This window comes from Dama dama, chromosome 24 (assembly GCF_033118175.1).
Source record: "Dama dama isolate Ldn47 chromosome 24, ASM3311817v1, whole genome shotgun sequence".
Taxonomy (NCBI): Eukaryota; Metazoa; Chordata; class Mammalia; order Artiodactyla; family Cervidae; genus Dama; species Dama dama.
The window spans coordinates 30,969,717-31,041,805 of record NC_083704.1 but is presented as its reverse complement, the minus strand read 5'-3'; positions in this window follow the sequence as shown (position 1 = coordinate 31,041,805).

Sequence of the window (72,089 nt, the reverse complement as noted above, 5' to 3'; positions counted from 1 at the left end):
GTAAGAAAAACTACTGAACAAACTCTCAGAACGTGGTCTCCTCCTCACACTGAGCCTGCCAAGGGCATAATTGTGACACAAGACCTTCGACAAATTTCCTGCAAAACTTGGGAAAGGGTTTCAAACAACATCAACCCATGCAGTGTTTAAGAGCTCGGGCTATGGATCCAGACAGAGCTGATATGAACTTTCTGCCTCTAAGTTTGTTAGTCACGTGATCCTGGACACATTATTACATTTCTCTGACATTATGAATGACATTGCGGATTAAAGGAGATAAAGAATTTAAAAGTGTGTAGCACAATGTCTGCTCAGGAAGCCTATTCAGCCAGTGGCTACTGTTTGTATTCTATCACTGACAATATGAGTTTGGAAGGAAGCTAAAATTTTCACTAAAGCTGGTCCTGCCTGCTTCACTAATACTCATGATGCTGATACTGGCCTGGAATTTGAACCGGGTGTTAAAACTCACCCTTTAATTTTTCTTTCACTTAATTTACTTTCCCCTCTGAGCCGTTTGGAAATTTCTTACATCACCTGACAGAATCATTTCAGGTGCTGAGCTCATGATTTTTATGATAACATGTGTAATCTACGTATTTATTTTTACTGAGCTGAATAGTTAATAAATAGTGATGGAAGAGGGCATTAAAATGGGCTCAATTCTGTGGGTTGTCAGAAGCCAGATATCTGAGAATGTAGTAAAAGAACTTACCTGGTGAAAGTTGCAAGCTTTGTGGCCGAGAACCAGCTTTATGTCTTTGAATGGCTCACCAGCATTGAGGGAAAGCCTTAAAGTGTCTCTCCCTTGGTTCTAGAGGAAATAACTTCAACAGAATCACACAGACATTGAAATGAGTCACCTGAGGTTTAAAGGACACAGGAGGCTAGTGTCTGACTTCTGTCTGATATCTGAAGAGCAAAAGATTTAGGGCATGGAGGCTGGAAAAGAGAAAACTGCTTTGGAATTACTTTGCATTACAAGTGTCTGTAGGGGTCAAGGATGGGCAGGTCTTTTCTATGGTTCTTGTAGTGATCATAAGGTTGTGAGAGCCAACACAGCATGGGGGGTCAGGGGTTACAGGTCAAATTTTATCCAAGAAGACTCTCTTGGAGGAGAAACATCAGAGACAAGCTGGCCATGGGTTTCCAGTTTCTAAAGGAACTGCTCCAGAAGGAAATGCCCAGCAGAAATGGAAATCCACTTACCAGTTAATGGAGCTGGAGGAGAAAGTTCCCCAACAGCAGGACAGGGTTCTTGTGTCCACCTTTTTGCGACTCCATGGACTGTAGCCCACCAGGCTTCTCTAGCGATGGAATTCTCCAGGTGAGAATACTGGAGTGGGTTGCCATTACCTTCTCCAGGGGATCTTCCTGACCCAGGGATTAAACCCAGGTACCCCAGGTACCCCACATTGCAGGGAGATTCTTTACTGTTTGCGCGACCTGGGAAGCCGTTGGTGCCCAAAGAACCAACAAAATCCTCCAGGACAGGAAGAATTTGCAACCAACACCTGCCAGGCTTAGAGATGAAGAAAAAGAAACACAAATCAGATATTCCATATATTCTTTACCCAGATGCCATATGCTAGCTTACTGTATATCAAGATTTCCTGGATTTAGACAGCCTGGTTTCCAAACTGAGGATGTGTTTTGTAACTTAAACTAATAAAGGATTTTGAAGATATTAAAGTGGACCGGGAGAGTCATAGAACTGCCAGACTTTCCATCCAGAGACAAGAAGAGACCTTCTTCCATTGAGCAAAGCGGCAGAAGAAGACTAAAAAAAAGTATCTTCCTGGGACTTTCCGGGTGGTCAAGTAGTTCTACGCTTGGAAGATTCCATGCTTTTAATGACAGGTGGGGGTTTGATCCCTGGTTGGGGAACTAAAATCCCTCATGTCTTGGTGTGCGGCTAACAATTTAAAAAATAAATTGAGAAAGAAAAGACTGAAAATCCTAAAGAAACATAAAAACATAAATAGACAAAAGTTTTTTTTCAGTACCTTATTATTATAATAGTATTCCTTGCTTTAGCCAATCCCAGTCACTTTGCTAAGCACTTTACCCACATTCAATGATACCAACAACCAAGTGGGATATGTGTTTCTTTTTTTTATGATTTTCAAATGAAACAGTTGAGATCCTAAATCAGTTAGTTTGCTGTTACAAAATAGCAAACTGAAGTCAGGACCTAAACCTGTATGATTCTAACCAGAATATCACAAACTCAAACCTAACTTATCCCTAAGTAGAAAATATAACTCTATAGAGAACCCATTCATTTTAATATGCAAACCATATTCATCAACTTTTAGAGTGGAGGTGGTTTACATTTTCTAATGTATCTCATAAAAATCCCCTGAGTGAGATTTGGTACAACAGCTCCGTTTCCAGGTCTACAGAAGAACCTGAACAGCGAGGAGCTTTATTAAAATACTTAGATTGAATTAGATACAAAATACTCTAGAGGAGATCTTCCTAAAAGGAAGGTAAAACTCCCTAGGTTGATATTGAATTATTTCACCCATCAATGTTCAATTACAGCAGCAGAAACCAAAACCGTGGCCATCACTGGGAAAGGAGAGAGAATAGTGTGAGGAGCCAGTTCATCTAAGTCTCCCAGAGCCTCCTGACAAATTTACTTTAATTCAGGCTTCCTTCATCAAATGAAAAATAAATCTGGACATAGAGAGTGGTGAATGGGATCACTGCAGGGGTTTGGAGGGGGGCGGGGGGGGCGGTGCTGGGATCAGAAGCACAACCAGGGTCTCTGAGGTCAGGCAAGGCAGCTTTCCTGAGGAGGGGTGAGCAAGGCTAGGAAGTGCCAGTGGAAGATCATGGGGTGAGGGTCCCCAGAGAATGAGAATCAGGTGTGGCTTTCTTAACATGAGAGAAGCCATTTTGGGCCCAAGTCATTTTAGGATCTAAGCCTGGCCACAATGCTAGCCCTCAAACATACCTCAGTAATAAGGATCTTAAGAGAACAAAAGGACAAACTTAGCAAACATAAGACAAGAGAAGTAACAATAGTAAAAATAACAAAGCAGTTGTAAAGGCCCTCAGCTGTTTCAAAGGCAAAGATGAGCCTACAGTGCTGTCCTGAGTTATTGTGCAGAATTTCAACCCCTGCTCTCACCAGATCAACTGGAGTCCGAGAGATGACGACGCTGATGTTGACATTTTCTGACCCTCAAGATTTCAATCAACTAAAGCTTGGACTCTGCCTACCCGCTGAGCCGCTTCATGAATATGCATGTCCCCTTATCTTAAAACTTCCCCAATTTTGTCGTAGGTGAGACACTGCTTCCCCAGTGGTCTCCTCACTTTCTGCAAATAATAAATCCTTCCCCATCTTTGGCTTCGTTGTGCCTTGTGGCTCAACACCCACCAAAAGGTGAAGCCAGTTTTCAGGCAGCACCTGGTGTGGGAAAGTGAGATGAGTGAGGAGAATATTTGTCCTAATTGCAGCCTCCAACCTATTCTCGGATAACTGCGATGGTGTGATCACTCACCTAGAGCCAGACGTCCTACAGTATGAAGTCAGTGAGCTTCAGGAAGCATCACTACGAACATAGGAAGTAGAGGTGATGGAATTCAAGCTGAGCTATTTCAAATCCTGAAAGATGATGCTGTGAAAGTGCTGCACTCAATATGCCAGCAAATATAGAAAACTCAAGAGGTGGCCCCAGGACAGCAAAGGGTCAGTTTTCATTCCAACCACAAAGAAGGGCAATGCCAAAGAATGTTCAAACTACCACTCATTTGCACTCATTTCACATGCTAGCCAGGTCATGCTCAAAATCTTACAAGCCAGGCTTCAACAGTACATGAACTGTGAACTTCCAGATATTCAAGCTGGATTTAGAGAAGGCAGAGGAACCAGAGATCAAATTGCCAACATCTGTTGGATCACAGAAAAAGTAAGAGAATCCCAGAAAAACATCTGCTTCATGCTAAAAGCCATTGTGTTAATCACAACAAACTGTTGAAAATTCCTAAATAGGTGGGAATACCAGACCACCTTACCTGTCGTCCTGAGAAACCTGTATGCAAGACAAGAAGCAAAAGTTAGAACCTTACGTGGAACAATGGTCTGGTTAAAAATTGGGAAAGGAGTACATTAAAGCTATATATTGTCCATCTAGTCAAAGTTATGGCTTTTCTAGTAGTCATGTATGGATGTGAGAGTTGGACTATAAAGAAAGCTGAGAGCGGAAGAATTGATGCTTTTGAACTGTGATGTTGGAGAAGACTCTTGAGAGTCCCTTGGACTGCAAGGAGACCCCACCAGTCCATCCTAAAGGAAATCAGTCCTGAATATTCATTGGAAGGACTGATGCTGAAGCTGAAACACCAATGCTTTGGTCATCTGATGCAAAGAACTGACTCATTTGAAAACACTGATGCTGGGAAAGATGGAAGATGGGAGGAGAAGGGGACGACAGAGGATGAGATGGTTGGATGGCATCACTGACTCAATGGACATGGGTTTGAGTAAGCTCTGGGAGTTAGTGATAGAAAGGGAAGCCTGGGGTGCTACAGTCCCTGTCGTCACAAGAGTCAGACACGACTGAGTGATTGAACTGAACTGATTGTCACCCTGCTTATTTAATTTAAATGCAGAGTACATCATATGAAATGTCAGGCTGGATGAAGCACAAACTGGAATCAAGATTGCCAGGAGAAATATCAATAACCTCTGATATGTAGATGACACCACCCTTATGGCAGAAAGTGAAGAGGAACTAAAGAGCCTCTTGATGAATATGAAAGAGGAGAGAGAAAAAGCTGGCTTAAAACTCGACATTCAAAAAAAACGAAGATCATGGCATCTGGTCCCATGACCTCATGGCAAATAGATGGGCGAACAATGGATACAGTGACCAACTTAATTTTCTTGCGAACCAAAATCACTGCAGATGGTGACTGCAACCATGAAAAAAGGTGCTTGCTCCTTGGAACAAAAGCTATGACAAACCTACACAGCATATTAAAAAGCAGAGACATCACTTTGCCAACAAAGGTCTGTAGAGTCAAAGCTATGTTTTTTTCCAGCAGTCATGTATGGATGTGAGAGTTGGACCATAAAGAAGGCTGAGCACCAAAGAATTGATGCTTTTGAACTGTGGTGTTGGAGAAGACTCTTGAGAGTCCCTTGGACTGCAAGGAGATCAAATCGGTCAATCCTAAACGAGATCAGTCCTGAATATTCATTTGAAGGACTGATGATGAAGCTGAAGTTCCAATATTTTGGCCATCTGATGCAAAGAGCCAAATCATGGGAAAAGCCCCTGATGCTGGAAAACACAGAAGCGGGAGGAGAAGGGGACAACAGAGGACCAGATGGTTGGACGGCATCACCGACTCCATGGACATGAGATTGAGCAAGCTTTGGGAGATGGTGAAGGACGGGGAAGCCTGGTGTGCTGTGGGCCATGGGGTCTCAAAGAGAAGGACATGACTGAGTGACTGAACAGTAGTCTATTCCCTGTAAGGGCCATTACAGATGGGCTCTATGCTGGCTCCGGCTGAGGATGGGTCAAAGTTCAGAGTCCTGGCGGAAGGGGAGAAGACTAACCAAAGTTTGTTCAAACAAGGATCAAATCTTGTTCAAATCTTGGTCAGCAGGAACAAAACAGTTCAGATTTTCATGTAAGAGGCAAAGAATGGGAATTTGGAGTATCTGTCTCCTGCCTAGTCATGTGTAAACTGAGGGACGTGCCTTGATTCTCATCTAAGTCATTTGGGAAAAGGTTTGCGTGTGCGTGCGTGTGCGTGCGTGTGCGTGTGCACGCACACATGCGCCATTTTCCAGAACGCAAAACGGTGGGAAGATTTCTCAGTCCTGGTTATTTCCCAGAAGCATGGGACTCAATGAAATTCAACATTGTGACCTTAAATATCGTTACAGAGTCAGAAGCAAATGTATTTTAGAAAAGGTCTACAACTAATTTCCAAATATCATCAACCTATCAGTTTTGTTTAATACCACAGCTCAACACGATTAACGTGGGGCCTCAGCCACATTCATCGGTCTACTTCTTCCTCTGAACATTAATAGATACAAAGCTAATAATACTTACCATGTGTCAGGGGTGACTTGGGCGGCTCTAACAAAATACAACAAGACTGAGTCACTTAAATAGCAGAAAGTTATTTCTCACAGTTCAGGAGACTGGAAAGTCCAAAAACAGGGTGCTGGCTTACTTGATTTGTGCTAAGAACATCTTTCTGGCTTGTAGATGGCAGCCTTCCTGTGTCCTCATGTGGCAGAAAGAGACAGCAAGATAGCTCTTCTTTTAATAAAAACAGTGGTTCTATAGGATGAAGGCCCCATCCTTGGGACTTCATTTAAATTTAATCGTTTCCTTATAGATCGTTTTCCCAAATACAGTCGCATTGGGGGTTGGGGTTTCAACATGAGGAATTCTCAGAGAGCATACACATGTGAAATAGAATTCAAATCTTAGGGCAAGATAAGAAAAACTGAAACATAAAACATTGTCTCTGCCCTTTTTCCTGCTCTCTCCCCTGACTTCTGTACATTATGCATCAACCAAACCTCCTCCATCAGCAGAAATACCTGCTCAATCATAAAAGCATGTTCTCCCAGCATCAACAAGATAATTCCTTAAAAGGTAACATTCCTCCTTGATGTTGTTTGGGGCCATGATGATCTGGATTGTGTAGACTGTCAATAACACGTAATTTCATGTACAGCCCTCTGTCTCAAAACCCTTACGTAAACTGTCCCTTGACTTCTAACAGGTAAAACATTTCTCAGAGATTTCTGAGATGCTCAAATTTGGCTCAAACAAAATTTTCCATTTCTTTCTAAGATCGACTGATGAAGTTTTCATCAAAACACATTAAGTCCCTAACAACATGCAAAGCATGGAGACTAAAAGACCAATAACTCCAAAACATTAAAAAAAAATTTTTTTAAGGGACTTTCCTAGAGGTCCAGTGGTTGTTAAGACTGCCCTTCTAAAGCAGGGAGAGCAGGTTCAAACCCTAGTTGGGGAAATGAGATCCCCTCGTGTGGTTCCATATGGCCATAAATTTTTTAAGAAATTAAAAATGAAAATTTAAAAAGGCTAATAACTATTAATTTAACTTTCCTTAGAATAACTGGAAAGGTTATAGGATGGTAACTTTAGTGTGCTAAATTTCAGACATTATATACAGAGAGTTTCTTTGAATAAAAGCATGAGCCAGAACCCACTGTGAACCATTTTCACATTTCACCTCCTAACATTCACCCTGTTAGGTTATCCATATCCAGCTGTCTGACTTCAAGTCTGACACAGTTCCAAAATCATGTTATCTGTGAATTTTACCAATAATTCCACTTTATATACCTTTCTAGAAAAGAAAGTTTCACTCACATTTGATGAATATTGTGTTTGGGGGCATGGGTAATACCTAGTGGCCTATGTAATAGATATTTTGGGCTTTCTAATTTGATTTTTTCTATTTTCTCCATGTGATTTAAGACACACTGTTTGGGTATGGGTCTCCACATCAAAGCTAAATAGCAAGACTCCAACTGCAGAAAACAACTCATTAAAAAAAATTGCTTAGATAGCCATTTGTTATACATTATTTTGCTAAGGGGGAATATCTGCCTCAAAAAAGAAACAAATGGAGAAAGAAATAATTGGTCAAATAAATTCCAAATCATAAGGGTAGAAAAGGGAATTTCAAAGCAGAGCAATTTACAAACATTGTGAGGTAAACAGGTAGGTAAAAGTGAAATGAAAGAGATGAAATTAAACTTTATTCTGAATAAACGTGACATAAATTGGAGTCAACTTTAAGATTCTTGATTTTAGTGGATTGGCTGATAGTCATCATATCTCTTTTCTCCACCCACATTCTATTTTCACATTCTGGACAGTTTGGCAAGAGTATAGTAATTTATTTTGTTCATTTATCAGGATAATAACCAGTAAAATTATCTGATAGATTTCTCTGCAATGGAAAATACAGATTAATTTTTGCCATGATTATTGAGTCTTTATTGTCAGTAATTGTCCACAATTATCCTCTATCCACTGTCAAATGTATTTCATTGAGAGCACAGTCCTGGAACTACAGACACAAATGTTGGTTATTGGTTCAATTAGCAAGAAAGCATACTTTCCTTCTTTACGTGATATTTTCATTTTCCCAGATAGTTAGGGAAGGTACTACAAGATTGCTCATTGCTATAAAGCCTGTGTTCATCATTGTTCCAGTCCCTTTCGAGTTCACAAGCTTTTATATAGCTAATAGTTTTTCAGACCTCTTGAGATATTTAACCTATCTCTAGTAACTCACATTCTGAAACCCTAGCTCATATACTCTGATATTCATGGCACTCCACTTCATGTCAGAGTATGTTCCTAACACCCTAATATGACTCCAAACTTGTATAAGTCAAAACTCATCTTGATAAAAAGGCTTTCTTATTTATCAGCTAAATAAGGTAGTACCAGTTGAAAAAAAAAAGCATACATAGTTTATAATTTATACAACTAGCTAAATAGGTATGAAATCAAATAAACTTTTGAACATAGAAGGGTGTTGCACAAATAAAATTTTATGGTTTACATCACCATATTTCAAATGTAGATACATAACATTTTCATAAAACATGAACTCACTAACTGTATATTAGATAAAGTGGTTGGCAGTAAGCCACAAAAGACATAGATACATGAATAAGCTTAACTGAAAGACCCAAAATTACACAAAACTTGTTGAACACTAGTGATTATTCAGAGAATAAGACAAATGGAAAAAAAAAAAGAGAGAGAGAGAATAAGACAAATGACTTCCCTATGCAACACTGAAGAATGACCTTTATTCCAAAAAGAGGTCAACAAACCTCAGTAGGAAAAGCAGAAAGTCTCCTGGCTCCACCATTCTCCAGAAGCTTCCATTCACCACAGTGGATGTTGGTTGCACCTCCTTTTCCCCTTCTCATCTACTCATTCCCTTTTGCTTATTTTTCTCTTCTCCTTCCTCTACTACAATTTGATGCTCAAGACCTAAATGCCTTTTTAAACTTCTGCCACTTCCTGAGACCCCACTGGAAGTTACATTCTTACAGGCACTGACGGTCTAGTTCTCAACTTGAAACACTACTAGTTGACTAAGTCTGGGACCAAAGTTGCTGCTTCTCAAAAAAACCCACATACCTCTGTGGGACACTGGAACCAATGCCTGCCTCAGATCTGAACTGCAGTAAACAATGCAGTCATCTAGGACTACAAAGGCAATAAGATTTCAGCTGTAAAATTTAGATTCACCTGTAGAGTCCATGAGGGTGTTCTCTTCAAGACTCAGAGAGTGCTGGTGTCAAGGTTTCCATGATTGGTGAGCAATGTTGGTCATGATGTGGGCAGGAAATTCCAGGCACATAAATCATTTTAACCAATGGCTCATGTCACTTACAGAGCATCCCTGACTTGAGTGTTAATTAGGCAGATAATGCTAATGCATAGGGACTGGGATATCCACTGAAGTCCTGGGTAACAGCCCAACACTTACTTGGAGATTAACCTCCAGCTGTTAACTACCAAAGACATGGAATGCTGCTGCTGAGACACAGGCCAGAAGGACTTCCCAGATGGTCCAGTGGCTGAGACTCCACCCTTCCAACACAGAGGACTCAGGTTCAATCCCTGATACGAGAACTAGATCCCACACGTTGCAACTAAGTGTTTGCATCCTGCCGCTCAAGATCCCTCATGCCACAACTAAGACGTGGAACAGTCAAATAAATAAATAAATAAAAATTAAACAGAGAGGAATAAAAAATAGAACCAAAAAAAAAAAAAAAAAAAAACAACTCAGGCCACCAGCTCAGAACTCTGTACCACTCAGCACTGTGTCTAAAACGTCTGGTCACCACTGACATTATCTAAAGACTAGCCTCTCTCAGGTCCCCAAATCTGGATGCTTTTCTTGGAAATTCTGCTAAAAACCTACAGGATCACTCAGCCCCGAGGACCTATAGGAATTTGTTTCTACCAAGAAGAGGAGCGATGTGGTAGAAACAGTACTGTACTCTGGGGTTCCAGTCCCAGCTTGGCAATTATGTAGGTTTCAGAATGGTGGACCAGTTATCCAATCTTTACTAGCACTGTATTTTCACACACAAAATGTTCATGATGATTGCAGTCTATTCTGTGATGCTGCATGAGGAAGTCAGGGAAGAAAGCTGGTTACCTTGAGGAGAAGTGACTAAGAAGTCAAGGAAGCATGAAAATTTATGATTTTGACTCACTGCTGTCTTTAGGTTTTGGAATTCCATGTTTCAGTGGGCGTCACAGCATTATTTCCTAGTTAAAACATGCAATTATGAATTTCTCCATCTTTGCCATCAATCATCCACAATTTGCTAAAAATAAGGCAAATCAGTAATTTAAAATTACAAAAAGTATGCAAACACGATAGCAGTTGACACTTCATACATATTAGGATACATTTATTACTCTATTTAAACTGCTTTAAAATTGCATAGACATAGACATATGTTACAATTTTTCAAACATTAAAGAGCTAGAGTTTCCCATCAGAGGTCGGCAAATTACTACTCCTGGGCCAAGTCAGGTTCCTCCTCTTTTTGCAAAGTTGTACTGAAACACAGCTATGCTCGTTTACAAATTGTCTTGGACTGTTTTCATACAACGGTAGAGCTGAATAGTGTTGACAGAAGACATGGTCCACAAAGCCTAAAATATTTACTGTCTGGCCCTTTACAGAAAAAGTTGGCTGACCTCAGGTCAATATAATCAAGCTCAGTAAAACAGCATCCTCTTTTTGGAGTTCTGAAATACTAGAATGACCCCGAGAGGAAATAAAAATTAGTCTACAGTGCAAGAAAAATGGTCATAATATTAAAACAATTAACACAGTGATGGCAATTTAAAAGAAACAATTGCAGGGCACATTGTAAATAGGTAAGAAGTCAAAATTTTTAAAAAGCCAAAACAATTTTTTTTTTTGCCTATGGACACTGGAGGTGCAATCCTTAATGCACACATAGTTTCCTATTTTCAAGCACTCAGATTGTTGGCTCCTGAGATGATGAGAAAGGAATACATTTTTTTTTTGTCTATTTCTATAAATGAAAGGAATAGCAATTAGCCCGTAACCTAAAACAAATGATCTAAATTAAAATAATTATTTTAACTGGTTCTTAAAAGTGGAGGATTATTTTGCATGGGAATAAAATTACACACTCAAATTTTCAGTCTACATGATCCAGTGAATGTGTTAACATTTTCTTGACTTAAGTTAGGGAAGGTCTGGCTTAATGCTGTGCCTTTTTAAATTCAGTTTCTCTTATTTGTGACATGGGTCAGAAGGTTAGAGGTGGTTTTCAAAATGATGGGGTATATCTGCTAAGACATGGTGTATGGTCTAATGGCCCCTGGGGTTAGGTAACTTCAGTCACAGCCCTCAGCAGGGAGATGTGATTGGGATATGATGTTTGATTTCTCCTTGCAGCTCCTGTGAGGACAGAATCACAGAGCCTTCCCTGTCAGATACTAAAGGAGGAAGAGTGGGAGTCATTTCCTCTTGGCTTCTTGATCCTTCACTCTGACGAGTCTCTCTCTCCAGCTCGCCATTGTGTCTGTGGTTCTGGGAGGGAGAAACTGGCTGTGACCAGAACCACTGTGTCCTCAGATTACACCGGTGCGTCATCATCTGTAGGTTTCTTGGTTTTCTTTTAAGTTAGCTCCTCCCCTTTTCTTACCTTTTTTTACCAATCTGGGTTTCATTTCTGTTACTTTTTATAAATAACAGTGAGTGCATGTGTGTGCTCAGTCGTGTCTGACTCTTTGTGACCCTGTGGACTGTAGCCTGCCAGGCTCCTCTGTCCATGGGATTCTCCAGGCGAGAATCCTGGAGGGGGTCGCCATGCCCTCCTCCAGGGGATCATCCTGACCCAGGGATCGAACCTGGGTCTCCTGCACTGAAGGTAGATTCTTCACCACCTGAGCCACGAGGGAAGCCCTACGAATAGAGGTAGCTTTCTTTAATTCTTCGTATCTACATGTCCTCTCATTTTTGTTTTCACTTATAACTGAGTGACACCTTTTTGAGGGTGGTCTGGAAGTTCTGGGTAAGACTTGCCCCCCTGTTTCACAGAACCGGTCAGAAGCCTCCACGGGCCTTCATTTTTGGTCATCACTGTGCTACTACCTGGAGCAACTGTTTAGCACAATGACTAGGAACTCTCCAAACCAGTGTTCAAATCCTGGTTCAAAACATTCACTGCAAAAAACAATCAACAACAACAACAAAAACCCACTCACTGTGCAGTTATCTTCCTTCTCCACTCCCCAGCATTCATATCCACAATACCCCAGTTTACACGGGAGTAATAACAGTCCCCCGCTTACACACCTATTTTGAGGAGTAAATTAGCTACTGTTTGTGAAAGACCTAGAACAAAACCTGGACAAGGGTGGGGCTTATCACCATAAGGACTCACTCTTAGGGACACTGATGCCACCTCGCTTCATTATTTTTTCCCAAAGTCATTGAGCTTTTTTTCTTTTTTCTGTTTTGGGATGGGGGCACTGAATTAGGGGTAGAGGGTGGGCAGAGCAAATCCCTTTTCTAATACTGAGGGTATTGCCTAGGCTGGCCAGTGATAGACAAAGGGAAATACACGGAGTGGATTCCAGAAAAAATTCCTTCACTTCTTCATGAAGGAAGGCGCTAAGAAGAAATGCTGTTCCCTGAACCATCTCCCACCTGTATCTTTGATTGTGATGGAAAGTGTGATGGTTAGAGGTGCTACAGCCATCTTGTGACTTCAGAACAAGTGAAAATAATCACAAACATGCCAGCCATGGCATGGAGGAGCTGCTGAAACAACCCAGCAAACACTGTCTTATAAACTTCTTGGAATTTTAGGAAAATAACCTATTTGTTCAGGTCAATTTTAGTCATAGTTTTTTTTTTTCTTTCTAGCCAAAAATATTCTTATGGTGCACAACCATCTCTTCTATGTGACAGTATCTATCTGTCAGTGCAGAGATCCCTCAAGTAATAGATGCAATTCCTTGATAAACACTTAGATTGGTATTGTTCACATACATTTAATGGTAAAGATACCAGTGGTTTCCAAGCATCAGTTCAAAATAACAGGTCAATGGCTATTTTATTTTTAAAGGAAAACAGATGCTTCAGTAATTGGATAAGAGGGCACTACAAAAAAAAAAAAAAAAAAATGAGCGGTGCATCTCGGGACAAATATTCATGTGTTTATTAGAAGCTTGGCTCTGTCGACCCCTGAGTTCTCCTTACACACGGCATCTGAGTGGAATCCACGAGATGCCCTGCTTGCCCTTTAGTAAAATCCAAATGAAATCTTTCATGATTTGCACATGTGCTTCTAACATTTTGGGGGAAAGGAAAGAAAATAAACTTTATTTAACCTGGCAACCTCTAGCTAAACTGCACATCATGGATATATTTTAAAAAAGTAAAAAAGATGAGAAGTTGATTTATAAGGATGGGAATGAAGAAAAATAGCACTGTCCAGTTTTCTAGCTTTATGGAAGGGCCTCAGACAGAGTAAACCGTGTGTAGAACATGGATATGGGATGTTAAGTTCATCTTTATCCTCTTGTGGAGTTCCCTGTAAGGACCTGGAGAAAAGTCAAATGTGTATCTCCAATTTGTTCCCTGGGATTTTAATATTTTAATTATATATACACATATATATATTTATCTTCATAAATAAAAATATATACACACACACAAATTTTATCCATTTAAAAAAGTCAACACAGTGATGTCTTGTTTGTTTAAATATTCCCATCAAATATACTTTGATGGCAACTTTCTACATTGCCTCCTGTTACAATAGGTACCACAGATGAAATATCTCTGCTTATACAGACTTAGGATAGCTTCTCAATTTGAACATGAAGATTCACCCTCTTTTATCTTCACACTTCCCCTTTGTGTGATACAGGTATCATCCATTTTTCTTTCTCACTACTTGGAGCAGAAATGCTATGGAATTCCTGAAACTTGAATTCAATGACAGAAGTTTTGAAAAATACTTTTTAAGGCTCATTTCTATATATTTTCAAGCATTTCTATCCCCTTGCAAATATGGGTTAGTGCTGCATTTCTCATGAAAGTTAGTTTCAGACACAGGGCTGGCTACCGTCAGTCACTCCCATGAAACCTCTAAAAGCCAGGGCAGGACTTTCCATGTTCTGTGCCTCAAACCAGGTATTCCTGGAAGCAAATGTAGAGGCTTCATCAGCCCAGCCCCACTGAGTAACAGTGAAAAGCAAAGTTGCTACAAACTTGGTTGAAATTTGGAGCACAGGAGAAAAATCAGTGTCACTCTAAACCACTGCTATTAAATCAGCAGAAGCTTGACAAGCTGAACCGACAATGGATAAATTAAAAGATAGAAATTAATATATACAGTGTAATATATAGAAAATTATAAGTCAACCAGGACTTAATGTATCCTAAAGGTAATTCTACTGAACATTGTCATAACTTATATAGGGAAAGATTCTGAAAAACAATAAAAAAAATACTTATGCACATAGCTGAATCTGTTACCGTATACCTCAAGGAAACAAAATGTAAAAATCTGTACTGCAACACCATCACCATCATCATCATCATAAGCTAATTTAGGGAATGGCCTCAGACATTCCCCAGCACACCCTGGAATCTGGGCAGCTGCCATATCCATGGAATCTGAGCAGGCTTCAGTCTCAAAACTGAATTAGCCAGGGGCTAAAGGAGCTAAGGAGGAGAAGGAAATGGCAACCCACTGCCGTGTTCTTGCCTGGAGAATCCCAGGGACAGGGGAGCCTGGTGGGCTGCCGTCTATGGGGTCGCACAGAGTCGGACACGACTGAGGTGACTTAGCAGCAGCAGCAAAGGGGCAAAGGAGGATGTGCCAACAAGTGAACCTCCCTTGGACCAGGAGCGACTGGTCCCCTGGTGATGGCCCCACACACTCCAAATCCAGCTGGGCGTTCAAATAACTATACTGAGCCTGGTGCCCCCAGAGGATGGTGTCCCCTCTGGGCTGGAAGAGCTCTGACAAGCCCCCTGGTCTACACATCCAGCCTCCTTGTTCACAGTTGACCCACTCACATCCTAGGGCACCAGCAGGAGTAAATTTTGACAGACACTGGTGTTAATCTGGGCTCCGAAGGGTAACAGGGATCCAGTAACGGGAGTCAATCCTCGGGTCTGTGTGCCGCCACGCCGCTCCAACTTCCAACCGGAAGGCCTTCCCTGTGGCTCAGCTGGTAAAGAATCCGCCTGCAATGCGGGAGACCTGGGTTCGATGCCTGGGTTAGGAAGATCCCCCGGAGAAGGAAAAGGCTACCCACTCCAGTATTCTGGCCTAGAGAATTCCATGGATTGTATAGTCCATGGGGTCGCAAAGAGTCGGACACAACTGAGCGACTTTCACTTCCCTTCAACCCAGGACACAACTTTCCCTAAGGCTCTGGTTCAATCAGGAACCAGAGTGGGGCGGGAGGAAGTGCTGCCGCCTTGTGGACACTTTCAGCAACTGTAACTTACAAAGCGCAGCTTGTGGGCACTTGGTATTCACAAGGCCTACGCTGCTGCTGCTGCTAAGTCACTTCAGTCGTGTCCGACTCTGTGTGACCCCATAGACGGCAGCCCACCCGGCGCCCCCGTCCCTGGGATTCCCCAGGCCAGAACACTGGAGTGGGTTGCCATTTCTTTCTCCAATGCAGGAAAGTGAAAGGTGAAAGTGAAGTCGCTCAGTCGTGTCCAACGCCTCGCGACCCCATGGACTGTAGCCTACCAGGCTCCTCCGTCCATTGGATTTTCCAGGCAAGAGTACTTTAGTGGGTTGCCACTGTCTTCACCACAAAAGGCCTATAGGTCTGTATTAATAAAAAAAAAATACCTGCCCAAATAAATGTCCTGAGCCAAGCATTTGAAAGGGAGTTCTAAACCAGGCCCACTGTCAAACAGGCACTTCCAACAGGTTTATTATAAGCCTATGGTTTAAAAGGAAAAACAAACACGATTTCATGCCTCAAACTGCTGCTTTTTAATGCAGTGTAAATGAAAATGCAAGTAAGACTTCTCACACACCAGTCAAAGTGGTCATCATCCAAAGGACCATAGAGAAATAATGTTTGGTAGCTCATGGAAGAAATAGATCCCTTCCACACTGCGGGAGCACTGTGCCCCGGTACTCCTGCTACGGAGATCCGTGCAGAGGTTCCTCACAAACCTGGGAAGAGAAGGGCCGATTCAACTTTGGACCAATCTGCACAGAAATCAATATTTTGCAAGAATAACTGCACCTCTATAGTCACTGCAACACTATTTATAACATCTGAGACTCAAAAGGAATCAAAACGTCCCCTGACAGATGAATGATTTAAAACACGTGGCACATAAATACAGTGGAGTATTTCTCAGCCATGAGACAGGATGAAATAAGGCCGTTTTTAGCAACATGGATGGAACTAACCATGCTCAGCCACTAACTATTGTGTCAGAGAAAGAGATTCAAGTTTAGGAGATCACTTACAGGTGGAGTTTACAATTTCATAGGAACAAATGAATTTCCAAAACAAAAACAGACTCCAGACTTGGCGGGGGTGGGTGGGTGGGGGGGGGTGGAGGGAATGATAGTTCCCAAAGATGAAACATGGAAGCAAGGATAATTTAGTTTTTTTGCATTAATATATATGCACAAGTATATTGGAAGTACAAAATCAGCAAGGGCCTATTGCTGGGCACAAGAAACTCTATCAACCATGTGCATCAATCCAGATGTACACAGGTTCAAATAAGGACAGTCATATGTAATCGACAAGGGAACCACCATGTGGCTGACAAACTCAAAGTACTCGGCATTCTAAATCAATTATAACCATGCATAAAATAGAAATTCAATTTTTAAAAGGGTAGAAGAAGCCACTGTATCCCACTGAGGCACTGGAGACCTCTACTATCCAAGCCTGTAACTCATGCAGGCTTCATTTGGAAACTGGATATTTCTAAGGCTAAGGAGATGAGGCGAAGTTGCCATCTAACGAAACCCCCTCAAACCCTGATTGCCCACTCTCTGGATGGCAGCAGGATCTGGGAATACAGCCGGGCCTTCCTACACCCACACCCAATCTGATGCACCCAAAGGATGGTGCACTCTCTGGGCTGGAAGAGCTTTAAAACCTACCCTGGTCGCCTCACATCCTGAGGGTGTGGGTCCCAGCTCGTCTGCCATTTCACAGTGGTTCATCTCACATGCCACAGCACCCTGAGGATCGAGTTTTGGCAGAGTTTGGTGTTAAGGGTAAGAGGGAGGAAGTAACGAGAGGCTCTCAGGCCTTTGTGCGGGGCGCATTCCACTCTAACTTCCACCCTGGACACGACTTTCCCTAAGGCTCTGATTGAAGCAGTAACCAGAGTGGGATGGGAGGAAGTGCTGCCGCCTTGTGGACGCTGCCTGAAACTGCAACTTACAAAGGGCAGCTTGTCAGCACTTCCTATTCACAAGGCCTGAGGGTCTGCATTAATTAAAAACAAAAAACCCCCATAAAACCCCTGACCTGACCAAATAGATGTACTAAGCTAGGCAATCACAAGAGATCTCTAAAGCGAACCCACATTCAGCAGGCAATTTCAACTGGTATATAGTCAGCACACAGTTTAAAAGACAAAACAAGTGATTTCCTGCCTCAAATTGCTGCTTTTTAATGCAATGCAAATGAAAATGACAATGAGGATTCCCTCATACCTGTCAGAGTGGTCAACATCATCAAGACAGGTAACCTGAGGGGCAGTTTCACTATGGAGCCAATCCATACAGAAAACAAAATTTTGTGAAGGTAACTGTACCTTCATACTCACAACATTGCTATTTGTAACACACAAGATTTCAAATGAATCAAAATGTTCACTGAGAGGCAAACGGTTAAAAACCACATGGTACCTCTACACAATGGAATACCTCTCAGCCATGAGATATTATGATTCCCATTTTAGCAACAGGGATGGGCCTAACCATGTTCAGACATTAAGTGTTGAAAGAGAAAGATACAAGCGTAGGATATAACTTAAAGGCTGAATTGAGAATTTCATAGGATGAATGCATTTTCAAAATGGGAAACAGACACAAAGACTTAGAAAAAAGGAAAAACAAAAACAAAAACAGTGGTTTCCAAAGAGGAAACATGGGGGCAAGGATAATACAGGAGGTTGGCACTAACATATATACACAAATATACTGGAAATCAATAATCAGCAAGAGCCTACGACCTGCAGAGGGAATTCCAATTAACAATGTGCATTGATCTATATGTGAAGATGCGGGGAGCCGGCCTGACTGCTCAGGCCCCTTCTCGGCCCTGAGAGAGATCAAAAGGTCCCTCTCTCTCCTGCCACCCCTGATTTGTTAAAGTGCAATTTGTCCTTTCTCACCTCCCTCAAGGAAATCGCTGCAGCCACCATTTGCCCATTTTCCTGACTCTGATAAGATTATCGGGCTCCTGTGAATGGCTTATGTCTAGGTAATCTTTACCTGATTGTAAGACGCTGGTGCCATGCTCTGCTGGAGTTAAGATAAAACTCCTGAGCTAAAACTAGTGTCTGCAGTTCTGCACATATGCAAGTCTTTGATCTAAAATTTGGTGAATCCTGTTAGTATATATATGCATGTTACCCCTCAATAAAGTCGTCGGAATCAGTCACAAGCTGACTCCGTCCCTCTCAACCCCATCTTTCTTAGTCTTTTATTTCTCAGGTGCTGTGGTGATTGCGTCCTCGACCTGTTCATCTAGCCGGCAGGCCCGGCATGAAAAGAGTCAAATAGGAACAGTCATAAGCACATCTACAACTGAATCATCTGGTTGTACACCTCAAAATATACAACCTCCTAAATCAGTTATACTCATAAGTAAAAGAAAACTTCAAATTAAAAAAATAAAAAGAGAAAAGTTGACTGTGTTCCACTGAGGCACTGGGGACCTCTACTTTTGTCTGAAACCTGGACCCCACGCACGCTCCAGTCCCAAAGCTGGACTAAGGCAAAGGAGATGGGGAACAGGTGTCAGCAAATGACGTTCCCTCAAATCCTGAGTGCCCAGTAACTCTCTGGATGGCGCCAGGGGCTGGACCTTCCTACACCAATGCCAAGCCTAAGAATGGTGCACTTTCTGGGCTGAAAGAGCTTTAAAATGTCCCCGATCTCCACGTGTCCTGGGGGTGGGGTTTCCAGCTTCCGTCTACTTTCTCACAGCCATTCACCCCACACACTACAGCACCCTGACAGTTTAGCTTGGGCAGCTGAGCTCTTAAGGCTAAGAGAGAGAAAGTAATGAGACTCGGGGTCTCAGGGCTTGTGCTGGCCTATTCCACGGCGACTTCCACCCAGGAGGCAACGTTCCCTAAGGCTCTGGTCGATGCCCTGAGCACAATGGGGCAGAAGGAAGTGCTGCCGCCTTGTGGACACTTCTCACAACTGCAACTTGAAAAGAGAAACTTGTCAGCACTTACTTGCTTCCTTGGTGGCTCAGGCACCTGAATCCACCTGAAACGCGGAAGATCAGGGTTCGATCCCTGGGTTGGGAAGATCCCCTGGAGAAGGGAATGGCAATCCACTCCAGTATTCTTGTCTGGGGAATCCCAAAGAGAGTAGCCTGGTGGGCAACAGTCCATGGGAGTCGCAAAAAGTCAGACACAACTGAGTGACTAACACTTTGAATTCGTGGGGCAGAAACAATACCTGCCCAAGAAAAGTCCGGGGCGAGACATTTCAAAGAGATTTCTAAACCAGGCCCACTGTCAAACAGGCACTTCAACTAGTATACTGTCAGCACAATGTTTAAAGAAAAAAACTATCATATTTTGCCTCACATTGCAACTTTGTAATGCAATGCATTTGAATGCAGAGTTCCAAAGAATAGCAAGAAGAGATAAGAAACCTTCCTGTGTGAACAATGCAAAGAAATGGAGGTAAACAATAGAATGGGAAAGACTAGAGATCTTTTCAAGAAAATTAGAGATACTTTTATAATAACCAGGACATGGAAGCAACCTAGATGCCCATCAGCAGATGAATGGATAAGGAAGCTGTGGTACATATACACCATGGAATATTACTCAGCCATTAAAAAGAATACATTTGAATCAGTTCTAATGAGATGATGAAACTGGAGCCCATTATACAGAGTGAAGTAAGCCAGAAAGATAAACACCAATACAGTATACGAACGCATATATATGGAATTTAAAAAGATGGTAACGATAACCCTATATGCAAGACAGAAAAAGAGACACAGATGTACAGAACAGACTTTGGGACTCTGGGAGAAGGCGAGGGTGCGATGTTCAGAGAGAACAGCATTGAAACAAGTATACTATCAGGGATGAAACAGATCACCAGCCCAGGTTGGATGCATGAGACGGGTGCTCAGGGCTGGTGCACTGGGAAGACCCAGAGGGATGGGATGGGGAGGGAGGTAGGAGGGGGGCTCAGGATGGGGAACACATGTAAATCCATGGCTGATTCATGTCAATGTATGGCAAAAACCACTACAATATTGTAATTAGCCTCCAACTAATAAAGATAAATGGGAAAAACAACAATAACAACAAAAAACAACAACAAAAAAAAGAAAATTAGAGATACTGAGAGAACATTTCATGCAAAGATGGACACATTAAAGGACAGAAATAGTATGGACCAAACAGAAGCAGAAGAGATTAAGAAGAGCTGGCAAGAATACACAGAAGAATTGTACAAAAAAGATTTTAATTACCTGGATAACCACACTGGTGTGATCACTTACCTAGAGTCAGACATCCTGGATTGCGAAGTCAAGTGGGCCTTAGGAAGCATCAGCATGAACAAAGCTAGCAGAGGTGATGGAATTCCAGCTGAGCTATTTCAAATCTTAAAAGATGATGCTGTTGAAGTGCTGCACTCAATATGCTAGCAAATTTGGAAAAGTCAGCAGTGGTCACGGGACTGGAAAAGGTCAATTTTCATTTCAATCTGAAAGAAAAGCAATGCCAAAGAATGTTCAAACTATGGCACAACTGCACTCATTTCACTTGCTAGCAAGGTCATCTCAAAATCCTCCAAGCCAGGCTTCAATAGTATGTGAACTGAGAAATTCCAGATGTTCAAGCTGAATTTAGAAAAGGCAGAGGAACCAGGTGATTGTATTCTATTGAGGCACTGAGGACCTCTACTTTTGTCCCAAGCCTGGAAGCCATTCACACTCCAGTGCCAGTGCTGGATAGTTCTAAGGCTAAGGAGATAACATTCTAATGGCAGAAAGCAAAAAGGAACTAAAGACCTCTTGATGAACATGAAGGAGGAGAGTGAAAAAACTGGCTCCTCCTGCATTATTAGAACTCAATAATCAAAAAGTTAAGGTCATGGCATTTGGCCTCAACACTTCATGGCAAATAGAAGGGGAAAAGGTGGAAGCAGTGACAAATTTCCTCTTCTTAGGCTCTAGAATCACCTTGCAGGTGATTTCACAGCCATGAAATTAAAAGACAGTTGCTTCTTGGCAGGTGAGCTATGACAAACCTAGACAATGTATTGAAAAGCAAAGACATCACTTTGCCGACAAAGATCCATATAGTCAAGGCTATAGTCTTTCCAGTAGTCATGTACAGATGCGAAAGTTGGACAATAAAGATGACAGAGTGCCAAAAAAAATGATGCTATCACACTGTAGTGCTGGAAAAGACTCTTGAGAGCCCCTTGGAAAGCAAGGAGCTCAAACTCTTAAAGGAAATCAACCCTGAATATTCTTTGGAAGGACTGATGCTGAAACCGAAGCTCCAGTACTTTGGACACTTGATGCAAACAGCTGACTCAATGGAAAAGACCCTGATGCTGGGAAAGATTGAAGGTGGGAGGAGAAGGGGATGACAGGGGATGAGATGGTTGGATGGCATCACCAGCTCAATGGACATGAACTTGTACAAACTCTGGGAGATGGTGAAGGACAGGGAAGCCTGGCGTGCTGCAGTCCATGGGGTCACAAAGAATTGGACATGACTTGGTGACTGAACAGCTACAAAAAGGATATGGGGAAGAGATGCCAGCAAATGAAGCCCCCTCAAGCCCTGACTGCCCAGTCACACTCTGGATGGACCAGGAGCTGGGATCCAGCCAGGCCTTCCTACACCCATAGCAAACCTAGTGCATCCAAAGGATGGTGTTCACTCTGGACTGAAAGAGCTTTAAACTGTCCCCTGGTCTCCACATCGCCTGCGGGTGGGGTTCCCAGCTCCAATCTGCTTTTTCACAGTCCTTCAACCCACATAGTACAGCAAAGTGAGGACTGAGTTTTGGCAGAGACTGGCATTAGTCTGAGCTCTTAAGATTAAGAAAGAAAGAAAGTGAAGTCACTTAGTTGTGTCTGACTCTTGCGACTCCATGGACTATAGCCTGCCAGGCTCTTTGTCTATGGAATTTTTCAGTCAAGGATACTGCAGTGGGTTGCCATTTCCTTCTCCAGGGGATCTTCCAGACCCAGGGATTGAAACCAGGTCTCCCACACTGCAGGCAGACTCTTTATCATTTGAGCCGCCAGAGAGGCCTCTTAAGGTTAAGAGGGAGGAAGAAATGAGATTCAAGCCCTCTGCTTGGTGCTGGCACATTCCCCTCTGTGGTACAGCTGGTTCTATGAAGACCTACAGGACATTCTAGAACTAACACCCGAAAAAAGATGTCCTTTTCATGACAGGGGACTGGAATGCAAAAGTAGGAAGTCAAGAGATACCTGGAGTCACAGGCAAATTTGGTCTTGGAGCACAGTATGAAGCAGGGCAAAGGCTAACACAGTTTTGCCAAGAGAACGCACTGGTCATAGCAAACACCCTCTTCCAACAACACAAGAGAAGACGCTACACATGGACATCACCAGATGGTCAACACCGAAATCAGATTTGATTAAATTCTTTGCAGCCAAAGATGGAGAAGCTCTATACAGTCAGCAAAAACAAGACCTGGAGCTGACTGTGGCTCAGATTATGAACTCCATATTGCCAAATTCAGACTTAAATTGAAGAGAGTATGGAAAACCACTAGATCATCCAGGTATGACCTAAATCAAATTCCTTATGATTATACAGTGGAAGTGACAAATAGATTCAAGGGATTAGATCCAATAGACAGATTGCCTGAAGAACACAGATGGAGGTTTCTGACATTGTATAGGAGCCAGTGATCAAGACCATCCCCAAGAAAAAGAAATGCAAAAAGGCAAAATGGTTGTCTGAGGAGGCCTTACAAATAGCTGAGAAAAGAAAAGAAGCAAAAGGAAAAGGAGAAAAAGAAAGATATTCCCATTTCAATGCAGAGTTCCAAAGAATAGCAAGAAGAGATAAGAAAGCCTTCCTCAGTGATCAATGCAAAGACATAGAGGAAAACAGTAGAATGGGCAAGACTAGAGATCTTTTCAAGAAACTTAGAGATATGAAGGGAAAATTTCATGCAAAGATGGGCACAATAAAGGACAGAAATGGTATGGACCTAACAGAAGCAGAAGATATTAAGAAGGGCTGGCAGGAATACACAGAAGAACAATACAAAAAAGATCTTCATGACCCAGATAATCATGATGGTGTGATTACTCACCTAGAGCCAGACATCCTGGAATGCAAAGTCAAGTGGGCTTTAGGAAATATCACTATGAACAAAGCTGGTGGAGGTGATGGAATTCCCATTGAGCTACTTCAAATCCTAAAAGATGATGCTGTGAAAGTGCTGCACCAAATATGCCAGCAAATTCGGAAAACTCAGCAGTGGCCGCAGGACTGGAAAACAATAGTTTTCATTCCAATCCCCAAAAAAGGCAATGCCAAAGAATGTTCAAACTACCGCACAATTGCACGCATCTCACACGCTAGCAAAGTAATGCTAAAATTCTCCAAGCCAGGCTTCAACTGTACATGAACCGTGAACTTCCAGATGTTCAAGCTGGATTTAGAAAAGGCAGAGGAACCAGAGATCAAATTGCCAACATCTATTGGATCATTGAAAAAGCAAGGGAGTTCCAGAAAACATCTACTTCTGCTTCATTGACTATGACAAAGCCTTTGACTGTGTGGCTCACAACAAACTATGGAAAATTCTTCAAGAGATGGGAATACCAGACCACCTGACCTGCCTCCTGCAGTATCTGTATGCAGGTCAAGAAGAAACAGTACTGGACGTGGAACGACAAACTGGTTCCAAATAGGAAAAGGAGTACGTCAAGGCAGTATACTGTCACCCTGCTTATTTAACTTATATGCAGAGTACATCATGAGAAATGCTGGGCTGAACGAAGCCCAAGCAGGAATCAAGATTGCCGGGAGAAATATCAATAACCTCAGATATGCAGATGACACCACCCTTATGGCAGAAAATGAAGAAAAACTAAATAACCTCTTGATGAAAGTGAGAGGAGAGTGAAAAAGTTGGATTAAAACTCAACATTCAAAAAATGAAGATTATGGCATCCAGTCCCATCACTCCATGGCAAATAGATGGGGAAATAATGGAAACAGTAAGAGACTCTATTTTTTGAGGCTCTAATATCACTGCAGATGGTGATTGCAGCCATGAAATTAAAAGACACTTGCTCCTTGGAAGAAAAATTATGACCAACCTAGATAGTATATTAAAAAGCAGAGACATTAGTTTGCCTACAAATGTCAGTCTAGTGAAAGCTATGTTTTTTCCAGTAGTCATGTATGGATGTGAGAGTTGGACTATAAAGAAAGCTGAGCGCCGAAGAATTGATGCTTTTGAATTGTGTTGGAGAAGACTCTTGAGAGTCCCTTGGACTGCAAGGAGATCCAACCAGTCCACCCTAAAGGAAATCAGTCCTGAATATTCATTGGAAGAACTGATGATGAAGCTGAAACTCCAATACTTTGGCCACCTGATGGGAAGAACTGACTCACTGAAAAAGATCCGATGCTTGAAAAGACTGAAGTCAGGAGGAGAAGGGGACAACAGAGGATGAGATTGTTGGTTGGCATCACTGACTCGATAGACATGAGCTTGAGCAAGCTCCGACAGTTGGTGATGGAGAGCATGCTGCAGTCCACAGGGTCGCAAAGAGTTGGATACGACTGAGCCACTGAACTGAATTCCACTCTAACTTCCCCTGAGGACTGCACTTCCCTCAGGCTCTGATCGAAGCAGTAACCAGAGTGGGGTGGGAGGAAGTGCTGCCATCTTCTGGTTGCTTCCTGAAACTTACAAATGTCAGCTTGTCTGTACTTGGGACTCAGGAGGCCTGTGGGGCTGAAAATACCTGCCCAAAGAAATATCCCGGGCAGGGATTTGAAAGAGAGTTCTAAAACAGGCCCAGTGTCAGGTAGGCATTTTCAACTGGCATACTGTCAGCCCAAGGTTTAGAACAAAACAAAAACATGATTTCATGCTTCAAACTGCAGCTGTTTTATGCAATGCAAATAAAAATGCCAGTGAGGATTCCCTCACACCCCTCAAAGTGGTCATTATCCAAAAGACTATAGAGAAATAATGCTGTGTATGTCGTGGAAGAAAGATCCCTCCTACACTGTTGGAACAATGTGAACTGGTAGTTGCTCTGTGGAGAGCAATATTGAGGTTCCTCACAAATCTATGAAGAGAGGGACCCTATGAGTGGGCAATTCAAATCTGGGCCAATATGCATAGAAAACAATATTTTGCAAAGATAACTGCTCCTCAGTATTCACTGCAGCACTATTTACCACCTCCACAGCTCAAAAGGAAACAAAATGTCCATTGACAGATGAATGATTATAAAGCATGTGGTACATACATACAGTGGATTAGCTCTCAGTCATGAGATATCATGAAATAATGCCATTTTAACAACATGGATGGACCCAGGCATGCTTAGACGCTAACTAGTGTGGGACAGAGAAAGCTTAGGCCATCACTTATAAATTGAATTGAGAATGTCATAGGAACAAATGAATTTCCAAAACAGAAACAGACTCATAGACTTGGAAAACAAACCAATGTTCCCAAAGACGAAACAGGATGCAAAGATAATTTAGAAGGTTGGCATTAACATATATACACAAGTAAATTGGAAGTATATAACCAGCAAGAACCTACTGCTGGGCACAGGAAACTCCAATTAACAATGTGCATTCATCCACATATGCAAAGATTCAAATAATATAGCTTATGCACATCTACAACTGATTCGTGTGGTTGCACACCTCAAAATACACAACCTTCAAAATCAATTATATTTGTAACATAAAAATTCAAATAAAAAAGAAACAGAAAAGGTGACTGTGTTCCATTGAGGAACTGGAGACCACTACTTTTGTCCCAAGCCTGAAACCCGTGCACACTGCAGTCCCAGAGCTAGGCAGCTCTAAGACTGCAGAGATGGGGGAAGAGGCACCAGCAAATGAAGCCCGCTCAAGCCCTGATGCCGGGTCACACTCTGGATGGCGCCAGGACCTGTGGATACAGCTGGGCCTTCCTAAACACCCACTCTGAGCCTAGTGCCCCCAAAGGATGGTGCACACTCTGGGCTGAAGAGTTATAAAAAGCCCCATGTTCTCCACACTGCCTGGGGGCGAGGTTCCCAGCTCCAGCCTGTATTTTCACAGTCCACATATCAGAGCACCCTATGGATCGAGTTTTGGAAGGGACTGCTGTTAGTCTGGGCTCTTAAAGGTAAAAGGGATGACGGAATGAGTCAAGCCTGCGGGTGTTTGTGCGGGCACACCCCACTCTTAACTTCCACACAGGACTGGACTAAGACCCTGGTTGAAGCAGTAACCAGAGTGGAGGGAGGGGAAGTGCTGCCGCCTTGTGGACACTTCCTGAAACTGCAACAAAGGGCAGCTTGTCAGCGCTTGAGATTCACAAGGGCCCCTAGAGTGGAAACAGGACCTGCCCAAACGTCCTGGGCCATACATTTGAAAGAGAGTTCTAAACCAGACCCACCGTAAAGCAGCACCTTTCAACTGGTGTATTGTTAGCTCATGGGTTAAAAAGAAAAAAAAACGTGATTCCATGCCTCAAATCTCTGTTTTTTAATGCAACACAAATCAAAACGACAATGAGGATTCCCCAACAGTCAAAGAGGTCATCAACAAAAGGGCTGCAATGAAATAACGCTGGGTAGATCATGGAAGAAAGAGAACCCTCCTACACTGTTGGAGCAATGTAACCTGGTACTCCCTCTATGGAGAGCAGTACCGAGGTTCTTCAGAAAACGATGAAGACAGGTACCCTAGGAAGGGCCAAATTTACCACAGGGCCAGTATGCATACAAACAATATTTTGCAAGGTAATTACACCTCAATATCCACTGCGGCACTATTTATAACATCCAAGACTCAGAAGGAATCAAAATGTCCACTGACAGATGAATGATTTAAAAACATGTGGTACGTATATACAACAGAATATCCGTTGGCCATGGGGTAGTATGAAAAAAATGCCCTTTTAGCAACATGGATGGACCTAAGGCAGGTAGAATCTAGAATTTCATAGGAATAAATGAATATCCAAAACAAAACACACAACTTAGAAAAATTAAAACCAATGGTTTCCAAAGATGAATGGGGTCAAGGTTAATTCAGGAGTTTTGCATATACATACACATACAGAAAAATACTGGAAATACATTGTCAATAAGGGACTAGTGTAGTTCACAGGAAGATAAAACACTATGCACTAGTTTATATGTGAAAAAAATCAAACAAAAATAGTCATGTACATCTAGAAATGAATTACTTGGCTGAACCTCAAAATACACCACCTTCTGTATCAATTATACTCGAAAGTTCAGTTAAAAAAGAGAAAAGGCGACTGTATTCCACCGAGAAATTGGGGTTCTCTGCTTGTGAGAATCCTGGACCACGCTTAGGCTCCTGTCCCACAGGTGGACGGTTTTAAGGCAAGAAAATAGGGAGAAGGAGGCAGCAAATGAAGCCGCTTGGACCATGAGTGCCCCGTCACTCTCTGCAGAGCATTAGGGTGTATGGAGCTAGCTGGCCCTGCCTAGAACACAATCAAGCCTAGAGCGCTCAAAGGATGGTGCGCACTCTCGGCTGGAAGAGCTTTCCAGTGTCCCCTGGTCTCCACGTCTCCTGGGGTGGAGTTCCCAGCCCAGCCTCCTTTTGCGCAGTCACCCAAGCCACATACTACAGCCCCCTGAGGATGGCGTCTTGACAGGGAATGGAGTTAGTCTCAGCTATTAAGGGTGAGAAGGATGAAGTAACGAGACTCAAGCACTCCCGTCTTTGTACTTAGGCGCACTCCCCTCTAATTTCCACCCAGGACACGACTGTCCCTAAAGCTCCGGCTGACGCAGTAGCGAGTCGGGCGGGGCGATGTGCTGCCCCCTTGTGGACGCTTCCCTCAACTGCAACTTCCAGAGAAACTTCAGCTATGCTTTCCCTCGTGGCTCAGGTGGTAAAGAATCCGCCTGCAACGTGTGAGACCCAGGTTCGATCCCTGGGTCGGGAAGATCGAAGGGAATGGCAACCCACTCCAGTATTCTTGCCTGGAAAATCCCATGGACAGAAGCCTGGTGGCTACAGTCCGTGGGGTTGTAAAAAGTCGGACACCACTCAATGACTAACATTTTTACATTATGGGCTGAAACAATACCTGCCCAAAGAAATGTCCTGGGCTAGGCATTTGAAAGAGAGTTCTAAACCAGGCCCACTGCCAAGCAGGCACTTCATCTGGATACTGTCAGACCATGGTTTGAAAGAAAAAAACAAATGATTTCATGTTTCAAATCGCTGCTTTTTAATGGAATGTAAATGAAAACATGAATGAGGATTTCCTCACAGAAGTCAAAGTGGTCATAACCCAAAAGCCTACTGAGAAATAAATGCTGGCTAGGGCCTGGAAGAAAGAGAACCCCCCTAATCTGCTGGTGAAAATGTAAACTGGTACTACCTCTATGATACGAAGGTTCGTCACAAATCTATGAAGAGTGGGACCCTATGAGGGGGGCGATTCCACCATGGGGCCAACATGTACAGAAAACAATAGTTTTGCAAAGGTAACTGCACCTGGATATTCACTGCAGCATCATTTACAGCATCCCACCTAGAAGGAATCAAAATGTCCAGTGACTGATAATGCTTAAAAAACATGTGGTACATTATACAATGGATTATCTCTCAGCTATGAGATATCACGAAACAATGCCATTTTCGCAACATGGATGGATGTAGTCATGCTTAGTCGCTAGCTTATCTGGGACAGAGAAAGATACAAGCTTAGGATATCACATAGGCTGAATCTAGAATTTCATAGGAATGAATGAATTTCAACACAGAAATAGAATTACAGACTTGGGAAAAAAACAACAATCCCCAAAGATGAAACATGGATGCAAAAATAATTTTAGGAGGTTGGCATTAACATATATACATAAGTATATGGGAAATACATAATCAGCAAGGACCTACTGTTGGGCTAGGAAACTTCAATTAACAATGCGCATTCATCCACATGTGCAAATATTCAAACAAAATGGTCATACATATATCTACAACTGAATCACATGGCTGTACACCTCAAAATACACAACCTTCTACACAATCACTTATACTCACAAATAAAATAAAAGTTAAATTAAAAAAGAGAAATGGCGATTGTATTCCACTGAGGCACTGGGGAACTCTTATTTTTGTCCCAAGCCTGGAACCCATGCAGGCTCCAGTCCCAGAGCTAGCTATTTGTAAGGCGAAGGAGATGGGGAAGAGGTGTCAGCAAATAAAGCCCCCTCAAACCCTGTTTGCCCGGTCAATCTCTGGATGGCATCAGGAGCTGGGGTCCAATCCCTCCTACATTCATACCAAGCCTCGGTTGGCTCCGAAGGGTAATAGGGACGAAGTAATGAGACTCAAGCATTCGGTCGAGACTTCCCCGCAACAGGACTTTCCCCAAGGCGCTGGTGGTTGCAGTTACCAGTGGGGCCGGACTAAGTGCTGCCGCCTCGTGGACACTTCCCACAACTGCAACTTACAAAGGGCAGATTGTCAGCACTTGCTACTCAACAAGGCCTTGGGGTTTGTAAACAATACCTGCTGGGAGAAATGATCTGGACAAGGATTTGAAACAGAGCTCTAAAGTGGGTCCACTGTCACGAGTCACTTCCCACTGGTATATTGTGAGCACACAGCTTAAAAGAAAAAAAAAAAAAAAGACATGCCTCAAAAGTCTACTTTTTAATGCAATGCAAAACAAGATGACAATGAGGATTCCTTCACACAAATCAAAGTGGTTTTCCTCAAAAGGCCTACACAGAAATAAATGCTGGATAGGGCCTGGAAGTAAGGGAACCCTCCCACACTGTTGCTGGGAATGTAAGCTGGCACTCCCATTATGGACAGCAGTATAGAAGCTCCTCACAAATCTATGAAGAGTGGTACCCAACGAGGGGGGCAATCCCATATGGGATCATATTTTGCAAAGATAACTGCACCTGAATATTCACTGCAGAACTATTTACAATATCTCACTTAGAAGGAATCAGAATGTCCATTGACAGATGAATGATTAAAAAACCAATAGTACACATATACAATGGATTATCTCTCAGCCATGAGATTGCATGAAATAATGACATTTTAGTAACATGGGAGGATATAGACATGCTCAGATGCTAAATGTTGTGAGATAGAGAGGTATAAATAGCTTAGGTTATCACTTATACTTAGAATCTAGATTTTCATAGGAATGAATGAATATTCCAAACAGAAAAAGACTTAGAGACGTAGAAAACTGATGGTTCTCAAAGAGGACACATGGGGGAAAGGATAATTTAGGAGGTTGGTATTAACTTATATCTACACACATATACTAGAGATACTGGACATAACCAACAAAGGCCTACTGTAGGGCACAGTGATCCTCAGTTAACACTGTGTATTAATTTATATGTGAAAAGTTTCAAATAACAATAGTCATATACCTGGGGCTTCCCTGTTGGCTCAGCGCTAATGAATCTGCCAGCCAGTGCAGGAGGTGATGGTTCGATCCCTGGGTTGGGAAAATCCCCTAGAGAAGGAAATGACAACCTATTTCAATATGCCTGCATGGGAAATCCCATGGACAGTAGAGCCTGGTGGACAAGAGTCAGACACGACTTACCAACTACACAACAACAACAGCCATATGTAAATCTAGAACTGAATCACGTGACTGTACATCTCAAAATACACAACCTTCTAAATGGATTATACCAATAAACAAAATAAAAAATTCAATTAAAAGAGAGAAAAAGTGACTGTATTCCACTCAGGTCTTAGGGACCTCTGCTTGTGTCACAAGCCTGGACTCCATGCAGTTCCAGTCCCAAAGCTGAATTGTTTTAATGCTAAGGAGATGGGGAGGAGATGCCAGCAAATAAACCTCCTTGGCCCCCGAGGGCCTGGTCACTCTCTGGTTGGCAACACGAGCTGTGGATCTTGCTGGGCCTTCCTACACCCATACCAAGCCTAGTGTATCCAAAGGATGGTGGACACTCTGGGCTGAAAGAGCTTTAAACTTTCCCCTGGTCTCCAGCCCTGATCTCCTTTTTCACGGTCATTCCAGGCATATCCTACAGCACCCTGAGGACAGAGTTTTAGCAGGGATTGGTGTTAGTCTGGGCTCTGAAGAGGGATGAAGTGATGAGACCTAAGCCCTGGGGTCTTCGTGCTGGCACTTTCCACTCTTAACTACCAGTCAGGACCCAGCTTGCCCTAAGGCTCCGGTTGACCCAGTAACCAGAGAGGGGTGGGAGGAAGGGCTGCCGCCTGTGGAGGCGTCTTGCAACTGCAGCTTACAAAGGGTAGCTTGTCTGCACTTGTGATTCACGATTCACAAGGCCTGTGGGGCTGTACACCGTAACTGCTGGATGAAACGTCCTGGGCTACGTGTTTGCAAGAGAGCCCTACAACACTCCCACTGTCAAGGAGGCACTTTCAGCTGGGATACTGTTGGCCCGAGGTTTAAAACAAACAGACCAAAAAAAAAAAAAAAGAAAAGAAAAACCCATGATTTCACACCTCAAACCACTACTTTTTTTTGCATTGCAAATAAAAATGTCAGTGAGGATTCCCTCACACTCCTCAAAGTGGTCATCATCCAAAGGGCTACAGAGAAATAATTCCGCACAGGCCATGGGATAAAGAGAACCCTCCTACAGTGTTGGAAGAATGTGAACTGGTAGTCCCCCTGTGGAGAGTAGTATAGAGGTTCCTCACAAATCTATGAAGAGAGGAACCCTATGAGGGGCCATTTCAACTACAGACCAATCTGCACACAAAATCACAAAATAATATTGTGCAGGATAACTGCACCTCAATATTCACTGCAGCATGATTTACAATATTCAAGACCCAAAATCAATCAAAATGTCCATTGACAGATGGCTGATTAAAAACTGTTTGGTACATTTTACAGTGTAATACCTCTCAGCCATGAGACACCATGAAATAACACCAGTTTACAATATGAATGCATCTAGCCACGCTTGGTCATTGACTGTTTGGGACAGAGAAAGATACAACTTTATGATATCACCCATAGGCAGAATGTAGAATTTCATAGAATAAATGAATTTCCAAGACAGAAACAGACTCACAGACTTGGAGCAACAACAACAACAAAAAATGACAATCCACAAAGATGAAACATGGATGCAAGGATAATTCGGAAGTTTGGCATTAACATATACACACAAGTATACTGGGAATCCATAATCAGCAAGGACCCATTGTGGAGCACAGCAAACACAGTTAACAATCCATGTGCATTCATCCTCATGTGTAAAGATTCAAATAAGAACAGTCGTAAGCACATCTACAACTGAATCACGTGGCTGTGCACCTCAAAATACACAACCTTCGAAATCAATTATACCCCAAAGTGAAATAAAAATTCAAAGAAAGAAAGAGGTAGAAATGGCAATTGTGTTCCACTGAGGCACTGGGGCCCTCTACTTTTGTCCAAGCCTGGACCCCATGCACGCTCCAGTCCCAAAGTTGGAGAGTTCCAATGCTAAGGAGATGGTTAGAGGAGCTCACAAATGAAGCCCCCTCCAACCCTGATTGCGCCACTCTCTGGAAGGCAACAGGAGCTGGGATCCAACTGGGCCTTCCGACAGCCGTACAAAGCCTAGTGTATCCAAAGAAAGAGCTTTAAACTGTCCCCTGGTCTCCACTGGTTCCCAGGGTTGGGTTCTCACCTTCTGCTTTTTCAGTCATTCACACACATACCAATCACCCTGAGGATCCAGTTTTGGCAGACATTCGTGTTAATCTGGGCTGTTAATGGTAAGAGGGGTGAAGTAATGAGACCTAAGTCCTTGGGTCTTAGTACTGGCACATTCCACTCTAACTTCCATCCAGGACAGAACTTTCCCTAAGGCTCTGGTTGAAGCAGCAACCAGAGTGGGGGTGGGAGGAAGTGCTGCCGCCTTGTGGCCGCTTTCTGCAACTGCAACTTACAAAGGGCAGCTTGTGGTCACTTATTCACAAGGCCTGTGAGGCTGGAAACAATACCTACCTGAAGACATGTACTGGGCTACGTGTTTGAAACAGGGTTCTTCTAGCTCAGTCGGTAAAGAATCCACTTGGAATTCAGGAGACCTGGGTTCGATTCCTGGGTCAGGAAGATCCCCTGGAGAAGGAAACAGCAACCCACTCCAGTATTCTTGATTGGGAAATCCCATGGACAGAGGAACCTGACAGCCCATGGGGTCCCAAGAGTTGGACATGACTTAGCAACTAAACCATCACCATCTTCCGATCCAGGCCCTCTGTCAAGCACGCACTTCAACTGGTATATTGTCACAACTGGTCTATAGTCAGCCCACAGTTTAAAACAACAACAACAACAACATGATTTCATGTCTCAAATAACTGTTTTTTAATGCAATATCATCACCCAAAGGACTACAGAGAAATAAAGCTGCATAGGTTGTGGAAAAAAGAGAACCCTCCTACACTGTTGGAGCAATGTAATCTCTATAGAGAGAAGCATAGAGGTTCCTCACAAATCGATGAAGACAGAAACCCTATGAGGGCCAATTTTACTATGAGTCAATAAGCACACAAATAATATTTTGTTAAGATAACTGCACCTCAGGATTCACCACAGCACTATTTACAATATTCAAGACTCGGAAGGAATCAAAATGTCCGTTGACAGATGAATGATTAAAAAACATGTGGTACATACATACAACAGGACATCTCCTAGCCATGAGATAGTATGAAATAATGCCATTTTAGCAACATGGATAGACCATGCTGCAATGCAGATCCCATGAGTGTCAACTAAGACACAGACAAATAAACTATAAGAAAATTTTTTAGTTGAAGAATAATAACCATATGATCATCTCAATAGATTCAGTAAAGGCTTTTGACAAAATTCAATTCACTTTAAGATAAAAAGTCTGCAGAAAGTGGGCACAGAGGGAACATAGATCAACATAATAAAGGCCATATATGGCAAACTCATAGCTAAGATCATATTCAACAGAGAAAAGCTGAAAGTCTCCTGAAAGATCAGGAACAAGACAAGGATGCTCACTCTGACCATTATGATTCAACACAGTATCGAAAATTCTAGCCATAGCAATCAAAAAATAAATAAATAGAAAGAATCCAAAGCAGAATGGAACATGCAGAAATGTCACTGGTTGCAGATGACATGATACTATGCAAAGATCTAAAGAAGTCACTGAGAAACTACTAAAGCTCATCAATTAATTCACTTAGTTGCAGGCTACAAAATTAACACACAGAAATCTGTTGCACTTCAAAACACTAACAATGAAAGATCAGAAAAAGAAATAATCCCATTTACCATTGCATTAAAAAGAACAAAATACCTAGGAATAAACCTACTTAAGAAGGTAAAAGACCTGTACTCAGAAAACCATAACATTGATGGAAGTAACTGAGGATGGCACAAACAGGTGTCAAGATATACAGTGTTCTTGGAAAGGAAGAATTAATATTGTTAAAATAACCATACCACCCAAGGCAATCTACAGGTTCAATGCAATTCCTATTAAAATATTAATGGTATTTCTCACAAAACTAGAACAAATCAACTAAAAAGTTTTAAGGATACAGAAAAGACCCAGAATATTCAACACAATGTTGACAAAAAAGACTGGAGGAATCACACTCCTAACTGCAGTCTCTACTACAAAACTACTAAATCAAAGAAGTATGGTGCTGTCACAAAAACAGAAATATAACTCAATGAAGCGGAGAAAGCACAGAAATAAATCAAGCACTTATGGGCAATTAATCTATGATAAAGGAGGTACAAATACAAGGGAGAAAAGACAGTCTCTTCAATAAGTGGTGCTGGGAAAACTTGGTGCATGTAAAAGAATGAAATTAGAACATTCTCTCATAAAATATACAAAAATAAACTCAAATCAATTAAAGACCTAAACGTAAGACATGAAACTATATAACTCCTAGAGTAAAACATAGGCAGACTAGTCTTTGACATAAATCACAGCTATAGTTTTTGGGATTTGTCTTTTAAAGCAAAGGAATTAAAAGCAAAGATAAACAGATGGGACATAATTTGACTTAAAAGATTTTGTACAAAAAAAAAAAAAAAAAGATTTTGTACAATAAAGGAAACCACTGACAAAAAAGACAACCTACAGAATTAGAGAATATATTTGCAAATAATATAACTAATAATGGGTTAATATCCTACATATATAAAAAATTCATACAACCTACCATCAAAAATTTAAAAAAAACAACAATCTGATTTTACAAAATGGACAGAAGATCTGAATAGACATTTTTCAAAGAAGATATACAGATGATCAGCAGGCACATATAAAGATGCTCAACATTATTAATCAGAGAAATGCAAATTAATACAGCAATGAAATATCATCTTATACCTGCCAGATGGTCATTACCAAAAAGACCACAAAAATCAAATGTATTAAAAGGATCTGGAGAAAGAAGAACCCTCGTACATTGTTAGTGATAAGCTAAATTAGTGCAGCCACTGTGGAAAACAGTATGGCAGTTTCTCAAAAAACTAAAAATAGAACAGCCATGTAACGTAGTCATTCTGCTCCTGGATATATATTTGAAAAAAATGAAAACAAACACTGCATTCAAAAAGATACATGCAGCCAATGTTCATAGCAGCATTATCTACAATTGCCAAGATACAGAAATGAGCTAAGCGTTCATCCACAGATCTATAAGAGGTGGCACATACATACATAGAACAGAATAGTACTCAGCCAAAAAAAGAAAGATATTTTGCCATTTTCAGCAACATGGATTACCTTGGAAGATATCCTATGAGGAATAAATCAGAGCAAGGCAGATACTATATGACATCACTTTTACGTGAAATCTAATAAATAAAAGCACTGAACAGAAGAAAAAGTAAACAGTCTCACAGATACAGAGAACAAACTAGTGGTTACTAGTGGGGAGAGGGGCAAGAGCGCAGTAGGAGATTAAGAGGTACAAACTATTACACTTAAAATAAATATACTACAAAGATATACTGTTATAGCCAATAATTTATAATAACTATAAAAATGAGCATAATCTTAAAAAATTATAAATCAGTATGTTGTACACCTATAACATATAATACTGTACATAACTACATCTCAATTAAAAAACAAAATGAGTGAAATAGATGCTATTAGTAATGCCTCTGTCTATACGAAGTGACTGAGTCGTTACTGTGGCTTTAACGCTAATGTCTCCCCATAATTATACACTGAAATCCTCATGAATGACATGAATGGTCTTGTGAGAGAGATGCCCAAGAATTCCCTGGCTCCTTCCACCATCTGAAAGTTGTTAGTCATTCAGTCCTATATGACGCTTTCAAACCCATGGACTGTAGCCCGCCAGGAATACTGGAGTGGGTTGCCATTCCCTTCTTCAGGGGATCTTCCTGACCCAGGGATCAAACCCGGTCTCCTGTATTGCAAGGAGAATCTTTACTATCTGAGTCATCATGTGAGGTCACAGTAAAACAGGTCCAGCACTGAACTAGGAAACATGACCTCATCCAGTCATGCTGGTACCATGAGCTTGGACTCACCAGTCTCCAGAACCAGGAGTTACACAGTCTATGGTACTTTGTTGTAGCAGCTACAAGCTAAGATATGTAACAAGAGGTTAAATAACTTACCCTAAAGCACACAGCTAGTAAATAGTATATTTGGAATTTAAACCCAGGCAGTGTAGCTCTACCTCTCACATACTGACCTGTACATTTTACTGGAATTCAGGATGGGGGAAAATGATTAGGAGCACATAGGCCACCATTCCCACCCCCACTCCCAAATGTCTAGTCACACAAAATGAGAGGCAATCGGACTGTCAAAGAAGAACGGCCGTAGTGTTGTGTTTGAAAGGATGGTGAGAACTGTTAAAGACGGTGATGGACAGAGTTTAGTTTGGAGGGGTCTGAGCCATGGAATGAAACAGAAAAAAAGGCCTGGCAGGATTATGGTGTATAAGGTGTGTTTAGAGAGGGGGGTTGGAAAAGGTTGCAAAGTAACTGGGCCGTCCTTCTCAAAAAGACGTGGAATGTGAAGAATAGCTTTCTCCTTGTACTCCATTCAAGGGACCACAAAATGTTGATTTTAAAGCTTCTTGACAATATTTTATGACAAGTACTTTGCGAAGATTAATAATTTGGTTATTTGGGGGTAGCAGTGGCAAAAGGTGTTTAACCATCACAAGTCTTAAGTTTGAAAACAGGGATAATAACTTTGTGAGACTTACATGGTTAAGAGAATAAAATAAGATCAAAGCACTACCTCTACGAAAAGCTCAAAATGCTCGGGGAAACAATTTTTAAAGTAAATCACTGACAGCTTACTTTCTGTCATTCATCATAAACATAACTCTTCCTCAAATATTATGGCTTTTTTCTGGATGATATGTATAGTGTATATAGTATTAAAATATAAAATGTGCCTGTCTCATTAGACATGAAAACACACAGAATCAAAATTAATTACAAATATACATTTGTCAGCTCAGCTGGTAAAGAATCCACCTGCAATGCAGTAGACCCCGCTTCGATTCCTGGGTCGGGATGATCCGATGGAGAAGGGATAGGCTACCCACTCCAGTATTCTAGTGCTTCCCTGGTGGCTCAGCTGGTAAAGAATCTGTCTGCAGTGCCAGAGACCTGGGTTCAATCCCTGGGTTAGGAAGATCCCATGGAGAAGGGAACAGCTACCCACTCCAGTATTCTGGCCTGGAGAATTCCATGGACTCTATAGTCCATGGGGTCACAAAGAGTCAGACACGACTGAGTGACTTTCACTTTTCATACATTTGTCATCTATAGGTATACAGTTATGCCTTCTATTAAACAAAATAAGGTTCCCTACAAAAGGTAGCAGCATATAATAGGTAAGTGTCTAAATAATAAATTGGCACAGAAATAATTCCAAAATAGTGAGTATCACAATGGATGGTTGCATTATTCATGTAGTAGAACAATACTTAACACATATCAATACAATTCTCCTTTAATAGAGAATCCCCCAAGCAAAGTAACCATTCCATTTTGCTGTGAAGAGAAATTCCATTTTACAAAGTTGGCTGCGGAGGCTCATACATATTTTATAGCTAGTAATCGGTATTTTCCCAATATAAATTTCATGTTCCAGTGTAAAAAGCAGTTCGCAGCAGCTGTTGCATAATTTTTAAATTACAAAGATCTTAATCTTCATGAAATGTAAGAAAGTAAGAGATAAAACAGTGAAAATAAAAACAGTTTGGAAATAGCTGTGTCTTCAAAAATTAACAATCTGAATGTTCCACTATTCTGGCAATTGTAATAGAAAGCCTACATCCCATAAAGTTTTCAAATTGTTTCACTGCACATTCCTTGCAGAATAATGGGGGGAAAAATGTGGTTCTGACCTCCCAAATTATCATCATTGCAAACGCCAGTTGAGAAGGGAATTTGCTTATACCAGTTTAAGATTTTATCATTTTAAAATCATTTCTATTGGGTAAGTGGGAAGAACACTAAGATGAAAAAATCTTCCAGTCTGAGTTTAGCTTCGTCCCCATCATACTGAACCAAGTGCTTATCACACATGGCTATATTTCTTGGGGTCTCTTTCCTTATTTGGAAAAAGGAAGTTTAAATTAGTCTACAACAATTCGTTACAGTTCTAAGTTTCTTGAATCTTATAGATAAGGTCTTCTGATATTTACATGTGATACATTTCTGATTTCCTTATACCATACATGTTGTATCCTATCAGTACAAGAGTGACTACAGTGTTAACCACATTTCAATATTCCATGACCAGAGATAATCCCAGTCATCGTGAACATTCAAGATTCTAGTTCCTTGGAATCTGGAAAAGATGCAAAGCACATTCTATTAATATTAATGTTGAGTCAGCACTGTATTCTGATATGTAAGACATTTAGATTTTAGAACACGTATATGTTATTCGCCATGCTTTTCACTCTATGGTGAAAACCTACAATTCTGTTTTTATCTTTACCAAAGGCCCAATTCACAGGAAATTCCATAAATTAGATGGTTGACATTCTGTTTAAGCCTGAAGACAAAGTGAAAAGTAAAGAGGAAAAGAAACGCTGCAAGGAAAGCTTTTCATTACATATTCCAGACAGCTTTTGTAGGAGGATTCTGATGCTGTACGGTGGATAGAGTTGATAATTTTTAAAAAACTACTTATTTTGGTTGTGCTGAGTCTTCGTCGCTGTATGGGCTTTACTCTAGTTGCGGCTAGCAGGGGCTACTTCTCTAGCTGGCGGTGCTCAGGCTTCTCATTTTAGGGGCTCCTCTTGTTGCAGAACACAGGTTCTTGGGCACTAAGGCTTCAGTAGTTGGGGTTCCCAGGCTCTAGAGCACAGATTCAACAGTGGTGACTCATGGGCTTAGTTGCTCTGCAACATGTGGGATCTTCCCAGATCAGGGATCGGACTCACATCTTCTGCATTGGCAGGAAGATTCTTTATCACTGGGCCACCAGGGAAATCCCAGAGTTCATTTTATATTGTGTAGTCAAGAGACAGTGATTTTAAAGGCTGCACTAAGTTAAAAGAAGAATTATGTTATTTAAATTTTCTATACAAAGATATTTCTCTCTTCTTCCCTACTTGCTTCTTTACCAATAACAACATGCCTGATTTTCCAACTTGGTTTGCTCTACAAGTTGGAATGATGACTCTTTCACTGGTATTGAGCCTATAGCTCTGTGAATACTTTCAGACCCAAATGGGTTGTATGAAAAAATGTTCTCATTTCAATAACTCTAACTGTAGTGAGTGAATATTATTGATGTGTAATTGAATATCTTATTTAAGATTTTAAATGACAAGGAAGGCAATAATGGCTGTTTCAGGAGTCATGAGTTGAATCCCTAGGTCAGGAAGATCCCCTGGAGGAACATGTGGCAACCCACTCCAATATTCTTGCCTGGAGAATCCCCATGGACAGAGGAGCTGGTGGGCTCCCATCCATCAGGTTGCAAAGTATCAGATGTGGCTGAAGCAACTGAGCATGCACACACACGGGTGAAAAACCACAGCAAAGTCTGTTCTGACAGATGACTTAGGATGCAATCACCTGCTTCTAATGCCCAGCAGGTGACCTACACACTGTCAAAACTCCAATTCTTAATAATTCGATCTTTTGTTACTTGTTCATGCTACATTATAAATAGACATTTGAATTTTCCTCCACATACAGCTCAGAAAGCCACAACAGGTTACTTGGATTTGGTATGTGCCATGTTTTATACCTCCAAAATTCATAAACTGAAATCCTAATCCCCAATGTGATGCTACTTGGACGTAAGGACCTTGGAGGTGATGAGGTGATTAGGTCATAAGGGTGGCGCCCTTGTGAATGGTACTACTGCCCTTATAAAGAGGCCCTGGAGAGCTCCTCCACCCCTTCTGCCATCTGAGGACACATATGTGAGTCATCTATGAAACACCAAACATAAAAAAAAAAAAAAGAAAGAAACACCAAGCATGCTCTTGCTAGACAGTGAATCAGCCAGCATCTGTATCTTCAATTTCTCAGTCTCTAGAAATGTGAGAAATAAATCTCTGTTTGTAAGCCACCCAGTCTATAATATCCTGTAACAGCAAACCAAAGGGACTAAGATGGTGTAGGAGGTGAAATCCACCTACACTCACTCTAAGTTGTGTTCCAAACAGGAACAATCCCTAGGACCATGGGCACAGGTGGGCTAGCTTTGGGTCATACCTTCACAGCATTTATTTATTCTGTTAACATCCTACCATGTTGATCCTTCTGTATGACCATGTTTTTCCTCATAGTAAACCCAAAGCTGGTTTTCTAGAGTATCTATCCACTGATTCTCACAGGATTTTTGATGGGAAATGTTCATTTGTTTTTCACTGCCACTGAAGAGTTGCTTAAGCCATGGGTTGGCAGTAGACTGTGGAAAACAGTTGGAGGCTCACTAGTACCACTGCAGACCTAGCTGGTCTTGCTAATAGCTTTTCTTTATAAATACGCTCAATACTCTCAATTTCTACACTGGTGACAGAAATGGTAAATTCCAAAGCTGCACTTGCCTCTTCCAGGGGAGGAATGAGCTAAGGGGTGTATATTTGTTGTTTAGTGTTATTCACAACTGCCCTGCTTTTCTTAACTCTCCACTACTTGGGAACATGAAGGAGGACTAACTGATAAAAGAATTTAAGTGATGGTAAACAGATAGCATATTAAAAAGCAGAGACATTACTTTGCCAACAAAGGTCCGTCTGGTCAAGGCTATGGTTTTTCCAGTGGTCATGTATGGATGTGAGAGTTGGACTGTGAGGAAAGCTGAGCGCGGAAAAAATTGATGCTTTTGAACTGTGGTGTTGGAGAAGACTCTTGAGAGTCCCTTGGACTGCAAGGAGATCCAACCAGTCCATCCTAAAGGACATCAGTCCTGGGTGTTCATTGGAAGGACTGATGCTGAAGCTGAAACTCCAATACTTTGGCCACCTCATGCGAAGAGTTGATTCATTGGAAAAGACCCTGATGCTGGGAGGGATTGGGGGCAGGAGGAGAAGGGGCGACAGAGGATGAGATGGCTGGATGGCATCTCCAACCCGATGGACATGGGTCTGAATAAACTCCAGGAGTTGGTGATGGACAGGTGCCGGGGTCCAGCCTCGGCAGGATCCAGGGGGTTCCCTTAGGATGAATGGCGTCGGCGAGTGATAGAAGACACGTGAGACCAGCCTTGATAGGGCCAAGTCTGTCTTTATTTTTTGACAACAGTTTTTATATCCTCATTCAGAGTGTATCCAGGATACAAGATGCTCACTCATGTCTATACAGGGTTAGTTTACATTACGTCAGTTTGTCCTTAAGGAAGAACAAGATGCTTTCTGCATTTCGTTTCTATTATAAATCTTTACACATTATCTTTTGGCCTTAGGGCTTATTAACATTTTATGTAAGTCAGGTGAATGTAGGCCTGTTTTCTGTTTCTGTGGTGACCTTAACAGAAAAGTTACAGTCTCATAGGGCAACAGGACAGCATGTCACAACATAATAAAAATATGACCCTGTTAATACCAACATCAATTCTTCTGCAAAAGTTGTCAGTTAAATTTATCTAAAAGTTTTACCCCATACAGACTCTGTGGCTCTAATAAGACAGCCTCTGCCTAGCACTCCTGGCTAATAATTAACAACTATTTCATTGTTACAATACTAGGGCTAAGCTCTTATTTCTCTAGATCTATAACTATATTAACAGTGGTTACCATAGCACAACCTTAGCACACTAAAAGCAAAAACACAGCAAGCGAACGTTAACCCAAGAACCACTTTTATAATAATTTTTCTTATATTTTTTAATTAAACTCCTTCACCCCTCAAAAATGCTCTATATCTAGTAGGGCTTTTATATAATCAGGTTCTTTATGCTATTCTATGATTAAAATATCATAAGCAATCATGCATATTAGTAACAAACTACCAGCAAAGGAGCTCAAATTAAAACACTCCTTTCACCCTAAATAATCTCATAAAATACCACCACCCTAAAAACTTATAGATTAAAGTTCTAAATTAATTCTTATTTGGAAAGAGATCAGGGAAGGCCTTCCTGCCTGTGTCAGAGAAATTAGGGAGTAGTCCATTGAGGCAGGCATCAGAAAGACAGATATCATCTTTAAGGTGAGAGCCGAGGGCAGCTTTGGGGCAGCTTTTTGGAATCCCTGAAAGCCTGATCCACCTTGCCCATCAGGCTTTCTCCCCATGACTTTGTCATGGGTGGGATCTCGTGAGCTAGCCTTTTTGGAATCCTTGAAAACCTGATCCGCCTTGCCCATCAGGTTTTCTCCCTTATGGCCTTGTCATGGGTAGGGTCTCGTGTGCTGGCTCCCGGCAGACAGGGAGGCCTGGCATGCTGCGATTCATGGGGACGCAGAGAGTTGGACACGACTGAGCGACTCAACTGAACTGAAACAGATACTTACTTTAATCCCAATTTTTCAGAAATAAAGAGAGTATACCAAGAAGCCATTCCCAAATGGTGCACCACATAATGCGAATTCTGGGAGGTATTTTAAAGTAGAAAAGTGGTGGAAATGTTGGGCAGACACAGCATCTTGCATCTCTCTGTTGAAGGTGATGCATATTAACATGGTTCTGAGAAGTCTGGTGGTAAAGAATCTCTTTTGATTTAAGTTACTGTTTTTCAAACAAATTTACTGCAAAAATTTCCCTTCTAACATTTCCTAATCTTATACAAAATTAATATTCCAGCCCATGCAATGTCAGGAACACAGACTATGGTACAAGTTAATGTGTAACTTAGCATGAAAATAGAATAGTATTAATAAAATGGACAGGTGAACTTTTGCAAGGGAGCTGTCCTAATGCAAAATAATCACATTGTTTCCATTACTTTAACCAAGTGGGAGTCTTAAGGGAGCTAATCAGACAATTTGAGGTCAATAAAAATACCAAGTACCCTCATCTATCAAATAACCATCTTTACTTCCTAATAACGTGTACAACTCTTAAGGGAATCTAATTCATGCTTAGTATAAGATAATTAAAGGAACAAAGACAGATGAAAATCATACTTGCATGAAACAAATCCTGTTTGTAAAAAGAAGCAAGTTTCAGACTCCTAGGTGAGGCAGAGAGCTATTTCGATTCTTTAAATGCACAGACAGGCAGACAGAACAGATGACTTTATTTGGATCCTATTCAGTTTGAAACATCTGTAAAACTTCACTGTGAGTTCCTTTCAGGCTTCAAAGACAGTGCTCCTTACTCAGGAGGAACTTGATTTAGTACATGAAGATGGTGATCACTAATACTAGCAAATCATGGGCATCACGTTATGACTTCACAAATGTTTGTATTCCTGTCTCCTTCCACAAAACTCCTCAGTAAGAGTCTATGAGCCAGAAGTAGCATTTGCCGCTCTATAGTATCAGCCTTATTAAAATTTGGAAACTCTGCTTGGTGAAATCAACCCAATTCTACTCATTTCCAACAAAGAACAGTTTAATCATTTGAGGGCTGTAGGACTGGAGCTAATCCTATGTTTCAGGGAATTAACCAGCTCTATGGGCATTCCAACCAGTCCATTCTAAAGGAGATCAGTCCTGGGTGTTCATTGGAAGGACTGATGCTGAAGCTGAAACTCCAATACTTTGGCCACCTCATGCGAAGAGTTGACTCATTGGAAAATTCCCTGATGCTGGGAGGGATTGGGGGCAGGAGGAGAAGGGGGCGACAGAGGATGAGATGGCTAGATGGCATCACCGACTCAATGGACATGAGTTTGAGTAAACTCCGGGAGTTGGTGATGGACAGGGAGGCCTTGGCGTGCTGCGATTCATGGGGTCGCAAAGAGTTGGACACGACTGAGCGACTGAACTGAACTGAACTGAACTGATGGGCATTTTATGGGCTTCCCTGTTGGCTCAGAGAGTAAAGAATCTGCCTGCATGCAGGAGATCCAGGTTCTATCCCTGGGTCAGAAAGATCCCCTGGGAGAAGGAAATGGCTACCCCTCCATTCTTTCCTGGAGAATCACATGGACAGAAGAACGTGGTGGTTACAGTCCATAAAGTCACAAAGAATTGACACGACTGAGCAACCAACACTTACAGAGGCATTTTAGATATGGTTACTCATTCTGATAAAGCTTTTGAGAGTGTAATAGCAAAAAGCAAACGTATTTATGGTGAGGCAAGGGGAGAAGTAAATATCAAAAATAGGTGGACACTGCATCACATTTTCAAAGACTTAGAAAATCCTTCAGTATGTGCTGTGACTACTAATAGAAATAGTTTCATTTTTTAAAATTTAGCAAACACTTGTATGATTTAGTATGTGGCAGGTAGAATTCTCAGTTCATTTCAAATATTACTTTTTCCTTGAAGTCTTTGTATGTATTAGGTACCACTAATTATCCCACTTTACAGATGAAGAAATGAGAACAGAGAGGCAAAATCACTCCTGAAGGCTCTAAGCTAGCAGGGGTTGAGACAGGATTTGAACCTAGCAATTCACTGCAAAAAATCTGTGTTCTTAGCCACCATGTTATATTAGTCTGGCCATTGGATTTTTACGTTATGTTATTTCATTAAAAACTCTGTGTATGTGTGTCGATATCTGTATGTGGCATTCAGGTTAGAAGAATAACTGCAAAATTCCCTAAAACTGGAGGGAGAATGGCAGCAGACACATCAGCTAAAAAGCCAACCTAGCTTTCTAGTTAGAAACTAGTAGCTTAGAGAAATAACCTTTTTGATACACTGAAGTATTGCTGTTAGGAACAGCTGGTTATAGAATATACAAACTTATCTGTATGACATGTTTAAATAAATTTTTTCAAATTTAACTCAAAATTACATATGAGTATTTGGGAAGACTGGCTAATAGATAGGGGCACTTAGACGTTTGGAATGTAATATTCAATCAAAGCAAGATTTCATACCCTACATTTTTGTTGAATAAGATGCAAAGTGATCATTTTTGAAATTTTTATTTTTAATGTACAAATTATAAGTCACATAAAATGGTAATAAAAATCCAATTTTAAAATGCTGCCAATAAAAGAAATCCTGTGTTAGATAGAAAACCAAACATGGCAATTTTGCTACCTTTAGTTACTCAACTGATCGGTTGGATAAGCCTAGCAGATGTTTACTTTATAATCCGCATTTAATTAGGCAGAAATCAACAAATAACACTGCAGAACTCCTTGAAATACTATAATTTTAAATGATCTTTTCTAAGGAAAAATTTGCCTTCATTGATATATTTTGAAATTTACTATCTTGATTGGTTTTCTATTGCTAATAAACGGTAAACATTTAGGAATATATTTTCAGCGTATCTAGAAAATTCACTCTAGTCAAGGGATTTCCTTATTACACATGAAGCTAAATAACTTGAAAGTTGTAAAAATCAGAGTCAAATACTTTAGGTCCACTTCATGTTGATAAATATTTTCTGAGTTCTTCTATGAAAGACAACAAAATGGATGTTGAAGGGACTATCAAAATGAATAATATTTAACTGTTTCCTGATAGGTTTTCATAACCTAAAAAAATGTTAGAGCGTATATATGCATATTTCTAAAATTCACATATTTAATTATATGAGTGTACACACATGCACACACACACACAGACATACTGGAAAATACATACAGATACTTACTTGTGTATGTTTGCCAGCAAATTAAAAAAAAAAGTATCACTGGCTTTGAAGACACCCTCAGGGGTAGCAATCAATCATTTGTTTAAAAAAAATTTCATTATCATTGGTTTTGAAGCACTTGTAGATGTTAATTAGCAGTTGTATATGGAAAAAATATACAACTGTGAGTATAAATGTTATCTGGAAAAATTAAACACAGAATGGGGAAAAAATTAAGGAACATGTTAAAAATTTATTTTGCTTATTTTTTTTGTGACATGTGATAAAAACATCCATTTCTAAATAAGGAAAAATGATTTTTCAATACTTAGAAAATTATATACTACTTCGTAACAAAACACAGTATCACTTTAAGTTTAACATTTTAGTCTTTCTCAATGGGACATAAAATAACGGTAATCTCTCAAATAATAAAATCTCAGACTTAGTCATATTATATGCTTCAACAAGTGTTTTCACTGGAATAATGCAATGTTCTTTATCAGAAAATCCAAAATAAAGAGGATTGGAGTTAGAAATGAACTCAAACCCTGTTTCTGCATGACCGTCGGAAAGGTAATCACCCTATTTCATTTTCTAATGGGAATGATATGTTCTCATATGGCAAGAATTAAAAACTTCAATTTTTAAACAGACTTTTCAGTTCAGTCCAGTCACTCAGTCGTGTCCGACTCTTTGCGGCCCCATGAATCGCAGCAAGCCAGGCCTCCCTGTCCATCACCAACTCCCAGAGTTTACTCAAACCTATGTCCATCGAGTCGGTGATGCCATCCAGCCATCTCATCCTCTGTTGTCCCCTTCTCCTCCTGCCCCCAATCCCTCCCAGCATCAGGGTTTTTTCCAATGAGTCAACTCTTCACTTGAGGTGGCCAAAGTATTGGAGTTTCAGCTTCAGCATCAGTCCTTCTAATGAACACCAAGGACTGATCTCCGTTAAGTTGGACTGGTTGGATCTCCTTGCAGTCCAAGGGACTCTCAAGAGTCTTCTCCAACACCACAGTTCAAAAGCATCAATTCTTTGGCACTCAGCTTTATTCACCATCCAAATCTCACACCCATACATGACTACTGGAAAAACCATAGCCTTGACTAGACGGACCCTTGTTGGCAAAGTAATGTCTCTGCTTTTAAATATGCTGTCCAGGTTGGTCATAACTTTCCTTCCAAAGAGAAATTGTCTTTTAATTTCATGGCTACAGTTACTATATGCAGTAATTTTGGAGCCCAAAAATAAAGTCTCTCACTGTTTCCAATGTTTCCCCATCTATTTCCCATGAAGTGATGGGACCAGATGCCAAGATCTTAGTTTTCTGAGTGTTGAGCTTTAAGCCAACTTTTTCACTCTCTTCCTTCACTTTCATCAAGAGGCTCTTTAGTTCCTCTTCACTTTCTGCCATAAGGAGTAGGGCATATAATAACACTCAGGAAACGGTGGTATCCTTATTTCCTGTCCTACCCTTTATTCTTTCCCAACTTATATCTCTGTGGTATGTGCACCAGAGTGCGGGTGTACACACACACACACACACACTCCCTTTCCATTAGGAAGATGTCCAGTTCTTTTCAAAAATGTCATATTGTTCCTACATTACAAATGTTTCAGGATTTCGTTGCAGTTATTCTTTGTCATTTTTACTTTTACTCTAACGTTTCAAGATTGCAGTGAAAATAAAATTTGGATATTGCTATGGAAATTGCCTAATTTTCTCATCAGTTTCATGTAACTTTCTGCTTTGGGTTTTCAGTTTACTTTATATTATTATGCTTCTATGCCCAGTTTAGTTACACCCAAAGAACTGGGTGAAATAACATGGACTTGAAGATATTTAATATAACTCTAAAGAAAAGATCTTCAGTGCAAATTTATCTTAGACTGTAAGAGACCCTTAGTCATTACTCAGTCAATATATATGAGCAAACTAGCTTTCCAGATTTAGAAATACATATATAATTCTACAAATATATTATAGGAATATATATATATTTTTAAGTCTAAAGAAATTCATTTTTTTTAATCTTAAGGGATAAAATAAAAATCATTCTTTTGTCTAAGCACAATGACATTCTTTCACATTTTCCATTTGTATCAAATCCTAACTTCTGCCTTGTGAATACATTTGCACAAGGTCATTCAGCTAATCTGAAAGTATCAACATTCTCTAATAATTCTATCTGTGCATGTGGCATGTCAGAAGATAATTACCAGAAGCTGAAAATATGATTTTCATACAAATACATCGGGACCAATTCTCATTAATGCAGTAATCAGCAGGAAGGCAAAGATGATTCAAAGGATAATTGTTAGAACAAAGTTTGTATAGTACTGGGGAAAAGAATGTGGGCATAACATTGCTAGATTAGCTATAAAACTGGTTAATGCTCTACAGGGCAAGAAAACCTAAACCTTTTAGTTACATTTTCTGTCAGAAAATAATGATTTACATCTCTACCAGGCAAAAGTCTAGAAGTTAACTTGCAACTTCATAGAATATGTACTTTTACAATAAGTATTAAGTTGATCAGTGGTACATTCCTAAAATACAGAGAATTTAAAAACCTTTGTGTTGGTCTGATAAGCAATATTCTAACCTAATATGTCTATAGAACTATGCATGGCCCTGCCTTTGCCTGATTTGCAAGTTTGATTCATTTTTCTTAATAAACTATGTCTAATTGACTACCAATACGAAAAGACACCTAAGATGGAAGCAGGACACGTGTGTTTATTAGCTAGGACAGTTGGATGAAAACAACAGCATTCATGCAGGTTAACCTATGTTTGAAGGGAATTTATTGGAAAGACTATTTTGGTATTGTTCATTTGCTAAGTCGTGCCTGATTCTTTGTGACCCCATAGACTACAGCGTGACAGGCTTCCCTGTCCTTCACTGTCTCCTGGAGTTTGCTCCAAATACGAGGTAACTTAAATAACAAAGGAGAAACTGATGAGTTTGGAACCAGAAATGGGGCATCTTAGTAGATCAAAGCAGGAGCAAAAGAAAGGTATACTAGTTTCCTAGGGCTGATGGAACAAATGATCACAGACCAGGTTACTTAAAACAAGGGAAATTTCATTTCTCATGGTTTTTCAGTCTAGAAGTCTAAAGCAAGGTGAAGGAAGGGCTCTACCCTCCAAATCCTCCAGAGAAAGATCCTTTCTTGCCTCTTCTACCTTATGGTAGCCTCAGGCATGCTGTGGTTTGTGCAAGCATAACAGCAACCTCTGTGTCTGTCTTCACATGACTGTCCTACCTCTACGTCTGTCCATTTATACTGCATGAGGGCCACTCTAATCTCATGCTGGAGAAGACTCTTGAGAGTCCCTTGGACTGCAAGGAGATCCAACCAGTCCATCCTAAAGGACATCAGTCCTGGGTGTTCACTGGAAGGACTGATGCTGAAGCTGAAGCTCCAATACTCTGGCCACCTGATGTGAAGAGCTGACTCATTGGAAAAGACCCTGATGCTGGGAAAGATTGAGGGCAGGAGGAGAAGGGGGTGACCGAGGATGAGATGGTTGGATGGCATCACCGACCCGATGGACATGAGTTTGAGCAAACCTCAGGAGATAGTGAAGGACAGGGAAGGCTGGCGTGCTGCAGTCTACGGGGTCGCAAAGAGTAGGACACGACTGAGCGACTGAACAACAATCTCATGTTGCTGACCTCATCTCAGGTAAGATGAGGCTATATGACCTCATCTTAACTTGACTGCATCTACAATCAAGGACTCAATTTCCAAACAAATATTATATTAATGATATATATGGCATCTAGAAAAATGGTCCAGATGATCTTATTTGCAAGACAGAAATAGAGACGTAGGTAACTAATGAGAACCTGCTGTATAGTTCAGCGAACTTAAGAGTTCTGTGGTGTCCTACACGGGAAGGAAATGCACAAAAGGGGGGGATACATGTATACATATAGCTGATTCACTTTGCTGAATGACAGAAACTAACACAGCATGCTAAAGCAACTATCTCTCACACCTCGTGTGTGCATGCTCAGTCATGCCTGATTGTTTGCAACCCATGGACTGTAGCCCTCCAGGCTCCTCTGCCCATGGGATTTCTCAGCAAGAATACTAGAGTGGGTTGACATTTCCTCTTCCAGGGGATCAAACCTCTGTCTCCTGCGTCTCCTGGGGCAGGTGGATCTTGACCACTAAGCTACTTGGGAAGCCCCATAAAGCAACTATACTCGAATCATTTTTTTTCTTTAAAAAGAATGCATGTATGTATATAACTGAATCATTTTTCTACACAGCAGAAATTAACACAACACTGTATATCAACTATACTTTAGTTAAAAAAAAAATGAATGCTATGACTGTTGAATGCAAAGTAGTGCCTTATATATCTTGCAATAAATATAGTTTCCTCCTGTCTCCCACCTACTCACAGCAAAAGTTTCATTAAATTACCTCAATTTTATTCATCAGCAACTCTGACCTTGCAGATGCCTGAGAAATTTTGAAAGGAAAACAAAATCTGTCGTCTTCTCCAGCTATTTCCATCACCTTTCAAGAAAAAGAGTTCTTTGCCATAAAATTGCCCTAGTAACACGTTCACAACCAACTGCTGTCTATTTAGAGGGAAAGCAGGCAGGTAAATGGACTACATTGTCTGACTCTTTACTTTTATCATTGCAGGCTGGCAAAGAAGTTTAAAAATACAAGTTAAAAGCGCATTCAATTTGTGTGCAACTAGGAGATATACAGCTGAACTGTGCCCTGCTGAGCACCTTTAATTTTATTTATTTGAAAAAGAAATAAAGATCCCGCTGTGATGGTGGCAGCAATGCTACTGGCAAGAAAATGAGTGTCACTCTTCCAAGGCAGGATAAAGAGATTGGCCATCTGAGAAATGCGGAAGTACTGTTCCTTATCTCTGTCTTGAGGAACTAGATAACAATAATGTGAAGAAGAGGGAAGCAGCGGGGGGTGGGAGGTGGTGGGGGTGGGGTGGGGGAAGCAATTCTCCCAGACACCTTTATTCTGGCTGGAATTATACCTTCAGGAAGATTCCTGGTCAGTATTTTGTTCCGAGTGGATTCACATTATTGAACTGCTTATTTGCACCTCCTAATAAGGAGTAGAACTAATTTCCTGAATAGAAAGCACTCTTAACTCCAGTACATTAAACACCTTCTTTTTAATTAGCTACTTACAGTGTAATTATAGAAGCACTTGACTGAAGGCTGGGGTAAGGTGTGTGAGGTGGTGATGACATTCTTAATAGACAGGCTCACTTAGAATGGGTTTAAACCCCCAAATCCTTAATTATTTTCTAAGCTCTTACTGAAATAGAAGAAATGTGGTATCCTCAAACCGGCATGCATCATGCATTCAAATTTTTTCATCAAAAACAAAAACAAAAAAACAACATGCCTGAATGCGGTTGTCAGTGCTATGCAATATTCAAGGAGAGGAGAAACATTCTTGAAAATAAGGCTTAAGATTATCATTCAAAATCGATACATCTATAAAAGGCTGGAAAGTATCTGTATGACTCTGCTACACACATGATTTAGTTGACATACATTGGAAACTCTGGATAAATGCCTCAGAAGTAGATTTCAGGAAGGGCAGAATTCTCTTTCACAGTCAACCCCTGTCTGATGAGATCTCAGTTTGGGGGAGAGTGCAGAGTATCATGTAACCGTGAGTTCCCAGTTTCCTGTTCCACGTGTAAGAAACTTAGAAGTTGTCACTCAGCCTCAACAAGAAATAAAAAGCTCAAGAAACAAAAACATCAACAACCCTCTTGGATCCATGAGAGAGGGAAATAGGATACACAGCTGCCCCAAAGATTGAGACAGGGGAAAACAGGGCATCATAGTTTCCTGGAGCAGAAATTCACTGGCAGAGACTGAGGCAGGAATTAGTGCTGTAGTAGAAAACCTTAACTGTGAGTGACAGATTGCTGGAGACTCAGTGTGGGCAACTCAGGGCTAAACACTCCAGGGGGACCCACCCATCAGGGGGCACCCACAGACTTGTGAGTTTATACCTCCCGAAGCCTTCAACAGATTCCTAAAGTCACGGCCAGAGAACATTCTCATTGTGCCCCCGGCAGAGGGAGGGGAATGGGAACTGTTTAAATACATCAGAGAACTCCGTTCTTTTACAGCCTGTGCTGTGCTATCCTTGGTCGCTTAGTCACGTCGGACTCTTTGTGAGCCCATGGACAGAAGCCCGCTAGGACCCTCTGTCTCTGGGCATTCTCCAGGCAAGAATACTGGAGTGGGTTGCCATGCCTTCCTCCAGGGGATCTTTCCAACCTAGGGATTGAACCCAGGTCTCCCACACTGCAGGCTGATTCTTTACTGACTGAGCCACTAGCAAAGCACAGATGGCTTGCCCTCAAGGAAACCACTTATCAGAGCCTGATCAAGAATTAGGAGCACATAGCTGCCTTGAGGGGCTTCCCTGGTGGCTCAGTGGTAAAGAATCCATCTGTCCATGCAAGAGACTCAGGTTCAATCCCTGGATGGGCAAGATACCCTGGAGAAGGAAATGATAACCAACCCCAGTGTTCTTACCTGGGAAATCCCATGGACAGAGGAGTCTGGCAGATTACAGTCCATGGGGTCGCAAAAGAGTCAGATACAACTGAATGACTAAACAACAACAGCAAGCTGTCCTGAGGGAATGGAAATACCCACTCCAGCCCACTCAAGCCATTCTTTCCAGTGTAGAAGGGAAAAACAACAACAATGAACAACAAACATCCCCCAAACCTAAGACGCCCTTGTGAAGGTCACACTACAGAGGCAGAGGCCCATAAAAGGAAAGAAATTTTAGGACCACAAAAGCTTCCCTTCCACCCACACTTCACTATCACATTCCTAAGGCCTATTTACAGCATTTTTTTTTTTTTAATTCAGTGCATCATGTCCAGATACACACACACACACACACACACACACACACACACACACTATATAGTCAACTCAATTCACCATTCCATTCATTAGATCCTCAGAACCTTTTCATCTTATAATTAGAAGTCTAAGCCTTTTACCCACCTCTTAGCTTTTGTACAAATCCCCAAACTCTGGCGACCAGCATTCTCCCCTTTGATTCTGTGAGCTTGACTATTGAAAGAGTCAATTCCCAGGCAGGTTGATAAGAACTCTGGGGTCCCCGAGGAGGAGAAAGGGGTCTGGGGCTCTCAAAGAGGAGATAGGGTCTGGAATTCTCAAGAAGGAGGAAAGGACAAACATCTTTTTGTTTTCTCTACATTCCTTAGTCTTAGACACATAAAATGCTTTTTTCTTTAAGCTCAGAACTTAAATGATTAAGTTTGTTGATGATGACGCAACAAACAACTCAGTTTAAACTCTGTTCAGTTCAGTTCAGTCACTCAGTTGTGTCCGACTCTTTGGGACTACAAAAACTGCAGCACGCCAGGCCTTCCTGTCCATCACCAACTCCCAGAGTTTACACAGACTCATGTCCATTGAGTTGGTGATGCCATCCAACCATCTCATCCTCTGTCGTCCCCTTCTCCTCCCGCCTTCAATCTTTCCCAGCATCAAGGTCTTTTCAAATGAGTCAGTTCTTTGCAGAAGGTGGTCAAAGTACTGAAGCTTCAGTTTCAGTATCAGTCCTTCCAATGAATATTTAGGACTGATTGCCTTTAGGATGGACTGGTTGAATCTCCTTGTGGTCCAAGGGACTCTCAAGAGTCTTCTGCAATATCACAGTTCAAAAGCATCAATTCTTCAGCACTCAGCTTTCTTTATAGTCCAACTCTCACTCCATACATGACTACTGTAAAAACCATAGCCTTGACTAGATGGACTTTTCTTGGCAAAATAACATCTCTGCTTTTAAATATGCTGTCTAAGTTGGTCATAATTCCTCTTCCAAGGAGTAAGTGTCTTTTAATTTCATGGCTGCAGCCACCAACTGCAGTGATTTTGGAGTCCAAGAAAATAAGTCTGTCACTGTTTCCATTGTTTCCCCATCTATTTTCCATGAAGTGATGGGAGCAGATGCCATGATCTTTGTTTTTTGAATGCTGAGTTTCAAGCCAGCTTTTTCACTCTCCTCTTTCACTTTCATCAAGAAGATCTTCAGTTCCTCTTCACTTTCTGCTGTAAGGGTGGTGTCATCTGCATATCTGAGGTTATTGATATTTCTCCTGGCAATCTTGATTCCAGCTTGTGCTTCTTCCAGCCCAGCATTTCTCATGATGTACTCTGCATATAAGTTAAATAAGCAGGGTGACAATATACAGTCTTGATGTACTCCTTTTCCTATTTGGAACCAGTCTGTTGGTCCATGTCCAGTTCTAACTGTTGCTTCTTGACCTGCATACAGATTTCTCAAGAGGCAGGTCAGGTGGTCTGGTATTCCCATCTCTTGAAGACTTTTCCAGTTTGTTGTGATCCACACAGTCAAAGGCTTTGGCATAGTCAATAAAGCAGAAATACATGTCTTTCTGGAACTCTCTTGCTTTTTCAATGATCCAATGGATGTTGGCAATTTGATCTCTGGTTCCTTTGCCTTTTCTAAAAGCAGCTTGAACATCTGGAAGTTCATGGTTCACATACTGTTGAAGCCTGCCTGGCTTGGTGAATTCTGAGCATTACTTTACTAGCCTGTGAGATGAATGCAATTGTCTGGTAGTTTGAGCATTCTTTGGCATTGCCTTTCTTTGGGATTGGAATGAAAACTAACGTTTTTAAAAAAAAAAAAGAAAACTAATGTTTTCCAGTCCTCTGGCCACTGCTGAGTTTTCCAAATTTGCTGGCATATTGTTTGCAGCACTTTCACAGCATCATCTTTTAAGATTTGAAATAGCTCAACTGGAATTCTATCACCTCCACTAGCTTTGTTCATACTGATGCTTCCTAAGGCCCACTTGACATCGCGTTCCAGGATGACCTGCTCTAGGTGTCTGGCTCTAGGTGAGTGATCATACCTTCATGACTATCTGGTCATGAAGATCTTTTTTGTATAGTTCTTCTGTGTATTCTTGCCACTCTTCTTAATATCTTCTGCTTCTCTTAGGTCCATACCATTTCTGCCTTTTATTGTGCCCATCTTTACATGAAATATTCCCTTAGTACAGTAAACTCTGTACTAAGGATTATATAACAACAATGTATCCCGCTTGAGGACACTTTCTCCTTCCTGAAAACCTTCTGGCTAATCACATTATCTTAAAATGTAAATTATGGGAGTGGGTCTCAAGATCTTTACAACCTTGAGACATTCTGTTGATTTATTGTATTAACTAATTTAAAAAGTATATAACTCCCTTGCTTGGACTATTGGGGGGGGCACTCTCCGTCCCCCTTCTGATGTCTGTGTCAGAAGCTTTGCCCGTCCTTTTTCAGTTTAATAAAACTCTGCTACACAAAAGCTCTTGAGTGATCAAGCCTGGTCCCTGGTCCCAAAGTTAAATCTTCTTCAGAGATCATGAATCCGACACTGTTCACTGTACACTATCTTCTTGGGGGCTCGTCTGGGATCTTCAGGACAAGGCAAGAACACTCTGATCTTTAGACTCTCTGCTTTCTCAGTATACACGTTTTCTGCTTTTCTTGACTAACTGTATGGTGTGCTTGTGTGAAAGAATGACACGGCCTGCGTGAAGCAAGTGATTAGCCCTGCTCTGCAGTTTCGCAGTGCCTCATAGTAACTGGAGGTAGCCCAGAAAGGGGGATCTTGTCAGGCATTTATATAGTCCTGCTGAAGAAGAAATTCATAGGGCCTGGACTCCATCTGAGGCCTGTCCGTGCTGATCGTGCTCGGCCACCTCTCCAGTGGACTCTGAACTCTCTGCTTAGTGCCTGTGGGAACAACAATGGAAGGATAAGACCCCCTCCGGACAGGGGAACCTTGAAGATCATATCCAGGTTACTCATCACCTAAGAGAAAACAGACACTAATCACCCCTGCCTCCGGACACTATCTATCAGAATGTAAGCACAGGCTTATCGGTTATTAACTATTTGGAATGTAACTACGGGCTTATTGATTATTGACTGTTTGAACACATAACACGTGAATGATGGGGTTACTGTAGTTCTATTTACCCTTCCTTTGTTTATGTAAGTCTCAAGGGAATTGGGGTGGTGGGTTTGGACACGTACACATGGGGTATAAAAGATTTTCACAAATGCTGGACGGGGTCCTTGGCTAAGAGGAGACTCTGCCTTGGGCCCGCCGGTGTAATAAACTGCACTCCACTATCTGCATTGTCCTTCTGGGTGAGTCTGTTTCCCGGAGAGCGTGGCTATAACACTGCCAATGCCAAGGGATAGCCAACATCCCTGCGAGGGGAGTAGCCAGAGATGGGCAAAGTGTGTGGACCGAACTTTCCTTTCTCGGTCACCTTTTCCTGGTCTCTTTGACCATTTCATAATAGTGTGGGGAATTAGAACTACTAACATAATCTGTTGGATCACAGACCTTCAAGGGACTTGTGATCATGCTGTTATTGTGTACTTTTACTTAGATCCCATGTATGGAAATGCTTAGCCTTGCTAGACTAGGCAAGCCTTGCTAGAAAGTTACCAGGAGCATGTATGGAGCGAGGTAGAACTCTAGCTCCAGGAATGTCTCTCAGGCTAGAGGTTACTCTCTTGGCTGCCTCCCTCAGGAGCCAGAGACCTGAAAGTGAGTCGTTGTCATGGCTATGCCTCCTAGCTATGTGGATAAAGGCCCTGCTGGTGACCATGAGGTTTTTGAGGACACAGATCTGGAACTGCAGGATCTGGTCAGATTGGAAGTGCAATGGGCTTCTTCCTTTGGTAGTGCTAGCTCTTAGCAGACCAGAGAGGGCTCTCTGATGGCTTCTGTCTCAACTCCCTAGATATTCTTTCTGTGGAAACGAACTGGAAGGATTGGCCCTAGAAGCTTGAGGACAAAAATCACTTTTTCCTCACTGGCTGACCCTTTTCACTATCACACGTACTGATGTGACATGACTCACCACCTCTACTGCAGTCAGGACTATACTCACGAATGCACTTAGGCACACAGAACATGGATGCTTCCCCTAGTAGTCCCAGCCTGGGAAACATTCCAAAAAGCTACTCTGCTCCACCCCGGGTGGCATCAGAGAAAAAAGAGCAAAAATCAGAGAAAGGTCTTAATGGTGAGGAACTGGACATCAATCTGCAATGCCATCAGGTCTACCCCTGGTGCATCTCCATCCCACCTCGGTGGTAGAACTGGGAGGGACAAGTAAGGTGCCTGAGTCAGTAAGGGACAGACTAAGTCTCACCAGGGAAGGAAAGCTTTGGTGGAGAGTCTGTCTACACCCCCATCTAGAGCAGGGAGGGATGCCTGGCTTGAACATGAGACAAGGGGAAAGAGGGAGCACAAAACAGCCCTCCTCCCTACTGGAAGCAAAGCAGTTCCTATAACAGAGCTGCTTTGCTGAATGTATTCTTAAAGGACTCCAGCGAGTGCATGCTGAGACTTGATGCTAAGTTTGCTGACATAGAACAGGGAGAGAAGGAAATTTCTGATAAACTCCTAGTATAGAGTATGGGAGGCTCTTCGCAAGTTTACTGACATTGATCCTGAAAATGCAGAGGGACAAATGATCTTAAAAGAGAGATTTCTCACTCAGTTCAAGGCTTCCCTTGTAGCTCAGTTGGTAAAGAATCTGCCTGCAGTGCAGGAGACCCGGGTTTGATCCTGGGTTGGGAAGATCCCCTGGAAAAGGAAGTGGCAGCCCACTGCAGTATCCTTGCCTGGAAAATCTCATGGACACAGGAGCCTGGTGGGCTGCAGTCAATGGGGTCGCAAAGAGTCGGGCACGACTGAGCGACTAACACTTACTTCCTTACTCACTCAGTTGACTACAGATATTTGCTGTACATTCCTAAAATATGTGTTTGGACCAAACCAGTCTTTAGAAAAACTGTTGCACTTGGCTCAGCCAATATATTACAGGAGAGAATATGAGGAGGAAAATAGATGCAAAAAAGAACCAGGCAAAAGACTGAAGCCCCAACAATGGCTGTTAAACCTGCTCTGAAATAGCCTGAGGAAAAATGCCCAGAGGGACCCAAGGTGAAAAGGGAGGGACTTGTTATTACTGTGGAAAGGAGGGGCATCTCAAGTGGGACTGCCCTCAGGCATCTAAGCTGTCCCTGGCTCCATGCCCAGTCTGTAAAGGACCACATTGGAGAAGAGAAGCCCTCTGAGGCATAGACCCCAGGGGTTGGACTCTCAGGACAATCAGGACTAAATGTGCCTGGGGGTCCCCACACAAGTCTTTGTCCTAATAACACCTGAGGAACCCCAGGTATTAATAACTGTGGAGGGCCAATCAGTCCATTTCTTTTGGATACTCAGGCAAATTTCTCTGTGCTCACTGAAGCTCCTGGTCCACTTCCCTCCAGATCCACCAGCATAATGGGACTGTCTGGACGAGCCAAATGTTATTATTTCAGTCATCCTTTAAGATACAACTGGGACTCTGTACTGTTTTCTCATAAGTTTCTACTCGTGCTGGAGTCTCCCTCACCCCTTCTGGGAAGGGATATACTGAACAAGGTCTAGGCCTCTGTTTTTCATGAATATGGAGCCTGCTCTTTCTCTCCCAATAATTGAACAAAATGTAAATGCTGGAGTGTGGGCTGATGGAAAAACTATGGGTTGAGCACAAAATACCATCCCTGTCATTATCAAATTCAACGATCCTCACCTAGTTTCACATCAAAAGCAGTATTCACGAAAGTCCAAAGTTAATGAATGGGCAAAATCTTATTGTACTGACTTCTCATGATGTAAGTGGGATCTTAAACTCTAAAGTTCAGAGTAACAATGGCTCCATCTTTAAAGCTGCTGTAACTCAAAGGGTGTCAAAAGCTCTAGGAATAGACTATCACTTACCCTGTTCCTGAAGACCCCAATGTTTAGAAAAAGTTGAAAAAGCTAATGACATTATTAAAAGACACCCGTGTAAGCTAACTCAGGAAACACAAAACAGTTGGTTTAAAGTTTTACCCATAGCTTTAATGAGGGCTCAAACTGCCCCTAAGAAGAAGGGACTGTCTCTATGGCAGACATTTTTTGTGCACAGATATTGTCACACATCCTGAAGCCTTAGAATTAACTATGTGGCTCAGCTTTCAGCTTTTCAACCTCCTCATCGATTAAAGGCTTCCCATTGTGGGTTTCTCCACTTTAAGGAAAGGACTTTCTTCAACTCTGAGAATACCTTCACCAGTAACAATCATATGTGATGCCTCTTCTTGATTTGATGACATCTAACAATTCTAGGATAGACTGATGTAACTATGCACATAATATGACTTTTAATTTTGATTATGTTTTAACTTGGTTTAATGACTATTTTGCCTTACATCTGTAATTGTATAATGGGGTTTGTTTCTAACCGTCCAAAAGGTTTTAAGTAACAAATGGTTGTCCAGGCTCCTTCCAGTGCCACAGCCTCCTCCGACTATTACTCAGGGTCCCTGGATCAGAGACCCTCAATGTGAGGGTTAGGAGAATATGTTGCCTCAACAATTTAGGGACAACACCCCTCAACAGCAGGAAGTAGTTATAGAATGAAAATGATGCCCCTTTCCCTTGGCAACATAATTCTCCTAAAAGAAAAGGGGGGGGAATGAGAGAGTCAATTCCTAGGCAGGCTGATAAGAAGTCCGAGGTCCCCAAGATGGAGAAAGGGGTCTGGGGCTCTCGAAGCAGAGATAGGGTTCTGGAATTTTCAAAGAGGAGGGAAGGACAAACATCTTTTCTTTCTCTCTATATTCCTTAGTCTTAGTCACATAAAAGCCCAGAACTGATGATTATACAACAAGCTCCCTTTAAACTGTACTAGGGATTATATAACAACAATGCATCCTGCTTGAGGACAGTTTCACCTTCCTGAAAACCTTCAGGCTAATCCTGTAATCTTAAAATGTAAATTAAGGGAGTGGGTCTAGTAAGATCTTTACAACCTTGAGACATTCTTTTGATTGATTGTAATAACTAATTAAAAAGTATATAACTCCTTTGCTTAGACTATTGAGGGGGGCACTCTCCATCCCCGTTCTGATGTCTGGGTCAGAAGCTTTCTCTGCCCTTTTTCACTTTAATAAAACTCTGCTACACAAAAGCTCTTGAGTGATCAAGCCTAGTCCCTGGTCCCAATATTAAATCTTCAGAGATCACGAATCGGACACTGTTCACTGTAAGCTATCACTATTTTTTAAGATTATGCATGCAAGTGACACTATGCAATATTTGTCTTTTTCTGGCTTATTTCACTTAGGTTACTGCCTTCCACATTCATCTCTGTTGTTTCAAATGGCAGGATTTTCTTTTTGTTGAAGGCTGAATATTTTCCAGTGTGAATACATACTATATTTTCTTTATCTGTCAGTTGATGGACACTTACATTGTCTCTGTATCTTGGCTATTGTGAATACTGCTGAAATGAACATGTGAATGCAGATATCTATTTGTGATGGTGATTCCACATTTCTAATGGGTATGTACTTAGAACTGGAATTGCTGGATCATATAGAAGTTCTATTTTTAATTTCTTGACAAATCTCCATGCTGTTTTCTATAGTGGCTACACCTATTTTCATTCCCACCAATGGTGTATAAGGATTCAGTTTTCTCTACATCCTTGCCAATATTTATTCTCTCTTGTCTTTTTCATAAAAAGACATACTAGCCGGTGTAAAGTAATATTGTGGCTTTGACTTGCATTTCAATGGTAATTAGTGATCTTGGGTGTCTTTTCAGGTACCTGTTGGCCAGGTATATGTCTTCTTTAGAAAAATATCTACTCAGGTCCTTTGCTCTTCTTTCATTTGGTTATTTTTTGCTATCAAGTTGTAGGAATCTCTTGTATATTTTGGATATTAACCCCTTATCCAATGCATGGTTGCAAGTATTTTCTCCCATTCTATATGTGGCCTTTTCATTTTGTTGATGGTTTCCTGTGCTGTACAGAAGCTTTTTTTTGGTTTGAAGAACTTCAACTGAGGCCTGAATGACAAGCAGAAATTAGCTGTGTGTCAGAAGAAGGATATCACAGAGGTAAAAGTCTAGGGTACAGTGCACGTGGGAAATGGTGTGTGTGTGGTGAGGAATGAAGCTGAGCAGAGAGGTGAGAGCAGACTTGGCATCTAGTGTTTATCTTTGTTGGTGAGAGGGCGCTGAAAAGAATTCCCTCTGAGCAGGAGTCCTCCAGTTATGGTATAAAGAGAGAGTGAAGAGAGGCTGGCAGGCAGAGTTGGGCAAGTAAAGGTGGATGAGGAAGTTAGGCATCTGCTGTGGTCAGGTCTGGAGAGGAGGAAGACCGTGCAGGGGGACATTGGACAATGTCAATAGACAGCAAGTGCTAAGCACCTGATATATGTGATTTTGCTTAACCATTTCAATTTGTTAGTTACAACTGAGGAAACCAAAGTTTAAAGAGTTAAACAATTTGCATGTATCAATAGCTTTTGAGTTCCAAAGCTGGTATGTGAATTCTTAAACTTCGTTTTTCCTGTAGCCTAGACTTTTGGCTGTAAGAAGTATTGAGGAGGATGGAGGGGTAGGAGTGGAAGGAGGAATGAAAATGGGAAGATCAATAAAAGGAGTGTCGTTTCATGGCAAAAAAACAAAACAAAACAAAACAACAACAGTGTGGTAAAATAAAAGTTCATCAGGCCATAGTCTGAACTCTTATTTACAATAGTTCAAAAGTTGACTTTAAGACACCCTTTCTTCCATGCTCATATTATTTTGTGGGGCTAGATCCTCTTCGTTACAAGTAGTTCAGAGGCTGAGTTTAACATCACAGTGGCCTCTTCTTCAATTAAACACAGTTTGGCCTCTTCCTCTCAAATTCATGGGCCCTCTTAAAATAAGTTTAAAATTGTTTTTACGATAAGCTCTTTGAATGCCGAAATAGGTCTCTTCCAAATAAACAGGAAGTGAAAGTGTTAGTCGCCCAGTCGTGTCCGACTCTTTGTGACCCCATGGACTGTAGCCCACCAGGCTCCTCTGTCCATGGGATTCTCCAGGCAAGAATACTGGAGTGGGTAGCTGTTCCCTTCTCCAGGGTCTCTTCCCAACCCAGGGATCAAACCCAGGTCTCCTGCATTGCAGGTGGATTCTCAACCAGCTGAGCTACCTGTACTTTCTCATGTACACATCACAACTGATCTGTAAGTTGGTGAGTGTTCTTTGGAGATGGTTTACATGCCAACCTGGATTTCCCCAGTTTATCTGCCCCTGGGCTTCTGCTGCTTTCCACTGAAAATTTCAGCATATGGCCTCATCTGCCTGATCCCCATAAATCATTTCCAGGATAAATGCTCAGTTTGGATACAGCTTCCATTTTACCTGCCGTTAATCCACCCCAATCCTACCTATCAGACACTCTCTCTAGTCTTCCTTTCTGAATTCAGGGGAAGCCCTTCCACACTTGGTGTGGGATGTGGCTTCCTGAATGCCTAGGTGGACTGGGTGGCAAAACCAAGAGTGGCATATGGGGAGAGCTGGAGAATTAAGGGTTCAAAGGCTTAAGCAGGAATAAGGAGAAAGAGGCAGTAAGAAGGAGTTGGCAGATACATATTTCTTGTCTTTATCCCACTGAAGGGCGCTGAGCTACGGTGGTTCCACAAGCCTGTCTGGAAATACCTACATAACCTTGCAGCTGTCACTGTTCTTGTGAAGCTGTGACCCCCTTGGTAATAGTGTACTAGCCTTACAGTCACCTCCAGTACCCATGGGGGATGAGTTTCAGGGCCCCTGAGGATGCCAAAATTGAGGATGCTCAAGTTCCTTACATAAAATGACATAGTACAGTTGACCCTTTGTATCTGTGGTTACCACTTTCTGAGATTTAGTTAACTTTGGATCCAATGCTGGTTATATCTGCAGACGCAGAACAACTGGTAGGGAGGGCCCACCATATTTGCTTCCAGTGTTTTTTGGCCTCTTTGCCATCTTCTCCGTTACCCTCATTGTTGTGTGATTGTACTCACTCCACCAAAGGGTTAGCACACAAATTCTACCTTAGGGTGTCTTGTAGAGAATCTGACCTAAGACAAACTATTATTATTGTTGTTAGTATGATCAGCCAAGGGAAATATGATACAAAAATTAAATCTGAGGTCACAGAACTAATAAGGAGCTTACCTGAGATTTGAAATTGGGCCAAATTTATGTAGGATATTTGCCTGATAAACCCCAGCTATTTCAAGAAACACAGGCAGCATTTGTGGCTGTTATGGGTTGAATTCTGTGGCCCCAAAGATATGTTAAAAGTTTAATCCTAGCACCTCAGAAGGTGGCCTTATTTCGGAATAAGGTCATTGTAGATATAACTGCTTAGATGTTTATAGTCAGTTATAAGATAATGTCATATTGGAGTCAGATGGACCCTTAATCCAGCTGACATCCTTATAAGAGGAAAAGACAGACAAACGCAAGGAGAATACTAGGTAACACAGAAGCAGAGGCTGGAGTGATAGCAGCTATAAGCCAAGGGCTGATGGCCACTACCAGAAGCTAGAAGGGGCAAGAAGTGATTCCCTTGTACAGTTTTCAGAAAGAACAGGGCCTCCTGAGACCTTGATTTTGGACTTCCAGCCTCCAGAACTGCAAGAGACTAAACTTCCATCGTCTTAAGGCACTGAGTTGTGGTCCTTTGTTACGGTAGCCCTTGGAAAACAATACTTTGACTTTTGACTTATTAGGGAATTTGAACCTGGATATATCAGGTCAAATTTGGTCTTGACTTCACTTAAAATTTATATACCTTTTTTTTTCTTTTTAATGAAAGTCACACACTCTTACTGAAAAAAAGCTATGCAATAAATCAAGAAAATTAAAGGATTTATAAATCCTATAACGCAGAGCTAACTGTTGTTAATATTATTTAAAAATATTAATTTTAACTTCTTACTACATGAAATGTCACAAACAGATAAAATTAGGGAGAATATTATATTAAATTATATATTATATATATTATTGATATTATTATTGATTATATTATATTATTGATATTGATTATATTACATTATTGATATTATTGAATTATATAATATTATATATTATACCCGCCACTTAACTTTGACAGTTATCAACATGTGGCCAATCTTGATTCACCTACAACACCACCCATTATTTTATCACTCCACTAGCATATTTTAAATCAAATCTAAGACAGCATATAATTTTGTCCATGAACAGTTCAGTTTGTACTTCTAAAATATAATGATTCTTTATTTTGTAACCTAATTAAAATACCATTATTGCACTTGATGTATTTGAAAATGTGTTCAGTATCACCTAATCAATGTTTCGTTGTTCAGTCGCTCAGTTGTGTCCAGCTCTTTGTGACCCCATGGACTGAAGGATGCAAGGCTTCCCTGTCCTTCACTATCTCCCAGAGTTTGGTCAATTCATGTCTGTCGAGCTGGTGATGCCATCCAACCATCTCATCTTCTGTCTCTCCCTTCTCCCCCTGCCCTCAATCTTTCCCAGCATCACGGTCTTTTCCAGTGTTTAAGCTTTCACAGTTATTTTTCAAAGTGTTTTTTTACTATTTTGTATGCTTAAACTGGGATTAAAAAAATATACAACATGTACCATTTGGTTGAGATATCTGTTAAGTCTCTTATTAATCTACTGGTCCCTCTTCTTTCCTTATTTATTTTCATGCCACTGACTTGTTGAAGAAATCAGTTATTTGTCCTGAAGAATTTCTCACACCCTGAATTTGCAGATAGTTTCTCTGTGGTGTTTTCAACACACTGTTCTACCTGTGTATGTCCTACAAACTGGTAAGTAAGTCTTAAAGTTTGGGTTCAATATCGTGACATGGATAATTTACAGCTGTAGATGAAGCTGAATAATTCCTATTGTATCACATCAAATCTTTCTCTGTTTTGTGGGTGTGTGTTTGTATGAGTGTGTGTGGTGCTAAGACTGAAAGATGTTGACATACTGATCTATCTGTTATGAAGCTTCCCACTAGGCATTCATTTTTGGGTTTTGGTTTTACTAGCTATTAATCATCATTCTTCTTTTCAACAGTGGTTACAAAATGGTAATAACCTAATTTTATCATTAATTCCACATTTATTATCTTGAAATACATCTATATAAACTCTTGGGCTACACTGACGTAGTCTGAATAGAAAAGTATATGATTCTCTTTGTACCATTTTTTTTTGTATCATTATGTAGCCTCATGTTTTACATCTTGGTACATTTCAATTCATTGCCATTATTACTCTGATTTCCTTTCAAAGTAAGGACAGTAGTGTCCCTTCCCTCCTTGGGAAGTTTAACCAAATGTTTCAGGCTTGTATATATTTTTTTCTGCCCCAAACCTATTATTGGTCATCTCTCCAAGGCATCCTATTTTCTCTGATGAGGAAAGACTTTTAGAGACCATGATCTGTGTGCTGGGACTATTCACTAGGACTGGTATAGTCATTATTTCTAGACATTTTAGTGGAGAGATATGGAAAATATCATGTCAAAATAAAGTATGAGTTTATTTTGATAATTTCAATTCAAATATTAGATGAAAAGGCTTTTGCTTAACTTCTTTGAATTTACATTTGTATTTTTCTAATAATTAAAGTCATGTCTCCTGATGACATAAAAACACATATTTGATTTATTCCAAAATAGGTAGGTAATATGTTAAAATAACAATATCAGTATTATTAAAATATGATTACAGGTAGCATTTTAAGATTTCTTTTTTTTCCTTTTTTTGCCAAGGGAGGGACAGTTTAAGGGTGTGGGACTGAGAGCTACAAACTACCATACCAAAAATACACTGTATAGCACAGGGAACTATAGCTATTATTTGATAATAACTTTTAATGGAATATAATGTATAAATATACTGAATCACCAGGCTGTACAGCTGAAACTAAAAATAATATTATAAACTGACTATACTTCAATTTAAAGGAAATAAAGATGCTTTTGCCATATCTTCATTATTGAGATATACTCCAAAAAACTTACACAAATTATTAGAATGCAAAGTTTCTTCTTTACATCTTTAACTAACTTCACTCTCAGGTTCTCTATTTTCCTTTGGAATTTAAGGATTTGTTTTCTATATTACATGTTACATAAAACATATTCCTGCTTCCAAATTCAAAACCAAAGTAAGCCAAACTCTGTTTTCTATTTTATTTTTCCCTTCTTTCTCTTATAGGTAACCATTATTATTAGTTTTTGTTGTACTTTCCATCTTTTTATCTCAGTTTAAAGATAACTTATAATATATACTATTCTGCATCTTTCTGGAAGTATAATGGTTTTAATTTCTGTCATGTAGGTTTAACCATAATTTCGTCTTAATAGGTCCATGTTAAAGAGCAGTGTTTCTTTTTTCTTCTATTATACAAGAAAAAGCTACGATACGTATTTCATGCATACATCTTTGTCTATCCTCTCACTATTTCCTTAGATTAGATTTCCAGAAGTATGATTTCTAATTTCAGTGTGAATATTTTAAGCTTAGTCACATAAATGCCAAGTTGCTTTGCCCGGATATGATATTCAACTGTACTTTCCCCCACACCATTTGAAGTGCCAATTATCTGTGCTGACAATCTGACATGAATAAGAAAGGCATTATGGAACAGCCCGTTTCTGTAACATTTCTTTCTTTGGTGACTTTCATCAAGTTAAGAGGTAATGAAATTTTGTATGAAATTTCAGATCATTCAAATCAATACTATAATGCAGAACCTTTAAAATATAAAACCATAAAACTTCTACATTATGCCTTGGCATTTCTAGAATGATGTGAAAGTTTTATTTCTGATTTCCTTGTTCTTTTCAGCCTCTAAACACAAAGCACTTACAGGAGAGAGAGCATGATATTCTTAACAAGTTCCTTTCCACTTTAGGATCCCACTCAGATCTGACTTTTGTCCTTTTGTCCTTCCCCAACAAAATCTACCTGCCTCATGTCAGGTCCCTCAGGACCTTCACAAATGAAAAGTAACTCATTTGATAAATCAGCAAGAAATACAGAATCAGTCAACTGTGTGATGTGACTACCAGCAACGCTCATGTTATAGTTATTGAAAGTAAAGTGTTAGTCGCTCAGTCGTGTCTGAGACTTTGCAGTCCTAAGGACTATAGCCCGTGAGGCTCCTGTGTCCATGGAATTCTCCAGGCAAGAACACTGGAGTGGGTAGCCATCCCCTTCTTCAGAGGGGATCTTCCCGACCCAGGGATCGAACCATCTGACTCACCAGGGAAACCATAGTTATTGAAGTAGGTATCTATACTATGGAGGACCATGACATAGTTACAGTTGTATTAATGACACAACTATTAAGTGCCAATTAGCTATCAGGTCCTCTGCTAGGGTACTGGGGTTACAAAGGTGAACTGCAAATACATGTGCCTACTTTGATAGAACTCGCTCTCTCCAGAGATCACAAACAAATGTCTCACGGCAGGGCTTCCCTGGTGGTCCAGTAGGTAAGAGTCCACCTTGCAATGCAGGGGATGCCGGTTCGATTCCTGGTCCAGGAAGATCCCACATGCCATGGGGCAACTAATCCTGGGTGCCACAACCACTGAGCCCGTGAGTTGCAACTACCGAGCACACTCTGACACGGCTACTGTGTGGTCACACACCCTAGAGTCCGTGCTCCACGACAAGGCAAGTCAGCGAGAAGAGAAGCCTGCATATGGCGACTAGAGAAAGCCTGTGTGTCGCAATGGAAGGCCAAGTGCAACCGACAAGATCAAATACATACAATTAAAAAAGTAAACACCCCATTACATAACACGCTTGATATTCAGTTCTGAGTCCCAAGAATGAAGAGGAATGGTGGCAAACTAGTATGTGCTCAAAGAGGTGACCGGGGTAGCAAGAGTAACTGTGCTGATTCCTAAGAGAAAAAGTCAAGAGAATGAGATTTCTAGCTCAGTGGAATAAGATAGTTCCTTGGAGGTATATATTCTTCAAAGAAATCTTGAATTGGAAAACCATGTTCAAGACTAGAAACAGTTGGCAATGACTTGCTGTTGGCTATATGACCTTTCTCAAACACACGGAGGAGGACACCCAAGTAGACCTCACTTGACATGGTGCCCAGGTAGCTGACATTAGTGCATATTACACACATGTGGGGCCTGCTTAAGCAAGGACTGAATTCCCATGTAAACACGGGCGCACATTTGTGTTAATATGGTGCTGGGCAAAGTGAGGCTACTCATACCCTGACTGAAGTGCCTGTGGAGTAATGAAGCTTTAGTGCATGCCCTCTCTCTGATGTGGTCCAGTGGGCATTTAGGGTCTTGCATTTCTAAGACCCTTTGAGTTTCTTTGCACACAATTGAAAATGAAAATGAGGGTTTCATGAAGGAAAAGATCTATTAAATTTTTACTTCTACTGTATGTTCATCCCATAGCAATATACTTAAGAAACAATTAAATTAGTGCTTCTGACAGTGATGAGTTTGCTGCTACTGTGGATATATGCCCAGGTTACAATCTATTAATGTCTCCTATACTATCTCTGGTAAAATACATGTCACAATTGGCATTAAGCATTTCTGAAATTTTGGGTTTAACATTTGCCTCTTATCCTCTAAAATATAAATTTCATATTTCAGTTATGTTTAGCTTGGTCCTCAGTTTATCTGCAGTGTTTACAAATTGGTGTTCAGTAAATATTACTGGCTGAATGAATTAAATAATAAAGCAAGGAAAGAAGAAAGAAAGGGAAGAAGGGAGGAGAGCAGGGATAAAAGGAAGAAGGGGACAAATAATTAGTAACTATCAGATTTTATAAACTCTAGAAAATACTGTCAGATTTTATAAATTAAACTCTATAAATGTGGTAACATGGGCAAACGGGTTACAGGGAACAACTAAAATGCTTTACAACTATGATTACTATTAGTAGTGCTTGTTAACATTTATGGAGTTTACTTTCTGCCCTATATTAAGCTCTTTACAAGTTTCATCCTATTCAGCCTTCAAAATACATGGATGCAGCAGTAACTTTTTATTACCCCCATTTACCATTTCAGAGAGCATCTGGGTAAAGTACTACTAAGACTTTTTGCTAACTGCCTCTGTGTTTTCATGGCACCATAGGAGCCTATGATTCTCTAAAGTAAAAACAACTTTTAGCAGGACAGTCTTTGGTCTTTTTTGAATTATAGGTTCCTGACACCATCTTGAAATGGAAGGGAAGATTTGGAAAAGGAACAGTTCCAATTTTAAAATCACACCACTTTCTATTCTCTTTGTCTCTGTATATACAGACGACTCTTACTTATCCCCATAGATGGGATACACAGAAAATCTCCCTGCTAAGAATCATGAGGCCACAAAGACATAAAGACATGCTGTGTTCCCCTTTAATCCTGGAGTAGCTTGAGAAAGCAAACAGAGTAAGATTTTTTTTTTTTTTTTTGGTCAACCTTTCTTGCCCAAAGGGAAGAGTCGAGTTCAATGAAACATGACAAAGTGCTTTGAGATCTGAGGAGCAATTATATCAACTCGAAGTATTTCATGTAAAGTCAAAGGTGGTTTTATGTCCTTGAAAAAAAGTGTCAGTGCTCCCCTTTTATAGGTTTGTGCTTTGAAACAGTAGAGAAATCAAAACCCTATAATTTAATCCTTTTCTGCTTTGGGGGACACTTGCAAAGATTTGGGAAATAATAATACGATGCCTTGTGCTCTGAAGTCTCGTGTTATGTATTCCCTGTGGATTTCCTAAAATGTGACTGAGGCTACTGAGAAGAATATTGCTTTCTAAATGAAGCCAATACTTCTTGACAATTCTTCATTAACAAAATCCACAATTTAGGGGCACCTACTGAGCAGTGAGTGCAATGTATCGACAACTTGAACAGTTACTGAAAATCTATATACCTGGAACAGTTATCCTCGCCAGGGTTAAGTGCATTAAAAAAAAAAAATTTTTTTTGGGGGGGGCTGCTAACTCCCCAAGAGGGAAACTAATAAGTAGTCCCATCTTCTGTGTTTCTGTGCCATTAATCCTGGAGGTTAGCGTTATTATAATCTGTTTTTTATACATGGTAAGTGCAGCCCTGAAATCTTTGGGGACCCTTTGTGCAATGCTTTCTTGGAGCGAGCGGGTACTGGTTGTAGCATCTGTGTTGGGGTATAAAGTATGTTTTATGTAAGTGTAAAATATGTTTCATCTCCAAAATGAAATAACTCAAGAGTCTATTAAATTTAAGAGCCTTTGCCACTGTAGCAATCACCTTTAAGGAGATTAGAGGAAAACAAAAGACTTCCTACCACGTAGACTAACTGCTCAGCGCTTGCTTGCCTCTTTTCTTTTAAATCCCTTTGTGTTACATTATTGAACAAGCCTCTTGGCTCCACACTATTCTCCCTAATCACTAATGCTCCCATCACCTGCCACACTCCTGGTTCTTGCAAACCTAAGTCCAAATGCCAGGCTTCTGAGTCCCTGGAGGGCAACAGCCTAAAGAGGATTGCTCAGATTAAGCAGACTTCCTGCCTTGTGGATAACTGTCTCTGTGATTTGAGAATTTCACAGAAGTTCAAAATTCCCTCAACTTTTCAGCTGATAGTCCTTGATTTCTCTGGACTCTAGGCCTTCCAGAACCTTGAATAGACGTTATTTATTCTCTTTCCAGGGAAAAGAAAAGCACATAAGCATGAGGCGTGGCCTGCAGTTCCCAGGAAACGACAGTGAATATTTCTGAAATTCTATTTCTGTTGATCTTACCAGGGGTTTGTGATGAAAAAGGTGAAATAAGGTCCCCCATTTATGGGACTTTTAGTACAAAGGATGCCCTCCTCCCATTCGTCAGGGCTGCAGATACTAGCTCCTGAAAGAGACAAATCCTGACATCTTAGAGGCATAACACAATCCTGTATGTATGTATGTGTGTTTTGTTTTTTCTTACCAGGTCTGATGTGCAGTCAGGCACTTGGAAGAACGTGTGGCTCCAAGGTGACAGCAAAGGAACAGAGATGCTGATGGCAGGCCACACCATAAATCCATCACCCCAGGCTGTGATGCTGATACCAGTTTTGTTTATAGACCTATTAATGTGGTTCAAATCCACCTGTAAGAGAAATAAGACAATGACAGAGTGACTGATATTTGACGTGTATTATCAGATTTGGTGTCTGATAATATTTTGTCTGGTGTCTGATCTTGTTGTTAGGTTTGGGGTCTACTATCTCCCTGGGCTCTAACTTTTCATGGAGAGACGGAGAAAGAATTTAGGTAAAGTGCTGATTTTTTTCTTCAAAAAAAGAAAAATAGACTTTATGCTGCTTAAGAGGATTTACTCACAAGAATGCTCTGATTTCGTAGAGTGTCCA